The sequence below is a fragment of the Mytilus galloprovincialis genome, chromosome 7 (genome assembly GCF_965363235.1).
Source record: "Mytilus galloprovincialis chromosome 7, xbMytGall1.hap1.1, whole genome shotgun sequence".
Taxonomy (NCBI): domain Eukaryota; kingdom Metazoa; phylum Mollusca; class Bivalvia; order Mytilida; family Mytilidae; genus Mytilus; species Mytilus galloprovincialis.
Window position 1 is genome coordinate 32045227 of NC_134844.1, and position 72089 is coordinate 32117315.

At 33.0% G+C, this 72089-nt stretch overlaps 3 protein-coding genes across 4 annotated transcripts in view; all 3 read left to right on the forward strand.

Annotated features, from left to right (window-relative positions):
• Nucleotides 1-1508: 1508 nt before the first annotated feature.
• LOC143082774 (fatty acid-binding protein Fh15-like) lies at nucleotides 1509-4690 on the forward strand. The gene is made up of 4 exons (XM_076258628.1): nucleotides 1509-1707; nucleotides 2330-2505; nucleotides 3175-3288; nucleotides 4435-4690. The coding sequence occupies exons 1-4, from the start codon at nucleotides 1632-1634 to the stop codon at nucleotides 4486-4488; spliced, it is 420 nt and encodes a 139-aa protein (XP_076114743.1). The 5' UTR covers nucleotides 1509-1631; the 3' UTR covers nucleotides 4489-4690.
• A 20295-nt stretch (nucleotides 4691-24985) lies between these two features.
• LOC143081632 (fatty acid-binding protein 1-like) lies at nucleotides 24986-36550 on the forward strand. Of its 2 annotated transcripts, none has more exons than XM_076257403.1 (4): nucleotides 24986-25177; nucleotides 32608-32783; nucleotides 35629-35742; nucleotides 36289-36550. In XM_076257403.1, the coding sequence occupies exons 1-4, from the start codon at nucleotides 25102-25104 to the stop codon at nucleotides 36340-36342; spliced, it is 420 nt and encodes a 139-aa protein (XP_076113518.1). In that variant the 5' UTR covers nucleotides 24986-25101; the 3' UTR covers nucleotides 36343-36550. The 2 variants fall into 2 exon arrangements, with proteins under 2 accessions (XP_076113518.1, XP_076113519.1); XM_076257404.1 differs by lacking the exon at nucleotides 24986-25177 and adding an exon at nucleotides 26420-26527.
• Nucleotides 36551-52449: 15899 nt separating this feature from the next.
• The window catches only part of LOC143081633 (fatty acid-binding protein type 2-like), a 24281-nt gene continuing 4641 nt past the window's right edge, over nucleotides 52450-72089 (forward strand). The window contains exons 1-3 of the mRNA XM_076257405.1: nucleotides 52450-52601; nucleotides 64636-64811; nucleotides 65129-65242. Of these exons, the coding sequence (XP_076113520.1) occupies nucleotides 52526-52601; nucleotides 64636-64811; nucleotides 65129-65242 (366 nt within the window). The 5' untranslated portion in view covers nucleotides 52450-52525. The remainder of the gene's footprint in view (nucleotides 52602-64635; nucleotides 64812-65128; nucleotides 65243-72089) is intronic.

Consider the following 72089-nt stretch of genomic DNA (forward strand, 5'->3'; position numbering starts at 1 on the left):
GTCCCTTATCATTTGAATGGTGTTTATATCGAAGCATATTGCAAACAATGAAATCTCTGTTGTATTTGATATCACAAAACAGTCATATTGTTAACGATTATGACCTAGCTTGATCTGTAATTGATAATTGTCAATTGGTAATTCTTCATATTTATATAGACAGGAACACATGTTAAGTAAAATATTTGAAATTAATGCTACGTACCGATTTTATCTTAATGTTGATAAATTATTGTAATGTTAGACACTTTAGTATAGTATCAAATGTATCAATCTATTATAACATAAATAATTAGATAGTGAAGTTTGATATATAACTCAGTCGTGATAGCAACTTAAACGAATGAAAACATGCTAATATTTGATCAACGTAATTAGCAGGAAAAGATAAACAAACTCATATCTGCCAAATTAAAGAGAGGACTCAAAGAAGAGGGAGATGAGAGAACCTTGTATTTTGTTAAATGATGATTACATGTTTATTTTAAGTAGACTTGTGATCAGACGGTTTAGAGGGCATTTTTACCAATAGTCAGAAAAATGCTCCATAGCCTTGTTAGTTGAAAGTCTTGTCGATAAATGTCGTGTTTTACTTTGTCAGAAAATTATCATCACAGAAAAGTTCGTAAAACACAATATTGTTGAGTTAACTAAAACTGTGAATAATAGTATGTAAAGCACAATAAATGTCTAAAAACCGTTTGTTTTTATGCCCCACCTACGATAGTAGAGGGGCATTATGTTTTCTGGTCTGTGGATCCGTTCGTTCGTTCGTTCGTTCGTCCGTCCGTCCGTCCGTTCGTTCGTTCGTTCGTCCCGCTTCAGGTTAAAGTTTTTGGTCAAGGTAGTTTTTGATGAAATTGAAGTCCAATCAACTAGAAACTTAGTACACATGTTCCCTATAGTATAATCTTTCTAATTTTAATGCCAAATTAGATATTTACCCAATTTCAAAGTCCATAAAACATGGAAAATGATAGTGCGAGTGGGGCATCCGTGTACTTTGGACACATTCTTGTTTTTACATGTTTAAAACCCACATCTACGTAAGGTTGTGATTTCTCTACATAAAGTTTTCCGTTGCCCTCTTGACTCTTTACCGAGGCAGGAGTATCAAATAGTTAATTTCTATGCTTGATGTCGTTTGTTTTTGTTGCACTTCAGTGTTTCTGTTTTTTAGTTGTTTTCCTCTTGTAGTTGATGTGTTACACTCAGTTCTAGTTTGTAACCCGGATTTGATTCTTTCAATCGATTTATGACTTTTGAACAGTTACTACTGTCGCCTGTATTAATCAAATATATAACTGCCGATGAACGTCGAAAAACTGAACATAGCAGAAGAAATAATAAAATTTTGTCAATTGACAACCATTAGATACTAGATTTGTTGTCATGTCAATAAACTCGACGATGATTCATTTTTGTCGTTATCTTCTAAAAATAAAAAAAATAAACCAAACAAAATAAGGTGAAAATGTGAAACTTTAAACTTTGTCAATAACTGGGACGATGGTTCACTGTTTGCCAACATTATTGTTAAAATTGTATACGTAGGCGTTATTTTTATTGAAAAGCTGCATTCGAATTTTGGAGTTTGATTTAATAGCACGTTTTTTATTTTAAATTGAAAGATGGCTCAATTCATTGGAAAATGGAAAGGTGACGGTACCTCATACAAAAATTATGATAAATTCGCTAAGGAATCAGGTTAGTTGATTATAAGTAGTAGCAAATTATTGTTTTTATTCCATCTTGTGTCACAGAACAAAAATCTAACATTATCATTGAAGTATTTATAACATAATAGTTGATCGGAAATGATTGAGTCAAATTCAAATATTCTTTATAAAAAAGTGACAAAAACATTTCAAAATTTGGTTCCAACACTTTATACAAACAAACGTATATTACTGTCATATAATGGCAATGATGACAAATGTGGCTGTGAAAAACAAAGATGACCAAAAAGGACGCACTACATTTATCAACAATTCTAAGTGTATAAATCATTTAAGTCTTTATCTGAACATATGTCTCTATTCATTAAACATATTTTCAGATTCCTAAAAGTAAAACGATAATCAATGCCTGCTCAAAAATAAGGTCTATCGATTTACTTTTATCTATTTTTTTCCTATGAAAGTCCTTATGTTCTGTGTTAGGAAACTAACAATTGCCGCAAAACTAATATGAACTTATTTAGAAAATAAACAAATAATTATACACTACTGGTAGTTAAATATCTAGTATGTTATAGGAATTTGTCATGCAAGTTTAATACATATGCACATGTGAAGAGTTTGCTGATTTGTGTTAAATAACATTTTAGGTCTAACTGATGAACTGATCGAGAAGTTTAGAAATGCAAAAAATACTGTTGAATTCAAGCGTGAAGGAGAGTATTGGGTTTTAGATACAAGTAGCGATATAACACCAAACAAATCTTATAAATTTAAGCCTTTAGAGGAGGTTGTTACAACTGGTCCAATGGGAAAAGGTGTTAAGGTAAAATTTACTAACCTAGCTGTACAAATGTTAAAGATTTACTTAGAAGTCCTTTGCCGCTTGCATATATTACAATTGTATAGTAATTTAAAAAATTAAATAATTATACTGTTTGCGTACTTTGTTATAGTGTTTAAATAGCTTTTCTGCAGTATTACACTAAATGTATTCTTTTAAATAAACTAGGCTTTTTATAATAGTATAAAAAATGTTGTTTGTCCAAACATACCTATGTTTACGGCGACAGTTGATTCTTTATAAAAGAACAAACATCTTTTTTTCTAATCAGGACCCTCTAGGGCAGTTCGAACACCAACAATAATTAATCACGACGACTAACTAACAAACTGGTTTTGCTATAAAATAAGATCATTAAATTTCTTGTATGTATACGTATACTGTTTTATTGTTGTCAAATTGGTGATATTGAACCGGACCCAAGCAGAAAAGAACTGATTTAACTAATTTCCCTACTATACCAAAGAATGTGTTTGGCAATGACTGACTGTCTATAAAAACAACGTGCAAGACCAAGACTGTTGTAAATAAAAAAAAAAAAGAAGCAATAAACAGGTCAAGCGAACCAGGATTTTAATTTTTTGAAATTTATTTGCGTAAAATACACAATGAAAACAAATATTAATTCAAAAACAATATCTTGTCTATCAGTTTACAGTAACCATTGATTCTGACAGTAAAATGACAATGAAAGAACAAAGTGAATTGATGGGATGGAAAACAATTACTGTTGTGAGGGAAATAAAGGGAGATAAAATGATTGCAGTAAGTATATTCAAGTATATGAGATACTATTGGCTTTCGGTAGAACAATAATAAACAAAACAATACAAATGACCAATCACAAAGTACAGTATCCGCAAAAGAGATCGCTTGACAAGATTTTGATTATATTTTGTTGAATCTTGGTAAGGTTGCTCCAAATGCAACATTTTGGCATTAGTGACTTTGAGAGGCATATTGTTGAATTCTAAAATGGCATATTGAGTACGTATACTGCCTTATGTTCATTTATTTGAATTGTTTTCATATGTTTCGAATATATTTGCACCATGTGGATAATGAAAGCTCAATTCGATAAAAATCGTAATATTTCAATATTTAATGAAAAATAATGAAGTCCACTTGGTTGGCTAACTATGTTTTATTTGGTACAACCATGTCCGGTGAATGTGTCTTTTACTTTTGTCATCAGGGAAACGTTTATTTCAAGAACAAAACCCAAATTAACATGTTGATACATTAAAATATAATTGTGTCATTGGTTATTTGTTAGCTCCTTTTGATTGACATTAATGTGACTGCATTTGGTGTATAAATAACAAAAACATAAATAGGAATGCATATTTGATTTATAAACTACGAAAAATATTTTCACGCTTCAAACTATTATGCAATTTGGAGGGGAAATTTCCCGGACAGGATGTATCAACCAAGCCCGACAGCAATTTTAATGGTAAAATGCTAAACAAAAGTAGAGAAAACTGTGCATATGTCTTTGTCACTTATCGTATGTGGGATATAATTATCGTAGAAACTGCACGAATCCTAATCAAAAACAATAGGACATATTATTCAATAAATTATTTTATTAACTGAATGATTAATTTTTGAGTGCATGTATTAAAGATGTCGAGTATACGTCTATAAGAAAGCAACCGAATAAAAATGCAAAACGTCTACAATAAAGGTCAAAGTATTATCAGTGAAAGTAAAAGTTAAATATTCAGAAATTGTTTAAAGGCATTCACTCCAATGTCGTATTCGAACAGTGATGCAAAATAAAGAAGAAAGTGCACAAGAAACAAAATTTCAAATTTCTGTCAGATATGAATTTAAGTATTACGTCAGAATTCTGTTTTTCCGTGATAGTATTAAACATAATTAAGCAATTATCTTATTTTTTTGTAGACAATGATTCTTGAGAGTGGAACTGAAATGACAGCTGAGATGACAAAATGTTGACATAACATTAATGCCTATGAATGTCACTGATCTTTGTTTAATTATAGAGGTGACTGTTCCTGTGATGACTGTGTTCTTTCTTCAATCTGGTTGAATGTCAATATAGTCGCTTACCATACTGTAATCTATCCATTTGAACATTACGAAACACAGAAATCAATAAGATAGTTAGTAAATGAATAAAAAATGAACCTAAACAGTGTATGGGAATTTTTTTTTTATTGTATTGCTCCTTCATTTTCTTGAAACAAACCGGTTGATAAAAATTTCTAGGGTGAGTGACCAAATTAAATATATATAACATTAGAAAATATCATTTAGCTATGAGGACATGACAGTTGATAATTACATATAGCAAAAAAAAAAAAAAATTCTCAGCCTAAGTAGATGGTTAGAGAGCAGATCGTTATTCAAAAAAAATAAACATATTAAACAAGGTCCATGTTTTCCTGAGACACAGGTGTAAGGCGCATGACATTAACACCTATTTTGTTGTACTTCTACTGGATCTTTCCAGCTCCTTTTAGGTTATCTAAGTCGTTCAATCAACCTAGTTATCGGTTAGGTATTGGCATTTTTCAGGTGATAAATTTGGTCTGTAAATTTCTAGTGGATAAATTATGTCATAAAACTATAAATCTAAGATAATTTTCTGTCTTGAGACAAAGCTGACCCAGGACGGTATTAGCCATTATTTTCATGCAATTTAGTTTTATGCTCTTAAACTTTTTTTATGTTTTAGCTTTAGCTTGCTCATGGCATTCCGGAACCTGTAAAGATGTAAGAAAAACTCATTTTCTTGCCATGTTTTATGATTATTTTAATATTGGCAGGCAGTTTATTTGTTAATATCTTGATACCAAGCGTTTGAAGATGTTGACAAATATACCACTTGCCCATGTTAAAATGAGCATAGAGCATGACAGGATATAATTATTTCGGTTACTTGTTTTGTTTTGCTATTATCTATGTAGATTTTGCTGTTGCAAATATACATATACATGTTAGGAGATGGGGAATGATTTTACTAAAAAAAACAAAAGAAAAGGATAAGTAAAACACTTGCCATATGGTAAGCTATTGAATGCCCTGCATGATAAAAGGTGAACCAATTTTTACGACAAAATCAATAACAAGTGGCCGGTTTATACTTAAAACTATTTACCAAATACATTTGACACACAGATGAAGAGGCACAACATTAGAACAACTGAAAAGTAAGTTTGAAAGGTTTTAACCTATCCATTGGTCACAAAGCATAAAAATCCTATAAAAGACAAAACAAATCCAAAGGAATCAAGCATACAGCGTTTATAAAATCTAGGTCAAAGCCAATCATGACTTGAGGCCCCTCCCCGTTTTAAGGTGGAGTCAATGTTTCTCATCAGACTGTCTAAAGGAGGATACTAGTATTGTATATGGCAACATTTGAGTAGAATTATTCATGTTGGGTTAGTTCTTATTTTTCTACCTTTCAAGATTGATAACTTCGTGCATACCTGAGGAAATGTTATTCTAAACACAATTGAGAGAACAAGAAAATTCATATGTTTTTCTTTCTATGCTTATTTCCTTCTAAAATGCCAAAGAAAACCACCAACCATATATAGTGATAATGATTTAAACACGGGGGATATACAAACTTGACAAATGCAATTCTCACAGAAAGTTTGTTTTCGAAAAGATATTTCCAATTGAATGATAGGCTAGGTGAAATAAATAAGAATGCCATTTGGCGTGTTCCAAACATATTATACGATTACCAGGCGTACATTACATACGTTTAAGGAGTAACCTTAATCGTATATGCACAAAAAGTAGTGAGGCACCAAATTACAAAAAAGTCAAGAGACTAAGAATCCAAAAGGAAAAGCCAAAATCGTCAAAGGAAAATCATTGCCTTGAGGAATTGCAAATTGGTCTCCCTTTGAAAACTGTATTTTAAGAACAAAATAATGATTTCAGCTTTTCGACTGTGAATCATAATTTTATAATGCAACAGTTATAACGAATTTCTAAAGATTACTTTAGAAATTGCAATTTCTGGGATTTTGGGTTACTACTGTCTCATTGTCAATCATACCGCAACTATTTTTTTTATATATACAAGGAAAATTTTAAAGCAAACGGTTTTATTCGTAAAACTGAAGTTATTCTTTTTAAAATGTCACTATCTCGTACTGATTAGCTTGACCGTAAAGGAATATCTGTATCAGATGACTATGATCATGTTCCTATTGTCGTATCACCAATCCTGAGGTCTTTGTCTCGATTATTACTCCAAAAGAGACTTATCTCAGAGTGTGTACTTGTAAAAAGAAACGCGACGAATGACACTTGTTGATTAGAATTTGTTTATCCCTTCCAGTATACATAAACCCACCCAATGATTAATGTATGGTTCGTACTACCCAGTCTTTATAATTAATATTCCAAGTGAGATTACAGGCGGCTGTTTATTTTTTCATCATTTCCAATTTTTTGCCACGACTATGTGTGGTTTTTTGCTGACTTGCGGATCTAATGAACTATTATTGTCCTCTATCATTTGGCTAATTCCAATAACGAGCTATATCGCAAACGAGGAAACCGTTGTATCTGACATCATTAAACAGACATATAACTGTAATTGTTCGCACCTTTGATTTTTAATGAATTGGTAAATAATAATAGGCAATTTTTACACATCTTCTCGTGTTTATTTTTATATAGAAAGGTAAACTTACTGTTTTAAATATTTGTAATAATTCATATGTTGATTAAAAAAAAATGTTCATGAGTTCTGATTTAGAAAATAAAGGCAACAGTAGTTTAATACTGTTCAAAAGTCTTCGGGTTACGAACTAAAACTGAGTTAAACACATCAACTATAAGAGGAAAGCAACGAAAACAGAAACACTGAAGTGCAACAAAAAAATAAAACGACAATGCAAAACACACAGAAACGATAACAACTGCCATTTTCCTGACTTTGTACAGGACATTTTAAGCGAAAAGGTGGATTGAACCTGGTTTTGCGGCTAGTCAAACCTCGCGCTTGAATGGCAATGTAAAAAATATAACACTAAAATGACAAGACTACACGACAGGATTACAGCACAAACAAAACGTAAGAAAATTCAGGACAGAAAAAAAAACAAAAAAAAACAGATGATCAAGCTATGTTTGAAATTTCTTTTGTTCACATATCGCTGTAAATATAATGGAATTTGATGCGAGAGTCATACAAGTCATACATAGCTATAAAACCAGGCTTAATCCACCATTTTATACATACTAAATGCCTGTACCGAGTCAGGAATATGACAGTTGTTATTCATTCGTGATATGTTTGAGGTTATTTTTTTTTTGTAATTTAAAATGCTAACAATTACATAAACATTCGTTTAAAATGTTCCTTCTTTCTAACAAAAACAAATTCAATTTCCTGATATTTTTTCTATAATTCTGAATATCTATTTCTAATCTACATTTTAATAAATAAACACTCTTTAATAACAAATAGTTTATTTAAAAAAAAATATTGTTAAAACGGTTTCATCATAAAAACGTATGTTTTTAAATGTAACTACTGGAAACACGGAATTTATCTTAAATGTTATAAGTTCATCGGATATATCTTGACTAGAAGAAGGATAAGACTATAGTCAGAGATTTCTTTTTACTTTTAAATATTTTTTCTTCATAACAACAGTTTTTATATCCGGCCCATCGTTAAAAGAAAATTGACAGTTAAAACAATGATAAGCTTCTAACACGTGCGTATCTAAAACGATTCGAAAATGCCCTCTGCAACACATTTATTATTTCTATTAAAGTTGAAAAAAAAATCTTTTAGGTGACATGTGCAGCCATTTAACCATTGTATTTCATTTTTGCCAATGTGCTTTGTCTTTATGCCTTTAAGTGCTTCTTTGTTACATAGTTGTTTGTTTTTATAATGATTAATATTATAACACAATGTTGACTGATGTACTCCTATTTTTTTTAATGTTTTTGCCTATTATGAAATTGGTTTTGTTCACACATCGTTGTAAATATAATTGAATTTGATGCGACAGTCATACATAGCTATAAAACCAAGTTTAATCGATAATTTTCTACATTTGAAATGCCTGTACTAAGTCAGTAATATGGCAGTTGATATCCATTCATTAGATGTGTTTGAACATTTGATTTTGTCAGTTGGACGTATGGACTTCCCGTTTAAATTTTCCTTGGAGTTCATTATTTCAGTTACTTTTTTTCCAGTATTGTCTGATCTTAGAGAAAGTCCGAGGAACCCGAAAAAAGTATACAAGATGGACAATGTCAAACTGTGATATTTTTTCCGCCCATAAAGACTTTAAATCGCCATTTTTTTTAATGTTTTCACAAAATGCGAAAATGTAAGCAGAGACCCTCATTGTTACATACTGAAAAGACAAAAACATATATATATTTTTTCACTTATAAATATTATGAAAACATTTGGAGAGATTCCCCCTACTGAAATATAAAGTTCTTATTATAAAATGTCCGGTTGATTGTAAAAGAAAATGTTTGGGAAATATTGACATATTTGTCAAAGTCTGTAGTCTATTAGTCAGATGTGTAATATGAAAGTTGAACGACTAAGCAGAGAAGAAAATAAAATCCAAACATGGTCAATTGCAAACTGACGCTTTCAAATACTCAATACAAGGTCGTGTCAATAAAGGTAACGATGATTCAATATTGTCGACATCTGCCGATTTTTTCAATTAGTCAGAAAATAATCATTGCAGAAAAGTTAAAAAATGTACAACACAAAGTTATTGATCGTATACATTGTACTTGACATGTGAAATATTGAAGCCTTTAAATACTTTGTTAAAATTTTGTCAATAATTGGGACGATGTTTCATTGTTTGCTTACATTATTTGTTTAAACTATTGGCGTAGTGTTATAGAAAAACTTTAACTTTATTTACAGAGATACATTCGATTTGTGGAGTTTGATTTAAAAGCACGATATATTTTTTTCAGTTTAAAGATGGCTCAATTCATTGGGAAATGGAAAGATGACTGTAGCACATACAAAAATTATGATAAGTTTGCTAAGGAATCATGCAAGTTGCTTTTATAACACTCGTAGAAAATTAAATGATTTTTCACTGTACAATAATAAAAAATGAAATAGATATAGCATATGATTCATATAAAATAACATAACAATTATCCCAAACTGTTTAGCAAGCGTGACAAAGTTTGCTACAAATCACAATTTGGATGAAACTGCGCCAAAAAAAAAAAAAAAAACGCAAAATGTTTTAAAGGGGCACTTGCTACGAGAAATATAAAGTTTGATTTTTTTTTGTTCAATCAATAATGAAAGTGAAATAGTGAAATGACAATTCCCTTTTCGCCGCCAAAAAGGTTCAATTTTGTCAAATTACGCCAAGAAACATTGATTATTATTTATTCACTTGCAAGTGAATGAGTCGACCTCTTTAAATCCGTATTCATGTGAACTTCAATTTAACCCCTAGCTAGAGATTGACAACGCATGCATTGTATGTGTACTGGTTATTTAAAGAAAAAGAATTTTTCTTCAATGAAAGTGAAACTACGGTAAATCATTTGATTACTAATTCGATGCACATAAAATTATTCTTATACGGTTAAAAATAATGAGAAACAGACCTATAAAAATCCAATTGCACGTGTTAGTTTAATCCATTCATATCTTTATTTATGTTTACATCGCTTATATGGTCATCAGAGGTCAAATCGAGAGTTAATTAGATGGCGTCTGGACTAAAATACACACGAAACGAACCTATATATTATCCACCCCATGCTCTGTAAACTGTTTATTTTAGACTTTTGATAGTTTGGACAAATGTTTTACATTGTTATAAATCAACTATGAGAATTTGAGTCAAATCAGTGACCATGCATTTGACAGCTCGTGCCCCTTAACATATATGTAAACATGTGTCAATCAATAAATGTTTATTCGCAGTTCATGATTGTGTGTAGCTCCATCATTCTGAACATCTCTTCAAGGTAAATTTAAAAGGTAAGCCAACAAAAAATTAAAATGTAAAAAATGTACCAGAGTAACATATATTTTAGGTGTTCCTTAACAAGGATTTGAGCTATTGAAATCATTTGAAGGCTTTAAACGAACATTTCTGTTTTTTTTCTTCATTGAAATAAAACCATTTCAAGAAAAGCATTACGTCCTAAAAGTCAAACGCAATACCTACTTCAAAACATTGTTTATAGGTTAGATGCATTCGTTTCCCTTCAAAAATACATTTTCATTTATATTTATATTTGAATAAGGGTTCTTTCAACTGTCTCAAAACTATTAATTGTTTTCCTATTTAGAACACCTCAACGATTGGTTGTCTAATTTCTATGTAATACGAATGTTTCTGTTAAGTTCGTTGTAAGAGATACATTATGCTTTATATGCTTAACAATTCAAGGCATTCCTGATGAATTGGTCGAAAAGTTAAGAAATGCAAAGAATACTGTTGAATTCAAGCGAGAAGGAGAGTATTGGATTTGTGTTACAAGTAGTAATGTTATACCGAACAAAAAATATAAAATTAAACCTTCAGAGGAAGTAGTCACGACCGGACCAATGGGAAAAGGTCTAAAGGTATACAAAAAACTTTTCAAGCTATACCAAAAAAAAAAAAAAAAAAAGAAAATCATTATAGTACGTTGTCGCTTGCTTAAAATATAAAATTTTCATTATAATTGAGCTATTTATGTAAATGTACTTCACATTGTTAAAATCACAATTCGGCATAATGCCATTGAAATTGATTTAATCTTTTCTATAGTACACATAGTAAAGAAAATGATCAATTCGACGACATCTGCCGTGTGCACAACAACTAATGCCAATGTATACTTTTGTTCGACGATGACTGTTGCGTGTACAACAAACAATGTTCGTCCATGCGAGCGACGATGACGGATGCGTGCACAACAAATTATGGACGTTTATGCAATCGACAATAACTGTTGAGTGTATAGCAAACGATGTTCGTCCATGCGATCAACAATAACTGTTGCGTATACAACAAACGATGTTCGTCCATGCGATCGACAAAAAAAAACTGTTACCTGTACAACAAACGATGTTCGTCCATGCGATGGACAATAACTGTTGCGTGTATAACAAACAATGTTCGTCCATGCGATGATCGATCGACAATAACTGTTGCGTGTACAACAAACGATGTTCGTCCATGCGATCGACAATGACTGTTGCGTATACAACAAACGATGTTCGTCCATGCGATCGACAAAAACTGTTACCTGTACAACAAACGATGTTCGTCCATGCGATCGACAATGACTGTTTCTTATACAACAAACGATGTTCGTCCATGCGATGGACAAAAACTGTTACCTGTACAACAAACGGTGTTCGTCCTTGCGATGGACAATAACTGTTGCGTGTACAACAAACAATGTTCTTCTATGCGAGCGACAAAAACTGTTACCTGTACAACAAACGATGTTCGTCTATGCGCGCAACGATGACTGTTGCGTGTACAACAAACAATGTTCGTCCATGTGAGCAACGATGACTGTTGCGTGTACAACAAACGATGTTCGTCCATGAAATCGACCATTACTGTTGCGTGTACAACAAATGATGTTCGTCCATGCGATCGACAATAACTGTTGCGTTTACAGCAAACGATGTTCTTCCATGCGAGCGACAATAACTGTTGTGTTTACAACAAACGATGTTCGTCCATGCGATCGACAATAACTGTTGCATGTACAACAAACGAAGTTCATCCATGCGATCGACAATAACTGTTCTGTTTACAACACACAATTTCCATGTATACGAAAATGACACTTGTGTGAACGATAATTTTCATGTATTTAACAATGACTGTTGGACAATGTCTATGTAATGTCTTTGTAAACGATAATGACTGTTTGGTGTACAACATATGATATTAATTAAAATTACTGGTCCGCTTTTAAACCATGGTGACTTTATAAAACTCATCGTTTGGGAGGCAAGTGTAAAATTTGAAATGCAAGACCAAACAGTATGCATGCATTGTTGATAAATATCAACTTGTGAAACAGGAGAAAATTTTGGCGAGCCTCGATATTCTTCTGACTGTCATACAATGTACAAATGCTGTACGTCGATTTTTAGATCAGAGAAATAACAAAGCATCCAATAATGATTTGAAACGAGACGTTATAATGACAGAACTGATTAAAACAATGTTTTTGACAATGAAAGTTGTGTATACAAACAAATACATATTTCGAAAATGACTGTTGTGGATGTAAACATACAATGTATCGTATCATGACTGATGAATATGCAAACAAACGATGTTATTCAATCAATACTGTCGTATGTACAAAGAAATAATGCATTAAGCCGTGACCGCTGTACATAATGTATGTACAAACATACATACTATCAGGAACATATATATTTACTGTTAGATATACTGTTCCCAGATAATATGGACTTTGTTGTGGATGCATACAAGCAGTTTCTTCGACCAAGACTATCGTATAAAAAAAAAGTTTCAGTAATTCAACAAGATTAACATATTCACATTCATTCGAATCAAAAGCGCACTGTAAGATTGAAAAATATTCAATTCTAATAAATTTCAACCCTTCTATCAGTTTACAGTAACCATTGATTCTGACAGTAAAATGACAATGAAAGAACAAAGTGAATTGATGGGATGGAAAACAGTCAAAGTTGTGAGGGAAATAAAGGGAGATAAAATGACGACCGTAAGTATATTCTATTATGAATTATTTAATAAAATAATTCAATACGAAGAATAAAAATATTAAACAGACCAGTACGAATGTAAAATAACAGAAGAAACAAAAGTATAATCAATAATATCTGGGAAATAAATCACTTAATTGTGTTTAACTTATTTCTTAAATTAGTGATAGATATCTGGGAAATAAATTACGTCATTTGTTTTTACTTGTTTTTTTTTAAATAAGTTATAGATATCTTGCTTTTGATCATTGTCAACGTCAATGCATAAGTAACTATGAAAACCATGTTGTCAAATTACTCAATGGCGTATATAGTTTTATTCTGCAGCCTAAAAAGTAAAATACGACTTTATAGATTTCAATTGGTGAATTTGCACTGAAGTTTGTAACTGTTAAAATAAGTTTCTTGTTTCTCATCAACATTTCAATTTATAGAAGGTAGGTCGTAAGTGTTTTCAAAGTCACTTTAAGCATACATTTGTTTATTTATTAATTTGTTTATGTGTTACATATTTGTTTTTCGTTCATTTGTTTTATTTGAATAAGGCCGTTAGTTTTCTCGTTTGAATTGTTTTACATTGTCATATCGGGGCCTATTATAGCTGACTATATATGCGATATGGGTTTTGCTCATTGTTGAAGGCCCATACGGTGACCCATAGTTGTTAATGTCTGTGTCATTTTGGTCTCTTGTGGACAGTTGTCTCATTGACAATCATACCACATCTTCTTTTTTTTTTATATATCTGAGCCATATGATCTTTAACATTTGAATATTCAATGTTTTCTAATATGTAGGGATGATATTTGTTTTTGTATATACATGATTTAATTTATAAGCAATTTAATTTTTAAAAAATAATGGAATCTGAGATAGATTTTTAATATTCTAAATATCAGTGTATTATAAGAGATCCCGAAACCATCCTTATGAACGTTGTGTCATAAATCTGAATATTACGAATGAAATAAGTTGTTGTGTATACCTCACTGGAACAGAAACCCGAAATGACAAAATTCATAAGACATCTAAAGTTAATGCCTGCATTTAACACCATCAAAATCAGTTTCTATACTGATATGTGTTAAAAACATTGTTTATAATAGTTGTGTGTGCAATTAAAAGTATTCATATAAGAATTACGCACATTTCAATTTTTAAAAATTCAATAGAAATTAATACATGGCCTTTTCCATATCAGCCTGGGTATCATCCCGAGACCCCCATATCAGCCCGAGACGGAGTCGAGGTGCTGATATGGGTCGAGGGATGATACCCAGGCTGATATGGAAAAGGCCATGTATTAATCGCTTTATCATATACTCCCGACATTTATAGTTTTATGTAAGGCAAATAAACTAATGCAATAACTAAAACAGTCAAAAACTTTATAAAGAAAATAAATTATGAATCAAATATACTATAGTTGTCAAACAACAGCATCATTACCTCCTTATATATTTATGGTAACATTTCCTATAGAGGCATTTTGAAATATTGAAAATTTGGAAGAGTTTTACGATCATTACTACTCCATGTTTGTTGTACTATAAAATGATTCATAATTGTCAATGGCATTTGTTAGCAAGTACTAAACTATCCCCACAAAAGTTCCCGTAAATTTTGACGTCGTCATAAAAAACATCTGACGTCACAATGGAAAAGTAAACAACCGATATCGGAAACACCGGAAGTAACTTGCACGAGAGGCACTATTATGAGTTTTGTGCACGAGATGCACCTGATATGGGTTATCAGCCCGGGTGGGAAATTATGGCTTGTGTACTTCCGCTCATTACACATATGCAAAAGCTATCATATCAATGCTAAGTATATGATAAACACATATAATTAATGACATATAAAGTATATTTTGCTGATATTTCAAAATTTTGATAAAAGATGTTTGTATCATTACAAGAACAAATATTATGACCAATCATCATTCAAAGGCATTCAGCCTATTGTCATAATCCAACCTTCTTACAATAAAACTTTATTTAGAAAAAAAATATGCATGTACGAACAATATAATTTCCTGACAGATTTTGTTGATATATCAAGCAACACTATGGTTTTTCGTGATATTCCAAACCATAAACCATTTTTTAAAGAATAACTCTCATTCTTTTTCCGACAATGGTTCTTGACAATGGAACTGAAATGACAGCTGAGATAACAAGATGCTGAGATAATGGTTCTGTTAATGAGCATCTCTGATATTTGTAGACTTTAGTTGTGACTATTCTTCTGATAAATGTTTATTTCAATATTGTTAAATGTCAACCTGTTTCCAACGTAGTTGTTCAGATGATCGTTATCTATGTATTTGCACGATAAGAAATTCCAAAATAGATTGAAAAATGTAGTAATTGAATAAACAAACGATCTTAACCAAAAAACCAGTATCATTCTTCTATTACTCGTTTTGAATTGAGATTATAAACAAAGTAATGAGATTGTTTACTTCTTGCAAAAAATTAAACTTATCGATAGAAAGTAAACATATGCATGCTGAAGTGGAAATGCCGATAACATTTGTTGTACGGGGTGTAAAAATACTGAGGTCGGAACTTTGGTGTTAAATTCGATGCTTCGTGAGGCCGAGTGTCGCGCTGTGTTGCACGTTACTGAACCTTTTAAATAATTATCTGAAGGGTACATAGGTGACATGTTTCAGAATTTCGCCTCAAATCAACGTATCAGTCAAAACAAAACAGAGACCAGTAAATAAATGAGACACTAAGAAAGAACGAAGAAACTAATGAAGGAGCGTAGAGACTAATAATCTAATATTATTAAATATTATACGTTTTGTTAAAAAATGAACAGGGACATATTTATTTTTCTTGTTTCTGTCACTTAACTAATAAAGGGCTGCGCTTTAGCGCATGATACACCCGTTGCTCTTTTAACTTGTCTTTTATGCTTTAAATGAATTTATATGATCAACTAGAAATATATATACAAATCAAAAGGGATGTTACATTAATATATTCACCAAAGTTTCATAAAATCCCCCTTTTTTAAGTATAAAAATTCATTACTTAAGAAAACGTAAAATCTAAAATTTATAAAATGGAAAGGGAGCTTATGTCAATAGATATAAACAATTTATCAAAGTTGCATAAAATTTTGTGAAAGTGTTAGTTATTGTCCCAAAATTGGAAAATCCCCCCTTTTTTAAGCATAAAAATTCATAACACGGAAATGTAAAATCTGAAATTTATAAAAATTGAAAGGGAGCTTACATCAATAGATATAAACAATTCACCAAAGTTTCATGGACATTGGTGAAAGCCTTTTTGAGTTATTGTCCGAAGTGTTGAAAATCCCCCTTTTTTTATGAATAAAGCCCATAAATCCAAAACTTAAAATCTGAAATTTATAAAAATTGAAAGGGAGCTTACATCAATAGATATAAACAATTCACCAAAGTTTCATGGACATTGGTAAAAGCCTTTTTGAGTTATTGTCCGAAGTGTTGAAAATCCCCCTTTTTTTTATGAATAAAGCCCCATAAATCCAAAACTTAAAATCTAAAATTTATAAAAATTGAAAGGGAGCTTACATCAATAGATATAAACAATTCACCAAAGTTTCATGGACATTGGTAAAAGCCTTTTTGAGTTATTGTCCGAAGTGTTGAAAATCCCCCCTTTTTTATGAATAAAGCCCCATAAATCCAAAACTTAAAATCTGAAATTAAAAAAAAAACGAAAGGGAGCTTACGTCAATAGATATAAACAATTCACTTAAGTTTCATGGAAATTGGTGAAAGAGTTTTTGAGTTATTGTCCGAAGTGTGGACGACGGACGGACAGACGGACGGACGGACGGACGGACGGACGGACAACGGTATACCATAATACGTCCCGTCTAAAAGACGACGGGCGTATAAAAACTAGAAGTTCTAAAGCCTGTGTCGATCACCTGATCTATGTGCATATTCAACAAGGGACATTCTATAATAATGAACACGAGAATAGAATTCATGACAAAAATTTGTTTTATTAATCTGTTTACTTTTTCTCTATCTATTTTAGTTGTTGCTCAAAAAAAAAAAGAAGGTACAAAAGTCCTTATATAAGGGACTGGAGAATCACTCTTTAATGCAGTGACAGCCTCCTACATTTTTGTACCTATATCAGCAAAATGTGAATTGATAGCAGATATTGCCATGCTAACCCAGTCCTTTTTGTTATTAAAAAGGGTCTATGTAACTATTATGTTTTTTATCATATAAAGGCAAGACCCCAAACAAATTATAAAATTCTTCATTAAAGGGCAATTGCTCCGAGGAGATATCGGACGATTTCCTCTATACTGTCTTAATTGTAAACCTGGTTTTTGCTGATATTCATGCTTATATAACTTTCTATCGATCTATTATAATTGTTAAGATATAAGGCAAAATGCAAACAAAAATGGTTAAAATCATCATCTAAGGGCAATCACTCTAATTGGGAGTCGGCTGACGATTTTGACAATGCGCACTTATTTGTAGAACTTTTTTGCGATTTAATTTTTTCTCTGCATCTTTAATAGTTTTCAAGATAATAGGACAAAACGAAAAAAGTGGTAAAATTTGTCATTTAAGGGCTATAGTTCCTATAAGAAGTCGTCTGACAAATTTGACAAATAAAGACAACTGGTCGGTTGGCAGACGGGTTCATCGGACATATGATACCCTAATAATTATTGTGTCAATGTTTGGTATAATTTGGCCAAGTAGTTTCAGAGGAGAAGAGTTTTGTAAAAGTTAACGGACAACGACAACAGACGACGAAGAAGGACGACTGATGCCGATAAACTCATCATAGATACCAGGATTTAAATTTGGTATTTACGCCAGAAGCGCTTTTGGTCTACAAAAGACTCAGCAGTGATGCCCGAATCAAAATAAGATAAAAAGGCCAAATATAGTTACTAAGTTGAAGAGCATTGAGAACCAAACATGTGTTGAGAAAAGCTCACTTGGCCCGCTAAAAATGAATTCACTGCATACCGTACCTGTTTGTATTAAACGTGCGAAAATAGAAAAGGTTTACGTAGGAAACAGACTTAAGGTAGCACAATACAAAGATTTTCTTACTTCCAATCTCCAACATTTAAAATGCTGTAACTTTCTTAAGAATGCATATAAATTAATAAAAGAGGTATATATAGATAGATAAAAGATTATTGTTTTAAATGAATGCAATACTTTTGTTATGCAATCATTATGTAATCAACTATTATGCAATTAATGGCAAAATCGTGGTCAGTTCACTTGAATGAATTTAGCTCTTTCATCTCTATAACTATAGAGGAAATCTGAACGAAATCTTAATCAACACAGCTGGACCTACAAAAGAGTGTCTCAAATTATTGCTATCGTTTTCTATTCTCTCTTAAATCTGTAATTAGTGGAAACATCCTTACCACCTAAAAGTAGACAATGTTTGATAAGGTGTAAAATTTGATCTATACATTCTGAGACACCCTTTTGAAAATAATGGCTCTAGCAATAACATATAATAAAATCAATCCTCTCGGGGAAACATGAAGAAGCTAATTTCAATTTAAAGTGGAAATTTGTTGTAAAATTTTGTGGACACAGTTAACATTATAATTGATTACATAATTGTTGTATAATACTAGCTTTGCATTAATTTGAAAGAATTATCTGTTAGCTATCCATAAATACCACTTTTATAAATTTTCAAGAATTATAAAGAAAGTTGCAGCCTTTTAAAGCTGGGGAGTTGGAGGTATAAAATCTTTGTATTGTGCTACCTTAAATGTGACTTCTTACAAAAATGTAAAACAAAGACATTAAAAATTAAGACACATGCTATTTTTTAATATGTATTTGGTACAAACCGATATCAGTTTCTGTTGATGTTTCATAAATATAGGTAAACACAAGCCAAAATATTAACAAATACAAGTATAATGGTCAGAAACTCCTAAATGGGATGAATTCAGGAACATTGATAGCGCAAACATCTTGTACAAAAGACCAAGAGTATAGTTCATCTATGTATAGACGCTTGTATCAGATAACACCCACACCTTTCCTTGAAGTTCTTTGCTTGCTTTTAAAGTGGAATTCTATCGAGAACTGTTCGGAGTGAACAGGTTAATTGTCTACGGAACTACGATTACTTAGTACGCCGTCCTGTTATCATTCATTTACCATAACGTTATTACAGAATGTCGTTAAATGTCATCAGTCGTCATATATTCCGATACAGTGTACATTCCCTAATTTGAAATTATTGATCGGTTGTTAGATAGTTTTGATGTATTATAATGATCCTTTAAATAATGCACTGCTTCACATTTATGTTAGAAATATCTAAATAAAATTTTGGAATCTTTAATTTTGTTTCTGTTTAACAAAATGATAATAGATTCTGTGGTAAAAAGAGGAAATAACAAATGTGAAAATGTCAAGGTTTTTTTTTTTTTTACAAATTTCAATAAGGGCAAATGAAGCTCAGTCTCATCTCTGAGAGATTCAAATTAGTTTTGATTAATAGCAAGCTGTGAAGAAGCATTAGAAAAAAAACCAGTTTGTTCCGCCCTATTTGGTTAAGGGTATATAATAACCCTTAGAGGGACAGTCAAATCATAGATTGAAAATAAACTGACAACACCATGGCTAAACAAAAATACAAACAAACAAATAAAAGTACAGAAGACACAATGTAGAAAATTAAAGACTAAGCAACACGAACCCACCTAAAACTGCTATTGATCTCATGTGCTCCTGAAGGGTAAGCAGATCCTGCTCCATATGTGGCACCCGTCGTGTTGCTTATGTTATTTCAAATCTGGTAAATAGTCTAATTCGGTAGGTCACATTCGTGAAAAGGGAAGGGTACTGTAGTTACGACATGAGGAACATATCTAATATCCTGTGTGAAACGGTTATTCAATAACGGTCAACCAACTCGTGATGGCGTCCGTAAAATTTACGAAAGGATGATTTCAACTTCACAATTTGGAACTCTTGGTTTAATAGCTGCCTTGTGAGCAGCAATCCTCTATCAAGGAAATCATGATAGGAAATTCAAGCCCGGTGTCATATGGTATTTTGAACCCCCTAAAAAGTGAATCCGGGGTCAAAATACCATGCGATAAAATGACCCCGGGGTCATTATACCGCATGGTATTTTGACCCCAGGGTCATTTTTCACATATGGTATTTTGAATCCCCCTGCGGTATATTGAACCCCCCTGTTTTTGTTAAATAGTATTGCAGATAATCTAATTTACAATTTATTGGCTATCATTTTTTTTTTAATTTGTGGTTTTAAGTAGGGGGTTCAATATACCGCAGGGGGGTCAAAATACCATGGCTAAGCAAAATTTTCAAAATATCTTTTCCAGCATGTTTAACACATACAAACCACTTATTGGAGTATTATAACTATGTTAAGGAGTTAGAATAGCTTGAATTTTTGAAATTCAAGGTCTATAGTAGGGGGTTCAATTTACCGCAGGGGGGTCAAAATACCATGGCTAAGTAAAATTTTCAAAATATTTTTTCCAGTATATTAAATACATACAAACTACTTATTGGAGTAATATAACTATGCTAAGGATTTAGAATAGCTTGAATTTTGAAATTCAAGGTCTATAGTAGGGGGTTCAATATACCGCAGGGGGTTCAAAATACCATGGCTAAGTAAAATTTTCAAAATATCTTTTCCAGTATATTAAATACATAAAAACTACTTATTGGAGTATTATAACTATGTTAAGGAGTTAGAATAGCTTGAATTTTTGAAATTCAAGGTCTATAGTAGGGGGTTCAATATACTGCAGGGGGGTCAAAATACCATGGCTAAGTAAAATTTTCAAAATATCTTTTTCAGTATATTAAATACATACAAACTACTTACTGGAGTATTGTAACTATGTTAAGGAGTTAGAATAGCTTGAATTTTTGAAATTCAAGGTCTATAGTAGGGGGTTCAATATACCGCAGGGGGGTCAAAATACCATGGCTAAGTAAAATTTTCAAAATATCTTTTCCAGTATATTAAATACATACAAATTACTTATTGAAGTATTATAACTATGTTAAGGAGTTAGAATAACTTGAATTTTTGAAATTCAAGGTCTATAGTAGGGGGTTCAATATACCGCAGGGGGGGGGGCAAAATACCATGGCAAAGTAAAATGTTCAAAATATCTTTTCCATCATGTTCAATACATAAAAACTACTTATTGGAGTATTATTACTATGTTAAGGAGTTAAAATAGCTTGAATTTTTGAAATTCAAGGTCTATAGTAGGGGGTTCAATATACCACAGGGGGGTCAAAATACCATGGCGAGGTATGTATTAAACTTGTTGGAAAAGATATTTTGAAAATTTTACTTTGCCATGGTATTTTGACCCCCCTGCGGTATATTGAACCCGCTACTCTAGACCTTTAATTCAAAAAATTCTGGCAATTTGAACTCTTTTATGTAGTGAGAATACACCAATAAGTAGTTTGTATGTATTAAACTTGCTGGAAAAGATATTTTGAAAATTTTACTTTGCCATGGTATTTTGACCCCCCTGCGGTATATTGAACCCCTTACTCTAGACAATTCAAAAAATTCTGGCAATTTTAACTCTTATATGTAGTTAATATACACCAACAAGTAGTTTGTATGTATTAAACTTGATGGAAAAGATATTTTGAAAATTTTACTTTGCCATGGTATTTTGACCCCCCTGCGGTATATTGAACCCGCTACTCTAGACCTTTAATTCAAAACATTCTGGCAATTCTAACTTTTTTATGTAGTTAGAATACACCAATAAGCAGTTTGTATGTATTAAACTTGCTGGAAAAGTTATTTTGAAAATTTTACTTTGCCATGGTATTTTGACCCCGCTGGGGTATATTGAACCCCCTACTCTAGGCCTTTAATTTCAGTAATTCTGGCAATTTGAACTCTTTTATGTAGTTAGAATACACCAATAAGTAGTTTGTATGTATTAAACTTGCTGGAAAAGATATTTTGAAAATTTTACTTTGCCATGGTATTTTGACCCCCCTGCGGTATATTGAACCCCTTACTCTAGACAATTCAAAAAATTCTGGCAATTTTAACTCTTATATGTAGTTAATATACACCAACAAGTAGTTTGTATGTATTAAACTTGATGGAAAAGATATTTTGAAAATTTTACTTTGCCATGGTATTTTGACCCCCCTGCGGTATATTGAACCCCTTACTCTAGACCTTTGATTAAAAAAATTCTGGCAATTCTAACTTTTTTATATAGTTAGAATACACAAATAAGCAGTTTGTATGTATTAAACTTGCTGGAAAAGTTATTTTGAAAATTTTACTTTGCCATGGTATTTTGACCCCCCTGCAGTATATTGAACCCCCTACTCTAGGCCTTTAATTTCAGAAATTCTGTCAATTCTAACTCTTTTATGTAGTTAAAATACACCAATAAGTAGTTTGTATGTATTAAACTTGTTGGAAAAGATATTTTTAAAATTTTACTTTGCCATGGTATTTTGACCCCCCTGCAGTATATTGTACCCCCTACTCTAGACCTTTAATTTCCAAAAATCTGGCAATTCTTACTCTTTTATGTAGTAAGAATACACCAATAAGTAGTTTGTATGTATTTAACTTGCTGGAAAAGATATTTTGAAAATTTAACTTTGCCATTGTATTTTGACCCCCTGCGAAATATTGAACCCCTTACTCTAGACAATTCAAAAAATTCTGGCAATTTTAACTCTTATATGTAGTTAATATACACCAACAAGTAGTTTGTATGTATTAAACTTGATGGAAAAGATATTTTGAAAATTTTACTTTGCCATGGTATTTTGACCCCCCTGCGGTATATTGAACCCCTTACTCTAGACCTTTAATTAAAAAAATTCTGGCAATTCTTAGTTAGAATACACAAATAAGCAGTTTGTATGTATTAAACTTGCTGGAAAAGTTATTTTGAAAATTTTACTTTGCCATGGTATTTTGACCGCCCTGCAGTATATTGAACCCCCTACTCTAGGCCTTTAATTTCCAAAAATCTGGCAATTCTAACTCTTTTATGTAGTTAGAATTCACCAATAAGTAGTTTGTATGTATTTAACTTGCTGGAAAAGATGTTTTTTAAATTTTACTTTGCCATGGTATTTTGACCCCCTCCCCCTTTTTTTACCATGGAAAATCAAAACTGCCCTTATATATATATATATATATATATATATATGACATGTTATAATTACAAATAATTAAAGCATTCAAGCTACATATGGTCTAGTTATAATGTGTCAATAAGTATTTTGAATGACATTTTGTTGGTAAAGACTTCAGAGCACTTATACCAAGCAAAGATATTTCTTTTAATTAAGCATGGAAAATGTACCTCCCCTTCTTGTATGAATGATTTTTTAATCTATGATAAGCTTTAGAATAATGTAAAATGTTCTAATATAGGATGAAAAAAAACAGGGGGTTCAATTTACCATGGGGGTTCAATTTTCCATACAGGGGGGTTCAATTTACCATGGGGGGGGGGGGGGGTTCAATTTACCATAGCGGTATTTTGACCCCGGGGTCAATTTACCATGGGGTTCAAAATACCATATGACACCGGGAATGTCTTACCAGTTGGCATATATATAACCCGTATACAGGAGCTGCTGAAATGTTGCTACCTAGAAATGTAAAGTTCACAATTGAGAAGATGAAATCATCTCTTTTGTCGTAAAGATTTATTTTCAACCGACCCTTATTGTCAATTTCTAGATGCAAGTTAAGATATGAGGCAGACATAAATGTATTTTAGAATCCTTGATCTTTAGTTCGATAGGATAGATTCGTTCAACATGATCACCAAATTTTGTATTTTTAGTGAGAGAACGTCGTAATAATAAAGAAACAAGTCGACAAGAAGAGGGGCACAATTGGTTCCCATTAGAATTTCGACAGTATGTTGGTAAACACGTATTTCAAACGTAACAAATATGTTGTCAATCAAGAAATCAAGCATCTTGATAATGTCAGTTTCAGAAATTTTTGTTTGAATCAGAGTGATTCTTTACAAAGTAGGATTTATCCCTCCCCAAGACAAGATACTTGTATCATAATATAGGACCTATGTACTTATGTTGAAATGTTACACCACTGTTCCAGTAAAGGGTATGGAAGGGGCCGTTCAATATTTTTTTTTGTGAAACAGAATTCTGTAATTCAGTGATTGCCGTTTGTTGCTATATATCATAAAATTGAGAATGGAAATGGAAATTGACAACAAACCGATTAAAGAGCAGATAACAACCAAAAACCGCCAATCATATTGGTTTTTCATTCATTATTTTGTACAGAAATTAGATTAGTTTTCTCGTTTGAATTGTTTTACAATTGTCATTTAGATGCCTTTAACAGCTGACTATGTGGTATGGGTAGTCTGCATTGGTGAAGACAGTACGATGACTTATAATTATTAATTTGTTTGAGAAACGATGATTTAAGCAAACACCACTCTAAACGTATTAACACCGAGAAATTAACAAGACAATTATATCGTGTATTTATCATTATAACATGTAAAATGCAATAAACAGGCTTTTGAATGAAACAGAAGTTAATTAACGACAGAGAAAAGGAAGAAAATAAACATAAGTAGCAGACAAGATCAATAATTGTGGAATATCATAACATCGGCCAATCAGCTAAATATTTACATTCAATAATGAGTTACATTTCTATATACTTCAAGCATATTGGTTACAGTGGGTATAACAAAGAGAATACAGGTTTTAATATCATTGTAAATCGCAACATCCTAACTTTTCGTTTGATAGAATCATAATGACTCAGTTCATAGGAAAATGGACAGGAGACGGAGATTCATATACAAATTATGAAGAATTTGCCAAAGCATCAGGTAAGAACTTTTTTAATATAGCTTTATTTTTATATATTTGGTAGTATTTGCCTATAAAACAATTCATCCTCTGTTGTATGATAAACTCGTCATAGATACCTGGATTGAAATTTTGTATTTGCACAAGACACGCATTTCGTCTACAAAACATTCATCAGTGACGCTCGAATCTATTTATATATAATATATAAATAGGCTAATACAAGTACTGGGATACTGACTATGTTTAATGAGTCAAATTATTTTTACAGCACTGACAATAATGATTAAACCCCAACACATTTTTATGGGTCTATCATAAGTCAGGAACATTTAATTGAATGATTGTTGTTCAGGATTGTCTGTTAAGGTGCGCCGAATGGGACTCTTGTGGTTTTGTACAAAATTCAATTCTGTCATAACAAAATCGTTTTAATTTGTCTTACAAAACTATGTGATACAGACTTGTTTTATGAGAACTTCAATTTTGTGATGACAAAATTCATTTTTGTAGACAAAACTCATATTTGTCATGACAAAAGTCAATTTTGTCAAAAAGGTATGCAAATATAAACTTATTTTCATACAAAATTGACTTTTGTTACCTGATATATATGCAAATTAAAACACAAAAGTCAATTGTGTGAGACAAGATTCACAAAATCGTCTTTTGAGACAAAATTTAATTTTGTGAGATGGACTTTTGTGAGACAAAATTCAATTTTGTGAGACAAACTCACAACAATCATTTTGTCTCACAAAAGTCAATTTTGTCTCACAAAAGTCAGTTTTGTCTCACAAAAGTCAGTTTTGTCTCACAAAAGTCAATTTTGTCTCACAAAAGTCAGTTTTGTCTCACAAAAGTCAATTTTGTCTCACAAAAGTCAATTTTGTATGCAAATTAGTTCACAGAATCCAAACTAAACTAATTTGCATACAAAATTGACTTTTGTCGCCCAATTTTCAAATTAGGTAACAAAAATCAAGTCTGTGATACAAAAATGAATTTTTTCATGACAAAAGTAACTTTTGTCCACTGAAAGATAATGTTGTATGACAAAATTTTAAATTTGTAGTATGCTACAAGTTTTGTTAAACTGAACTCATTTTTGTTGAACAAAACTCACTTTTGTCCGTACAAAATTGAATTTGAGTAAAAAACCACAAGAGTCCCATTCGGCGCCCCGTATCTGTCATATATTTTTTTTTTTATTGTGTTTCAGAAATAAGGCCAATGTTGGTTTTTTTGGTTTTTTTTTTTGTTTCATGTCTGGGCCTTTCATAGACAGCTATACAGTATGGGTTTCGCTCATGTTAAAGGTTATACGGTAACCTTTAGTTGTTTACATCAATATCATGTGGACTTTGACGGTATTTATTATTCGTGTTTGTTTCTGTCCTATATCTTCTTCCATTTATTTGCATTGAAGTCCTGTCATGTAATGTGGTCATTTTAAGGTTATATTTAACATTGCCATAAAAGCGGGAGGTTTGGCATGCAACAAAACAAGGTTCAATCCACCATTTTTTTTCTTAAAATGTCCTGTACCAAGTCTGGAAAATGACCATTGTTATATTATAGGTCGTTTCTGTATGTGTTACACTTTAATGGCGTGTTTCTGTTGTGTTGTAGTTCTCCTCTTATTTTTGATGTGTTTCCCTCAGTTTTAGTTTGTAACCCGGATTTTTTTTCCTCAGTCGATTTATGAATTTCGAACAGCGCTTTTATATCGTTGGTTATCATATCCCATCACTTTATCTTTATAGCATACGGAACTATCAATACATCTAGATATTATACAATGATGTCTTTTATTGAGATTGAATACGTTTATATCATAGCATTTTTTGCACATTGTTATCGTCAAATATTAGCCGCCGGGTACTGTGGATTCGTTTATTTTCGTTGTTACCAATTTTCGAGAATAAAGGAAAACTTGCATGTTCGTGGATATTTAATTTTGTGGTTTTGCGGAAGACTGCATACAAGCCTATAAAAAATATGTCATTCGTTGATCATTTAGTTTCGTGGTTTATTTTTTTGACTGGTAAGAAAAGCAAACGATCCAAAAAGCTCGCGATACGTTGAGCTAGATTTGCACTTAATTTTGTAATTTCATATTTGTAACATTAACCAACAAAATAAATTAACAACAGCTATAAATATAACAAAACATCGTTCATCGTCTGGATTGAACGGAGATAATTGCATTTTAATACTTTATGTATTTTATATTAAAATTCTGCAACACTATCGACTTCTTTTATTTTAATCGGAATGTATGAAGTCATTTGACGATTCACAGCGTAAAACCAGACCCTCTTTTTTCTTCTTTTTTTTTTTCTTAACAAGAAATTTCAAGTAAATTACAGTCTTGTCATATGTATTTCAACAAACTGCAATTTAAGATTATAAAACATAAATTTTTTCCTAATTTTAAGATTGCAATTTTTATATTATTTTTTAAAAACTTTCCTACGAGAAGCAAAGGTTCAAAAGAGATTATCAAACTCACAAGTCGAGAGAGAAATGACAATTCAAGAGTAAAAAAACGAAAAACGACCAAAAAGACAAACAATAGTACAATACACACAACATAGCAAACTATACGAACTCCTACTAAATCCGAGTGTGATCTTACCTGGAAAGGTAAACAGATCCGAAATATACCCACCTACCTACCTACCTAGTACTTATTATTCCTGGAGGCACATAGGGCAAGGGCTAGATCTTTCCACTCATCTCTGTTCTGTGCTTTCATTTCTACTTCGTCCCAGCTGATTCCATGTTCTCTCATTTCAGCTTCAACTGTTCTTCTCCAAGTTGGTTTTTGGCGTCCTTTCTTTCTTTACCCCTCGGGTGTTCATCTTAGGGAGGCTCTGGTCAAGTCCTCCGCTGGTCTCCTAAGAACATGGCCAATCCATCTCCATCTTTTTTGCTTCAATAAAGTCTCTATGTTGTTAGAACCTGTTGTTTCATGGAGGTCTTTGTTGGTGATCTTACGCGGCCAAAATATCCTTAAGATCTTTCTAAGGCAACCGTTTTAAAAATTGAAGAGCTTGTTTATGTCTTTTTTTTTTGTCATTCTCAAACATTCTGCCCCATATAGAAGCACTGCTAGTACGCAACTGTTATAAAGTCTAATTTTGGTGTTCTTACAGATGTTGCTTGACTTCCATACATATGTGACTTAGTTTTAAGAATGCATTTCTTGCTCTTCTTATTCTGGCTCTGATGTCTTTGTCTGCTCCTCCTTCAGATGTAACTATGCTGCCCAAGTAGGTGAAAGATGGAGATCAATCTAGGGGTGTCCAATTTAAATATATTACAGGGGGCTCTGAGGTGTTAAAAGGTATGAGTTCTGATTTCTTGATGTTGATATTCAATCCAATCATACTTGGAAATGGGGAATGTGCCAAAGAGACAACAACCCGACCATAGAGCAGACAACAGCAGAAGGTCACCAACAGGTTTTCAATGCAACGAGAAATTCTCGCACCCGGAGGCGTCCTTCAGCTGGCCTCTAAACAAATATATACTGGTTCAGTGATAATGAACACCATACTAAACTCCAAATTGTACACAAGAAACTAAAAGTTAAAATGATACAAGACTAACAAAGGCCAGAGGCTCCTGATGGGACAGGCGCAAAAATGCGGCGGGGTTAAACATGTTTGTGAGATCTCAACCCTCCCCTATACCTCTAGCCAATGCAGAAAAGTAAACGCATAACAATACGCACATTAAAATTCTTGCATTCTTTTATAACTTAGTAGTTTTGTATTGCATGTTTGTTTGTAGATGAAAAGTAAATGCAGATCATCTGCATAGTCCAGATCTTCTAGGTAGGTAAATAGAGTCCACCTGATGCCTGTGTTGTTACTGCTGATTGTGGATTTCATTACCCAATCGACAACTGTTATGAATAGAAGAGAAGACATAATAAAGCCTTGTCTAACGCCTGATTTTATTGTTTTTAAGACTCTTTACTGCTCTAATAATCTCTGATCTTGATGGAATTTCTATGTTTACTTCAAGGTCGTTTTCTACTATGCGTATGTTTGCTGTTGTTTCTGGTTCTGGTCTATTTAAAACTTCTTTGAAATGTTCATTCCATCTACTCACTTGTTCTTTTTCAGATGTTATTAGATTACCCTGTTTGTCTTTTACTCGCATGTTGGTGTTTCTTTTGTGGCCACAAAGTTTCCTTGTATTTAAATATGATACAGGTCGCCCATTCTTTACTCTGAATCAGCTTTTTCAGCCTCTAGAGTAATTCCTTCTATGAAATCTTTTTCATCTTTTCTATTGGCGTTCTTAACTTCCTTATTACAGTTGGAGTATTGACCCATTAATCTATCTGTTAGTCTATCAGAGTGAGTGGTACTGATCTTTTTCATTAGCTCTTACTTGTTTTCAATCAGTCCATGTTTCTTGTTTGATCCATTCTTTGTGCTTTTGGCGTTTGAAACCCAACATTTTTTCACTGGTCTTTTAAAACAGATATTCTACTTCGTGCCATTGTGTTCTACTGCTTAACATTTTTCCATGTTGTTACATTTGCGTTGTTCCAAGAGTTAAAAGCGGGTTTTCAGTTCTAATTTGAAGTGATGGTTGGTTTTCATGTGTCTGAGTTTTCATGTGTCAAATCTCGGTACCCTGCAAGGTTCTGATGCTCTCATAAGTTGAAGTAAAACTTTGATGTTTGCTGTGACATGATTTGCTTCGTTCATGATTCCACAGCCATGTTTCCTTATTATTCTCTCAAAACCACTGTTATCTTGTCCCACTCTAGCATTAAAATCTCCCATGATGATTGTTAGGTCATTTTTGGGGATTTTCTCTATCTCAGTTTGGAGCATTTCATAAAATTCCAACTTTATTTCTTTATCAGCTTCATTTGTTGGAGAATAGACTTGAATGATTGATGTCTTTGTAGGTTTTGTATTTAGTCTTACTGTTAGTATTCCTTCATTAACTGGATTGTACTCAATGAGTGATTTAGATGCTGATTTGTTGAGGATGATGGCAACTCCCCCCTGGTGTTTTCCTTTTTTTTTTACCAGAGTATATAATTGTATGTCCTGTATTTGTCAAGTTTTTTCCAAACCCTGTCCATCTTCATTCATTTTATACCTAGTATGTGCAGCTTGTTTTCTTTATTTTAAGCCATTTTTTTTTTCAAATTGGGATTTTTCTCCAGGGGAAACAGCCTTTATTCTCCACTAATTTAAGGCAAACAATATCACTGTTATTTGTGTTGTTAGGTTGCTGTTAGGTCTCATAAACGTTTACCCCACGTCTCCTTTCACTTTGGCTTGTTTTCCCGTCTCGTACATGGTACGGACATTACAAAAGATCTGAAATATAACAATTGATTATTTTCCTGGAAGTATGAATTATACATGCACATTTGATTTTTCATTTTAGATCGATACATGTAGATACGGTAGATAGCAGTTTTAAACGCATATACATTTTTTTTTAAATGACCTTCAAATACGTTCATTTACAAATTTTGATGTGTTCTTGTAAACATCGCTTTTTTAGACACTTAAAATACGATATTCTCAGAAGCATGACTCTAACAACAATCTCCTTTGCTTCTCCGACGTCTGACTTTACTCTGGTGACATCAGCATTAGTTTTTGCAAGAACGTTTACAACACGTAAAATTAGCGGAAAAATAGCGTTAAGTCATATTGAAACACCTAAATTATTTCATTTTGTTTATAAAAAAAAAAATCCACTAAATTAGCAATGTCCTGATTCAATCCAGCCAACTTCTGCATGCCCTTACTTTAAGAGAAATTCGTTATAGTGTGAAAATGATGTATTCAGTGCTAATTATATATAAATGTGGTACACGTTAGTATCTTTGTCCATTTTTTAACTGTGTCAAACAAAGCTATAATGTACCTAAAATAAGCAAGCTAAATGTTAAACAATTAATTGTACAAAACGTAGTTTAAAAAGTGGTGAAAGTTTTTTTTTACATTCTTGACCTTTGGTATTTAAAGAATAATTAGCAATTTTGTTGTTATATCTACGGAAGCGTATTAGCGCCACACATTTTTTTTTTTTATTTTTCTTCCTATGCGTTGTAACGCAAACCTTTGCGATATAACGCAAACCTTTTGCGTTATAACGCAAACCTTTGCGTTATAACGCAAATATCTTGATTTCAATTATTCATTAAGTTTTGTATATATGTTCGTCTGTCATTCATTTCGGATGTGATTTACTAGTAGATAAAAAAAGAAACATACATACAAGGCCAAATCATTATAATAAATATGCATAGGAATAATGGAATAATTGAAGTGCAATTATACATAAATTAAGACTGATTTGTGCATCAGAAAAGTATATAATTTAACAAGAAAATAGATATAGTTTAGTATATAGTCATATTAAAATTGAAAGATCAAAAATAATGTCATACAATTGTGAAACCAACCTCCAAGTCAAATAGACAAAATGATATTTCTGCTTTAAAATGAATTATTAATAAGGAAACATTTTTTTTAAATCTCAGAATATGATCAAGATTCTTTGATAGAAAGTCAATGAATTTTCATTTCAATATAATGAAGTATTTTTAAGATGCTTAGGTAGCAATTTGAATAGAGAGAATTTTTTATTAATAAAACATCTTCATTCTATACATTTATTGCCAAAGGGTAGCTTGTTTGAATCTAACCTACTTTACACAGTTCTCAAACGAGAGCTTACTTTGGAAGTATTTTTATATTCGGTTATAGCTATATTACCAGGGTTGATTTTTTTCTTAGGTATAACCTCAATTTACTCAATTTTCTTTGTAATATATATACTAGTAGAAACATGGATATCGTTTTTGGGGACCTTTATAGTTTGTTGTTCAGTGTGAGCCAATGCTCCGTGTTGAAGACCGTAATTTGGCCTATGATGGTTTACTTTTACGAATAGTGACTTAGATGGCGAGTTTTCTTATTGGCACTCATACCACATCTTTTTATATTATTCTGCTCATTATTAGTCATTGATATGATCTAATTATTCAAGCATTTTACTTTGCAATTACTACAAAGGTGATAAATTTTAATATATACAGCCTCCTCCATTAATAACTACGGTTTCCTTTGGATCTTGAATAAGAAATAAGATAAAACAAATGTTTGCGTTTAACGCAAAGGTTTGCGTTATAACGCAAAAGGTTTGCGTTATAACGCAAAGGCGTTACAACGCAAAGGTTTGCGTTATAACGCAAACATAGGAAGAAAAATAAAAAAAAAATGTGTGGCGCTAATACGCTTCCGTATAATTTCTTTTGCTTTTCACAATATTGTTACAAATTTTGCTATCAATCATACACTAATGAAGGAGAAACACTGGATAATTTCCAAATTATAGATACACTTAGTTTCTACGTCGACTTAGACATTACATGTACACGTCATCGTTGCAGGTGTCTCTGAGGACCTGATTGAGAAATTTAGAAATGCTAAGAGCACACTGGAATTTAAACAAGATGGAGAGAACTGGATGTGTGACGCATCTAGTGACGTAACACCAAGCAAATGTTATAAATTCAAGTCTGGTGAAGAAGTATCTACTACAGGACCTTTTGGGAAAGGTCTCAAGGTATATAAATTATACCGAAAATGTTTGTGTTTAGACAAACTAATGTTGTATAATTATATATTGATATCGCTATTTTACATTTTTGTCCTTTGATCTTAGGGAGCTACCATTTGATTTTTATGGGGGGGCTAGGATGAAATTTGAAAAAAAATAGGCAGGACAGGAGTTTTGAGTAAAAAAAAGGCAGGATGAGACACTTGCAAAAAAAAAAAGTCAGGACGATAATTTAGGTAAAAAAAAAGTCAGGATAAACTAAAAAAAAAAGGCAGGACCGAACAGAGTGAAAAATAAAAAGGCAGGACAGAGATTACAGCTAAAAAAAAAAAATGCAGGACAAAATTTTTCATCCTAGCCCCCCCCCCCCCCATAAAAATCAAATGGTGACTCCCTTACTGACTGATTATTTCCTTTCTCAGAACAGTAAAGTGATATTATAGATTATCATCGGTTATCTCAACGAGATTGATTTTTCTGCTTGAGCCAGTACGAAGAAAGTGAGAAAAACAATTGAGTTGATCAATGCTAATCTGTTTATCGCTATTTTACCTATGACAACGTTGGTAATTTCATTGACACCAAGCACGTACGGTCTTAGTTTCTAGAGATAGTTTTTCATAGCACTCGTCTCCGCTGAGAACAGAAATTATCAGTTATTAGGGTCAAAGGAAAATTTCGTAAAATAGTGATAAGAAAAATTATCACTAGAAACTAAGGGTGCACGTGTCCGTTGTCAATGAAATTAACAACGTCGTCTTAGGTAAAATAGCGATCAACAGATTATCTTTGGTCATCTTAGCTCGATTGCTTTTCTCACGTTCGCCGTACCGGCTCAAGCGAGAAAACAAATCTCGTTGAGATGACCAACGATAATCTTTAAGTCACTTCATAATTTCTCGCATCTCGTATTTTAGATTTACCCTCTATTCGACTCATAATGATTGAGAGTTTGCTTAATTGTTTAGACACACATTATTAAATCCTGTATGTTTCGCACTAAGTGTATTTTGATTATTCTAACTTATAGTTACATTATAATTTACTTTTATTCATATGCTGTAGTATCATGTTACGCCGATGCAGTTATATTTATTCCTACTTAATGAATTTATTGCTACCAAATTTTATTACCAATAGTAACTTAATATTGAAGGCATCCCAATGGTATATTGATAACATTATAAACATAAATAATTGAAAACATGTAACCACATTCCAAAACAAAATGATGATTAATATTGTAAACCGGCTTAACGAGGGAGACATGCACTAAGGATGAAAGAGAGAACATTTGTTAAAATTAAGAGAAAAAGAGTAAAACCCAAATGCTACATAAAACATGGGAAATTTGGACGCCTCATTCCCGAAGAATAAAAAAAAAAATCCCATTAAATTTCTTTACAATGTACTCTGGTTTAAATGATTTTAGTACATACACCACATTGACACTTCAATAAAGTCTAAAGTTGTGGTCACACCTTACCGGATAGCCAAACGGACGACTAACGGATGAAACTTAAAGTTGTCCGTTGACAAAATTGTTATCGTTGGGAGTCCGTTGATGTACTGACCAAATAAAACGGACGCGTAACGAACAATAACGAAACCTACCGAAAAGAACGGATGTCGAACGTACATCCAACGGACGAGTACTGCATAAACGGACACCTAATGGAGGTGTACCGGATAAAACGGATGAACAAGATATACGGAAAAATAAAAGGCGACAATAATAAATAATAATACATGTAAATCGCATAAATATTCCAAACGTTTCTGTGTAACTGGTTTTGTTTTTTTCTTCAAAATGCCGCCAAAGTGTCTTGTCTGAATAAGAGCTGCTTGATAGTAAAGACGTGCCCTTACTCGAAGATCGATTATTAATAATAAGAATTCATGACACTCAAGAAATCTAACACACCAATAATTATTCATAATCGATCTTAGAGTATAGGCACGTCTTCACAATCAATCAGTTCATATTCAGGGCAGACACTGCCCTTTGGCGGAATTATGAAGAACAAACCAAAACCAGTTACACAGAAACATTCTGAATATTTATGCGATTTACATGTTTTATTATTGTCGCCTTTGATTTTTCCGTATATCTTGTTCATCCGTTTTATCCGGTACGTTTCCGTTAGGTGTCCGTTTTATGCGGTACTCGTCCGTTGGATGTACGTTTGACATCCGTTCTGTCCAGTACGTGTCCGTTTCTCGTACGTTGCATATCCGGTATGTGTCCGTTATGCATCCGTTACACGTCCGTTTTATTTGGTCAGTACATCAACGGACTCCCAACTGATAACAATTTTGTCAACGGACAACTTTTATTTTTATCCGTTAGGCGTCCGTTCGTGCTATCCGGTAAGGTTTGACCGAAGCTTTACGGACAATAAACGGATACAAAACGGAAACGAAACGGTCGAGTACTGTACAAAACGGAAGACTACCTGAACATGCTCAAAATTTTCCAACGGCCAGAACGGACGTCGACGATTTTAAAAAACGTACGCTAAACGGGCATGTCACGGATATGGACGGACGTCTAACGGATAAAAACGGACGTCAAACGGACATGAACGGACTGAAAAAAAGTTATCCGTTCGGCATCCGTTTGAGTTACCCGTTTAGGCGTCACCAAGGCTTAAACAAAATAATAGAAAAGTTACACGAATTATATTTTTTTTTCAAATTAGTTAAAATTTTGCACATGACAACATTACAAGAAAAATCTCACAAAACTTAATGCCTTCGCTCATTTACTGTTCTTTACAGAAAATGCATTCAAATGTAGATTGTAAAAGAAAGAAAAAATGAAATTTTTAACACGTTTCTTTTTTTTTAGTTTACAATAACCATTGATTCTGATAGTAAAATGACAATGAAAGAACAAAGTGAACTAATGGGATGGAAAACAGTCAAAGTTGTGAGGGAAATAAAGGGAGATAAACTGGTCACTGTAAGTGTAATTTTATTTATACATGTATTCAAGGTTAAACATTTTGTCAGGTTAAGGTTTTTCATTTTATGTTTACATGTAACAAAAGGAAAAACAAATGTTTTAATGGTTGTAAAACATTATAACATTGTACATGTTACTATACATAAACACTCGGACACTGGTTAGAACTGTGTCATTATAACGATCAACTAAATGTAGTTATTTTAAAACAGTTTTCTTTAAATGAAATACGATGGATTATCTTTGAAAACTGAAACAAATTATCTATTTGCTTATATATTTGTTTTTGTCAGTTAGTTGAGTTTGAATCATAATTGTATCTTTAGTTCTGATTACAGTGTCTTTTTATTATTTGGAACTGTTAATTTGAGAAAATGTTTGCTAACCTAAAAACTTAATTAAAAGAATGTGACTGTGTAATTTTATTGGCTATATAAAGAATATAGTTATTAACTGTCATTACAGCGGAGGAGGGTAATGTTTTGTATTCATTTATAAATTTAGATTAACAATTTTTTATAAGCAAATGTTTATTTCTTATAGACCATGGAACTAGAGAATGGTATACAGATGACAGCTGAGATGACGAAATGTTAAGATGATATTTTTATATGTAAAAACTTAGTAACGTAATAACGTTGATTCAAACCGTTCTGTTCAAACTGTCTTCGAGGTTGTGCATTGAAAATTCAAGTCATTTGAAAAATCAAACAACTGTCTTAACTGTTCCTGGCAGTTTTTCGTTGTTTTTAAAATATTTAATGTTAGATATTAATCTTAAAATAAAAAGATCTATACACAAGTTTCAGATAGTCATAGATAATCATACAATTATTTCTGTTTCTTTTGTATACGCTTATTTTATAAAATGTTAGTTGAGTAAACGTCAATGAGATAGCAAAACAACGACAAAAAATAATCAAAACGACACTTTGACGTCAACGTCCAATATATATCTCAGTTATCATGTAGGATATACTATTTGTACCTGTCCGACTGAATTCGTCTGGCGGGTGAAGACGATGGATGGACGGACGGCTGTTAAACGTCCAGTGACACAATTACATGCATATTCAGAACGAGAACGTGTTAATGTGGTATACATAAACACCCGACTTTCAACTAGACCAACACGATGAGTCACATTTTTAACGTTCTACGTTCTCAGTTCGCAGGAAGCCATGTCATCATACCGGAAACAGTATTCTGACTTCGAGACGACCAGACTGAGTCTGTATTAGATTCTTAATTCTGCAAGCTTTAATATCAGAGAACAAGCAAGTTTTTTTGTTGTTGTTGTCACAAACGGAAGGTTAATTTTCATGAAAGCTAATTTAAGAAAATATGTTGGCATGCCCTTAGTTAATAAGATAAGATAAGATAAGATAATTTTATTAACCAATCATGGTGCCCAAAATTTGAGCTGTACAATCAAATGAATTACAAAATAAAGCACAGAAAATGATTAGAATGATTAAAGTACATTTAAACAACAAAACCACATGAATACACATTTACACTAATTAACCTGGTATAAATCAAGTTATTGACAAAACATAGTTATGGGTGCCACTGTGACCTGGAGAAATTACATAAATCTTTATAGTTCTAGGTCTATGGGAGACAACTCCTGATCAATTTTATTTCCTATATATGTATATATCTATAAATATTTTTTTCTTCTATTTTTTTTTCTTTTTCAAACAACAATATTTTCTATAATTTTCTTTCGTTCTTCAAAAAGGGAGTGCAATAAATTAGATAAGTTTGAAGTAACAAACAAATCTTCAGATGAAAGAATCCAAACAAATTTCATTTCATCAGATAATCTTGAAAAATTTTTGAATTTTGAATTTAAATTAGATAGATGTTGAGATCGAGTACCTTTTAGAACAGGACATTTTAAAAGAAAATGTAGTTCGTCTTCAACTGCGTTCTTACATAGCTTACACTTTCTGTCTTCAGCTTTAATTCCAATATACCTCCCTCTTTCGATTTCAAGATCATGACAGCTAGTTCTAAATCTTGTGATTATTTGCCTGTCTTTTTTTGAATTCATTTTTAAATATGGTTCAAACATAAAAATATTTTTAAATTTTCTGTAAGTTCTTAATTTATTACCAGATTGTAAATTAGTACACTTCCCAGAATTGCTTTCTAAACTAGCTAACCAGCTTTCTTTAAATTTAATAGTTAAAGATGTTTTTACTTTTTTTAGAATATGGTTTTGTTTAAAGTTTGACTGGTTAACAAATAGATATTCTAAGTCTAGAAATTTAAATATATGTTTAATGCTTCCTATCCAAGATTCCTGGTTATGTTTGTCCATAGAATAAGATAGATTTATGGCTTCCCTTAGAATAATATTTGAAGGTTCAATATCTTTCATAAGATGGATCCAATATTTTACCATATTCATTATTACATAATACAGTGTAGGGAGTGAACCTAATTCTCCTCTACATGCCATATTTGATGTTTTTATATTAACTCCAAGTGAAAATTTACAAAGCTTAGTATGAATTTTCTCTAGTACAAGATAATCAGTTTCTTTTGATATAAAGTTATCCAAATGTATTTGTTTCTTATGTGGTATATAACCCCAAATTTCAGATCCATACAACAAGATTGGTCGGATTGTATGGTTATAGATGTGTAATAAAGTACTAGGTTTTGGGCTTTCCACTGAAAAGGTCTTCCTTAATTTGAAATATGCTTTCATTCCTTTGTTATAAAGTTCTTTCTTTGCTATTTGGAAACTCCCAGACGATGAAAAATTTATACCTAAGTATGTGTAGTTCTGTACACATTCTAAAGTCTGGTTTCCTAATGATATTTTAATATTTTTAAGTCTTCCTGATTTGTTAAATACAAGAACCTTGGTCTTTTTTGTGTTAACTGTCATTTTATAATCAACTGTAAATTTATTTAATTTGTTAACACAATTTACTACAGCTATAGATTAGATGAAGATGCAAATCTCGTTAATAAGACGTAGGTCACAAGGATCATAGGCACGATGATAGAAATAACACAGTGACAGCTTTTTATACGACCGCAAAACTAAAACAAATTAAGTCGTATATTGGTATCACGTTGTCGTCGTCCGAAGACACTTTGTTTCCGGACAATTTCTTTAGTTTAAGTGAATAGATCTTTATAAAAATTTAAACACGTCAAGGTTTGAAACCACAAAAGGAAGGTTGGGATTGATTGTGGGGGCTATGGTTTCAACAGTTTAGGAACAAGGGGCCCGAAAGGGGTCAAAATAAGTATTTTTCTAGTTTCCAGACAATAACTTGTGTGTAAGTTTATGGATCTTTCTGAAATTGCACCACAAGGTTCCATACCAAAAAAGTAGGTTGGGATTGATTATGTGGGTTACGGCCCAAACTGTTTAGGAATTAGGGGCTAAAAAGGGGAAAATCAAAGAGCTGATTGCTCTGAGGTGGAAGAAGGTGAATAAAAGGTAACTTGAATTACCATAAAAGCAGCCCCACTAACCCAGCCTGCTTTGTTCCATTCGTTATGACGTATTTTTTTTCTTCAAACAAGATTGTGTCATACATACATGGATGTCCCATCCGTACAATCGTTTTCTATGTTGAGTGGAACGTGAAAATTAAGTAAAATCTTGAATTTGGCAGTAAAATTAGAAAGGTCATATCATAAGGAACACTTGTGTACTAAGTTTCAAGTTGATTGGATTTCAACTTCATAAAAAACTACCTCGACCATAAACTTTAACCTAAAGCAGGACGGACGGAAACCCTCATTGGAAGAACATAACAACCTACTGTAAAAATGAGCACCTTTATATTCGTATTATTTGTTGAAACTATTCCCCAATAACTATGCATCTATCAAGTATTAAATGGTCAAAACATGTCAAAAGAATTTTGTGATGTTTCTAAACTCAATATATCTTCTGTAAAAAATCTTAATGTTTTTTTAAACAGTAAAATGACCCCTTGTTTTAGGGACAGTCCCTCATTTAAGGAACACCACTCATAATGGGGGGGGGGGGGGGAGGATCCCGTTGGTCTTTGTGAAAAAAGAATAGTACATTGTGCTTTAAATGATTTAATTGAATACAAACATAACATATGTTAAAACAAGTATTATGTCAATAAATTAGTGAAAAAACTACTATTTATTATCTTTATGGTAGTACTGCATCATTGAATTTTGTCAATCAGCCATGCTTTTATCCTTAAGTGTAAGGACCTCCTTGCAGATGAAAATTCACCTGCCATGTTCACGATTTTACAATTTTACAACTAGATGAAAACAACACAAGTTCAAAATCTACCATGTTATAATAATCTTCAGAGAAAACGTTTTTGATTGGCTTATTAATTTGATCATGAGAAACACAGAATTTGATTGGCTGAACACGAGTGTCTTAACTTGGGAACAAAATAAGGAACAATCATATTTTTGTGATGATTTTCACACCAAAATTAAACTTTGTTTGATTTCATCAAAATTTGAATGTATGGGGTTCTTTGATATGCTAAATCTAACCATGTATTTAGCTTTTGATTTTTGGGATCGAATTATTAGGGTAATTTGTTATGCCGAATCTAAACTTTGTTTTTAGATTTTTAATTTTTTGTCCCGTTTTCATATTGGTCTACATTAAGGTCGAAAGGGTCCAAAACTTAACTTCGTTTGATTGAAACAAAAATTGAATTGTAGGAATTCTTTGATGTGCTGAATCTAAACATGTATTTAGATTTTTGATTATGGGCCCAGTTTTCTAGTTGGTCCAAATCGGGGCCCAAAATTTAACTTTGTTTGATTTCTAACAAAATTTGAATGTATGGGGTTCTTTGATATGCTAAATCTAACCATGTATTAAGATTTTTGATTTTTGTTATCAAATTGGATCACATTGAGGTCAATAGGGTCAAAAATTAAACTTTGTTTGATTTCATTAAAAAATAATTCTTGGGATTCTTTGATATGCTGAACCAATCCATGTATTTAGATTTTGAATATTGGACCATAATAGGTACCTCTATTTTTTTAAAGGTCATTAGACCACATTCATTCTGTGTCAGAAACCTATATGCTGTGCCAAATATTTTAATCACAATCCAAATTCAGAGCTGTATCAAGAGCTTAAATGTTGTGTCAATACTGGGCCCAATTGTTCAGAGTTCGACCTCTGTGATCGTATCAAGCTGCGCCCTGCGGAGCATTTTATTTCAAAATGAAAGGACGAAGCAAAAAAAAAGGGGGGGAGGGGGATAAAAGAAAAATAGTAAAGGAATCGAATGGTGTATGAATTCTTGAAATGAATTTATTACGATTAAGAAATTAAGAAAGACAGGTTTTGTAGTGTCTTATTTTCTGTTTGAATTGCACTCTGACGTCGCACGAACTAAAAGAAGATGTCAGAGAAATCCCACTGAAACACCGAACAACAAGTTATAAAGGGCCCCAAAATTCCTCGTGTAAAACCATTCAAACGGGAAAACCAACGGTCTAATCTATATAAAAAAAAAAGAGAAACGAGAAACACGTATAAATTACATAAACAAACAACTACTGTACATCAGATTCCTGACTTATGACAGGTGCAAACATTTGCAGCGGGATTAAACGTTTTAATGGTACCAAACCTTCTCCATTTCTTAAACAAAAGTATAACATCACAATATAGAAAAACACACGATAAAATATCAATTGGAAGGCTTAACTCAATCAAAAAACGTAAATAAACACACTATGAACGAATACATTTGATCTGCGATACGTGAATGCAAATACATAGTTAATAAAGTTATTAGGGACACAAATTCAGGGCCAAAAGCAAACAAACAAGTCCAAACAAAGCCATGGCAAGACACCATCGCGAAATTTTTAACAAACCTTAGAAAATCATCACTTTTGAAATAAAACCCCCCAAAAAACCGGTTTCATAATATACAAAGGTAAATGAAAAATAACTTTGTCGTTTTAGGTATACTACTTCTGTGTATATAAAATAAGACCACTTTTGAATAAAATTTATGCAAGTGATTTTATGCACTTTATCTTGTAATCGGCTTCATTCTTTAGCTATAACAAAGAGGCGAGGATAATACTGTGACTTTTAAGAATTTTTCGGTTATCAATTTTGGTAGTCATGCTCGAGCTGGCTGGGTACAACGTTGGACATTTTTGTTAGTATTAGGCATAATCTGATACAATTAACAATTATGAAACAAAGCGACCTAAATTGATTGTGATCAAGTTTGGTTTCAATTGGCTATATAGTTTATCTATTGTGATTTCTCATATAGTATTGTAGTTTTTAGTTTTACATGACTTTGTGATTATTACTATAGGATTAAACACATTTTTTCTAGAGGTTATTGATGTGTAAACCGGGGCGATTAACTCACAAACTGATTAAAAGTCCGAAGGACTTTTATGTTGAGTTTGTGAGTAAGAGCCCCGGTTTACACATCAATAACCTCTAGACAAAATGTGTTTAATCCTTATAATTCTTCAGCCAAACATTTTTTTTGTTGATGGCTACTATATATATTTACCATTAAAAGCACAATGGCAAGTCGTAACTAAGGAGTACGCCGCCATCTTGACTTTCTAAAAACCATAAATGTCCGATGAATACAACGGAATCTTAAACCTACCTCAAAAACTTCATTTTAATTAAATTTTATCCGAATTTGAAGCGTACACGTAACGAAATAATCTTTCCCTTGAAAATTTCCATTCGTATGACGTCGTGTTTTGCCATGACTTAAATTCGCCAAATCCTTCATGAAATTTCGCGGAATTTTATTAAATTTAATTTTTGTACATTTTCGAAGCTTTAGTGCAATAAATTTATTTCTTTTTTTGTTATATATGCACCAGAATAGTCACAACTGTTATGCAATTGTTTTTTAATCTCAATTTGCTGAAAATCCCGGGATCACTGCAAGCTTGTGTATCGCGCATGAATAGATTACAAAAGTAGTTTCGGAAACATGGTTTATCGAAGTGTAAACTTAGAGAAAAAATCTAATTGACCAATCCAATTCAAGTATTTATAGATATGCAAATCATATAAGAATTATATAGATATAAGAAGGTGTGGTATGCGTGCCAATGAGACAGCTCTCCATCCAAGTCACAATTTATAAAAGTAAACCGTTTTATGTCAAAGAACGGTCTTCAACACGGGGCCTTGTCTTCCACCGAACAGCAAGATGTAAAGGGCTCAAAAAAGGACTAATGAAAAACTATTCAAACGTCAGTATATGTCAGTTTCTGTCAACCATGAATGACTCGTTTAAAAATAGTTTCTGTCAACCAAGAATGACTAGTGTAAACCCATTCAAACGTCAGTATATGTCAGTTTCTGTCAACCATGAATGACTCGTTTAAAAATAGTTTCTGTCAACCAAGAATGACTAGTGTAAACCCATTCAAACGTCAGTATATGTCAGTTTCTTTCAACCATGACGCACACTTTCTATTAATGACATTTCCACAGTGAGGCCGAGACTAATGATCACTATATTTTGACAGTACAATCAACCGTTCTTGACAAATGAGGAATACAAATATTTCTTCACCCTTTTGTCGCCATATTGCCACTTGAGACTCTGCTAATACCTTTGTTTTGTGCTTATATAACGGTTTGTTTGTGCTATCTACTGTTCGTTTGTATTACTATCTGATATAGTTAGGCAGCAACCATTTGATTTTCTGGGGGGGGGGGCTATGGTTTTTTTTTCTGGACAAATTTTTTTTTTCGCCTGCGGCGAAAAACAATCTATTTTTTAAGCGACAAGTCGAAAACATTTTTTTTCTTTCAATTTTAGCATTACATATAGTGTCGGCTGAGGGTGAAACAAACAATTTTTTTTCTCAGAATCAAAAACAAATTATTTTTTTCTACAAAAACTGGAAACAAACTTTTTTTTCCAAAAAAAACCATAGCCCCCCCCAGAAAATCAAATGGTTGCTGCCTTACCAGAAAGATATACTAGCAGAATGACTGTGAATTCAAATCTAAAATATCAAAATTTCAAATCCTTGTGTAACATGCACAATAATGAACTTTAAGTAACGAAATACCAAGAAATATTGATGACACAAATTGCCGAAGATGTTCATCAATGATGTTGACATTGAATTGTCATACAGTGTAGATATCATAATGTTATTAACTTTAGATTGATTAGTTGTTGGACAACTGCCAGTTTATCAGTTATATTATGCATATTTATTTGATAAACATGCCGTAATCAGCCTCGTGGAAGGTACGTGTAGTAGTAAATGAATGAAAGTACAGTTTGTTATACATGTTAATTTAAATCAGTTCAATACGAGGCGAAGTACATGGATGATTAAATAAAACATGATAACAATCAGAGAAGAAAGATAAATTTACACACATTGAACGCGTCAGCACTCAATACATGTACATTAAATAATACGTTAAAATTATCGAATACTGTAAATCAACGTGTGTAAGCGTGTATTTGGGGTAGTAATATCAAATAATCATCATTCTGGTTCAACGTTTTAAGTATATCCATATAATGGCCCAATTTATAGGAAAATGGAAAGAAGATAAAAATTCATTCACTAATGATAAAGAATTTTGTTAAGCATAGGGTACGTAAGATTTAATTTATTCTGTACTGACATTTTAAATACAATTATACAATGTATTAATACTGCCAAAGACACCTTCCAGTGGCGGATCCAGAAATTTTCATAAGTAGTGGCCCACTGACTGACCTAAGAGGGGGCCCGCTCCAGTCACGCTTCAGTGATTCCCTATATAAGCAACCAAATTTTTTCCCAAAAAGGGGGGCCCGGGCCCCCTGGCCCCCCCCCCCCCTAAATCCGCCTATGCCTTCACTTGTATACATCTGGTCTACAATGATCGGAGTTATGTAACAATATAAGATGTGGTGTAAATTCCAAAACTTTTTTGTTAATGATTAATCTAGCGCTATAAAATTAACACGATGATTTTGTGTGCAACTACTATTTTATAGATATTTCATACTGTTACATGTAATTGCAATGTAAATTATACCATAGTTGTACCGAAAATTTCCGGCTTACTTCACGAGACTATACTTATACCATAGCAAACTATGGTATAATTAAGTTACAACATGGGTTATTTTTAGAAACTATGCTTTTTAAAGTAAAAGTTCAAGTAAAATCAATAAAAAGTTAAACGAAAACAAGCACAAACTGTAGATTTTTTTAAATACAGATACACCGGAGGATTTGACCGAAAAATATAAAGACGCAACAACAGTTTTGGATGGGGATTTCTGGACCATGCAGATATCTATCACTGGGTTACCAACAGAGTCTTTTAAATTCCAGTCTGGAATAGAAGTGGAGACGACAGGCTTATTTGATGATAAGATCAGGGTATTAAAATGAAAAAGTACATGTGTCAATTGTAAATCACGACAAAACCTTACACATTTTTAGTCCTCAATTGCTCATCAACTTTATACTTTATTTAATAGCCTTTTTAACTCTTTTTTTTAGCATCACAGATGAGTATTCTGTAGACGAAACGTGAGTCTGGAGTACAAAGTTTTAAATTTTGGAATATATGATGAGGTGGTGATATAATGTAACAGTCGACACAGGATATGAAGACACGGAAGAATGTCATTTCAATTATTTTATATGGAGACTCTTTAAAAAACTATTTTTAAAAGTCTGTTATTACTTGTTGGTATCACCATCCCCTCCCCCAAAAATGGATTAAAAAATAAACATATAAAATTATCAACAATAAATTACAACAAACAAACAAAAACGTATAGTTTTTTACGTTTGAATTAATTTTACAAGTAGCACAAATAAAGACTTCATCTTCTTAGAGTAAAATGTCGTTTTTTACACATTTGTTTTGTAGTTAACTGCTACATTCGAATCAGATAACAAATTGGTGGTTGTCGGGCATAATGAAAAGATGGGTTATAAGCAATGTATAGTTACTCGAGAAGTTAAAGGCGATATAATGTTAACCGTAACTACATAATTTTTGATGTGTTCATTAGTTATGTTAAATGTCTTAAAGAGCTACTTTTATCCGCACCGTAACAAACAATATATGCTCAATATTAAATTAAAGACAAATCCCTCTATTGTTTATGCGCATATACAAGCGCAACAGTAGTATGCCGTCACGGTTTCCGCAAACTGGAAACGTTTATTAGAGTTATTCCTCTTTGAGCCGATGGAGAGAATTACAATAGTTTTAATAGGTTAATTTGCAGAGAAAAAAATGAAAATTGTTTTTATATAATAGACATGTTCCAGAATTGGATAAAATATGAGAATGAAAAGAGAGTCAACTATACAGCAATCTAACAACAAAGAATACACAAAAATTACTGTAAAGAAACGAAACAGAATCTGGATACTCGACAACAAGATTAGCCAATCAAATTATAATATAATACTTTTTTCCTTAATTTTCTACATGTATAGTCTTTCGTAGGTTCTTAATTATATCGATATTTTACAAATCATTAAGAAAGTACGAAAATCATCAGTCATTCTGGTCATGTCCTCAAAATTCAATGTATCTTTAGCAATAGGTACATTACGTACCTGTATATGGATATGGCAAATTGCACTGACGTATCTTGAATGTGTACGGCACTGATAAACACCAACAAAACAGTAACATAACGACGCATACATGTAAAACAAAGTACATCTAGAGAAGTTAACATATAAGCTTCTAACATTGTAGGTTTTTTTATATGACTATTCCGAGTTTGTTCCGATTTACCAAATTTGATATTTATGTATAAAGACTTAGTGTGCAATTTTTGTATAAAAAAAACATAATCGTGTCTGTGATAAAAAGTTGTCGGAATGAAGAATTACAGAGGAATGCATATGGAAAAAAAACAATTAAAAGGAGATTTGAGAAAAGAGGTCGAACTAGGTTTTGTTCATACTCACGGTATGACAGCTGTATGAGTATACTTAGACTGAGTTTCTAGCAACATTACGGAATATTTCGATATTCATAGATGCGTAAGGATGAATGATCAAAACAGAATGATGTTCATTAGACCCCGTTAACACTTGCAAGGAATTGAAATAAAATCTGAAGAGCATCTCGCGTTTTCGATCTTTTAAGAACTTGTGCGTTAACATTTAGTATAGATTGCATGTCTAAAATAATCGGTCTAACCATTTCGTTAACAAAAAATCGTAGAAAATTGAATAAGGAAATATTTGGTTCATTAGATAATTATATGCTTCTGCATTTATTCATTTTATTTTTGATTAACATGTCATAAGTAATTAAAACAAGGAATTGTCAGAAAAAATTACTTATAACGGTCATTTCGTTTGAAGATGAGTAATTTAAAGAAAATAAATAAAAAAAAAAAAAAAATAGAATCATATTCAAAACAGTGTGGTCCTGGCCATCGATTGACGACCTAAATTATCCCATTGACTGGGACAGATTAGGTGAACGTTTGTCGGTAACAATCACTGCTCACTATGTACTTGTTAAAGACACTGAATCTGTGAGGTCACCAAAGGTTCTCAACACCTAAATAAAAAAATTCGAAAAACGAATCCGGAATAATACGATGTGTTGATTTATATCAATAATATAAATCAAAACATAAAGGTTATTCCTGAATAATTTTTCGAATAATTTTATTATTAAAGGCGTTAAGAACCTTTGGTGACCCCATAGTTTAAATTCTATAATAAGTAAGAGGTGAGCAATGGTCGTTACAGACAAACGTTCACCTAATCTGTCCCAGTCACTGGGATAATTTAGGTCGTCAATCAATGGCCAGGACCACACTGTTTTGAATATGATTCTAATAATAATGAATGAATACAATTGAAAAGATATTTTTTAAAAGGTGCACCGAATAACACACGTATAGTAAGCGAATATGGAACGAATAATGAATAAGTAACAGGGCATCAGTCGAGCACTGAAACGAGTATTTACGCCTTAGTCATGATAGGGTTATTTTACCTCTTAGAACCAATATATAGCATCAGAGGCAAGAAAAAAAAAATGGAAAAGATTTGTTTAAAAAGGTGCGACCTATAACAAACATATTGTAGCAGGTCATCGGTCTAGCGCTAAAACTGGTACATACGCGCTAATAGGTATGTTTCACTTTAAAGAACCCATAGCTAACACCAGAGACAAGAAAACAATTGAAAAGATTTGATTCGTGATAGGTGCAATGTATTTCAACGTATAAGCAAATAAGGAACGAATTAGTAACGGTATCAGTCGAGCGCTGACACGGGTCCTGTCTCAACTCAGGAGTCTGTAATTAAGTGGTTGTTGTTTGTAAAAGAGTTACATATTTGTTTTTCATTAATATTTTTTTTTTTTTTTTTGTTATTTTCCAGTTTGAATTGTGTTACATTTGTTCTTTCGGGACCTTTTATAGTTGTGTATGCGGTATGGGATTTGCTCATTGTTATAGGCCGTACGGTGACCCATAGTTAACAATTTCCTGTGTCAATTGGTCATTTGTGGAGAATTTTGTTATTTGCAATCATACATGTACCACATCTTCTTTTTAATGCCCCATCTACGATAGTAGAGGGGCATTATGTTTTCTGGTCTGTGCCTCCGTTCGTCCGTCCGCTTCAGGTTAAAGATTTTGGTCAAGGTAGTTTTTGAAGAAGTTGAAGTCCAATCAACTTGAAACTTAGTACACTTGTTCCCCATGATATGATCTTTCTAATTTTAATGCCAAATTATAGTTTTGACCCCAATTTCATGGTCCACTGAACATAGAAAATGATAGTGCGAAGTTCAGGTTAAAGTTTTTGGTCAAAGTAGTTTTTGATGAAGTTAAAGTTACATCAACTTGAAACTTAGTACACATGTTCCCTATGATATGATCTTTCTAATTTTAATTCCAAATTAAAGTTTTGACCCCAATTTCACGGTCCACTGAACATAGAAAATGATAGTGAGAGTGGGGCATTCGTGTACTATGGACACATTCTTGTTTATTAATATATTTTCAGAAGAATGACGCAAAAAACGTCGAATATATTTATTTGGTTTTTATTATCTCCATGGCACGTTCTGTCAAATCATTTGAGAATAAACACTGAAATCAGCTTGTTTTAAGAACATTTTTAATCTGACCATGCGCAGATTTTTTTTCATATCTACATAAAACACTTGGAATTTTATATCGATTGATTGATTAAAAAGTCGATCGCGATGTATCTAATTATAGCGTTTTCACTTGAAGAAAAATCGGTTCATAAAAAAATCGGTCTTTTAAAACTACATCTGGAGATGGAATGTTTACGTCCGATTGAAGATCGATCTTTCTCATTTTTGCAATACTAAAGATCGGCGATCTCAGAAATGATTGATCTTTATTGTTAGTGGAAACGGAGTCTTAGATTTCTAATGATTTTAAGTAATTATCATCAAAATAAAAAGGAACAACATTCTTAAACGAAATTAAAATTCATGATACCGGAAGCAAAATTCTGTCTTGCCTTTCAGATATACTTTGATTGAACAATGATATTATATAAAAATGTCTTCACTATTTTAAAAAGAATTTCTGTTCAACACATAAGCACTATCCATAACCTGAAATGAAATGTTCATAGAAGCATTCGTGTGTACATTTGTACAACGCATTGTTTTCCAACCACCGCATTTATATAACGTGTCTGAGATACTGACTGAAAACTAAGTACTATCATGTGTAGATTAATGTGAATTTATCGTAGTTTAAAACAAACAAACAACAAAACAGCAAATAACGAGAACTGGGTTGTCCCTAATTTGTAAGAATATAGCCTAAACCGGCCAAACGTCTTTCGACGTTGTTTTTAGAATTGGCGCAATGTGTTCCCGCCAATTCAAATTGTTAACCCCTTTTTAGAAATATCTCTTTTCCCATTACGGTGACCCCATCTTTTTATTTCCTTATTTTGTTTAGATATAAACAACGGATATTCTATTGAAGACTCATGGAGAAATTTTTGGTCAATTTTTTTTAAACTTAATTTTTTTATAGGTATTTAACGATAAAAAAAAAGGAGGGAAAACTATTATAGCAACTTATCATTATTATTTACCACTCAGAAAATGGTGATGCTATTAAAATAGTTTGTATTAACAACTAGGTTAACAAAACAGACAAGTTTTTATAGGATACGGACTTTAAAAAAAATATTACACTGCTATTGACTGGAAGTCCAAATTTCCAAATTCCGTGAAAAAGATGGCGTTTAAAATCGAAAACGAGGTCGGTGACCCCATTTTTTTATTTACTTATTTTAAAGCATTTACCTAGCCTAAAGTAAAAATAAAATATAAAGAAGATATTATTGGTAGATCTGAATAGAAGGATTTGTCTTTAAAAGGAACTTTTTCTTTCATCATATTTTGGATCATTCCCCTATCTTCATTCAAGCTTCGAATTACAAAATTTAACAATTTAATCTCTCCTCATGATAAACATTTTTGAAGGCTTAAAAATTATGAAGTAGCACTTTCAAAATTGGTAAACTATTGAAAAAAAAAGAAGACAAAAACTTGCTTATATAAATACGCATTTATAAATAAAGTTTAACCATATGCATGTCATCATAAAAATATAAAGATTCAATCTAGATGTTAGTATATTTTAACAACATTGTAAGAGATGATATTTAGACCTTTTATATAGTTTATTTCAAACCAGAAGCAATACAGCTTATAAGTATATCATAAATATATACATGTATATCATAACAGACCTATTTTCTTTTTTTTTGTAGACTGTTGAGCTCGAATGTGGTGTGAAAATGACTTCAGAGTTTAAAAGGGCTTGAGTTGGCATTGAAATGCTAGTATTATTGTAACGAAAAAAGTGAATAATCTTTGCTGTGTTATGCATCGATATAAACTGCGAATCTGTCCATCGCGGAAGCAGAAATATGACTGATTTAATACCAAAAAAAAAAATAATTAAACGATTGCCGAAGTTTCTTCTGTACCTTATTGTTATGATTCTTTCAACAACATCTTAATATGTAACTGTGTGCCCAATTTAATTTTCAACCAATGAAAATGTGTTCTTTTAATCAATGTTTTGCACTGATACAATATATTTTGAGTTCTTCCGTTTATGACAAAATAGAAATATGTGAATTCGATGATTATTGCCCGTGAAACAACTTATAAGTATGAAAACTCTACAAAGACTGATTTTACAATTAAACTGAGTTCCCGTATGGTCTTCAGCACCAAGCAAAACATATACATGTATACCACATAATAAGTATGTATGCTGGTTCATATTCTGGATGCTAGTCTTGGCTCCTTTCCAATAAAAAAAATCTTTGGTTACATCTTCTGACATCAGACTCGGACTTCTCTTGAACTGAATTTTAATGTGCGTATTGTTATGCGTTTACTTTTCTACATTGGCTAGAGGTATAGTGGGAGGGTCGAGATCTCATAAACATGTTTAACCCCGCCGCATTTTTGCGCCTGGCCCAAGTCAGAAGCCTCTGGCCTTTGTTAGCCTTGTTTTATTTTAAATTTTAGTTTCTTGTGTACAATTTGGAGTTGAGTATGGCGTTCATTATCACTGAACTAGTATATATATTTGTTTAGGGGCCAGCTGAAGGACGCCTCCGGCCCGGGTGCGGAAATTTCTCGCTGCATTGAAGACCTGTTGGTGACCTTCTGCTGTTGTCTGTTCTATGGTCGGGTTGTTGTCTCTTTGGCACATTCCCCATTTCCATTCTCAATTTTATTCATGTTAAACCCTTCTCTGTGGTTAATATACCGTGCATAAATATGATGGGAAGAACTAGCTTAAAACCGATTTTATTCTTACTAAATATATACTCGTGCTTTGGTCACTGGAGGATAGTACTAAATATATACTCGTGCTTTGGTCACTGGAGGATAGTTGTCTACAACATTTCCTCATCTTTAAATAATATATTTGCTCGTTAAAGGATTAAGTGAACAAGGGTGAAGTTTACCTCTAGATTAATGCATAAGGACTTCAGACGGGACGACTGTCAGATTCACTGACTAGCGTAAACATGGTAAACACTGTTAGGTTTAAACGATATATAGCAATCCAATTACACCAAAAAATCAAAGGACATTCAGAGGAGAACATTCTCTTCAGCTTGTTGATTTCACAAGCATCTGAATGCTTCAATGCGGATATGAAACCTTGCATTAAAAGAACCGTTGATTTCTGTGTCATTTGATCTCTTCTGGAGAGTTGTCTCATTGGCAATCATACATCTTATTTTTTTATAACAACAAAAAACGGTGATATGTTTTACTGCACCATGTTATAGGACTCATCTTGACTTTTAAGTCAATCACATTTAATACGTATATTTAAGTTTCTTATTTTGTTTTCATTACATGATTGAGAGGTGTGTCAGAACAGCTTCGATCAATAATGAATACGCACTTGTATTTTTCCATAGATTTTTTTTTGTCAGCCGAAATATAAAAGAATTGAAGAAATACTATTTGTCAGTATTTTACACATGTTAAACTCTTAGGTATTAATAAATACATTTCTTAATCACGTAAAGGTTTAACATATGTGTGTAGTAACGACGAGGCCATAGTTAATTTGAACCAGGCAAGAAAGATATATTTAAATACACATTAAGTGCGTTAACACTCAATATTTACAATAAATCATACGTTTTATAGCTGACTGTTGTAGAATTTACGGGTGTAAGTGTGTATTAAGGGCAATCCTATTTAAACCATCATAAAATGGCTCAATTTATAGGAAAATGGATTGAAGATGGAAATTCCATAACAAATTATGATGAATTTTGTAGAGGAATGGGTAAGAAATTTATATATTTTGATCAGCTAAATTATTCCCAATAGATGTTCTGTCGTTGAAACCTACAATTGTTTAACTAGTCAGTGAATCTGATAGTCGTCCCCGTCTGTGCTACTGAACAGAATGACTTTATCTTTGGCAATCGTTTTTATAACGTGCGAGTGCACTGCATTTTGGATCTTTGAGCCAACTACTTTTTTCGACATGTTGAATTGCGACTTGTAAGGATTATACATAGCACAGCGTAGAGTGCATTCTTGTTTTTAATGTTTTCTAGCTGTAATTCAATAAGGTCGAGGAAGAATTGTCTGATATTTGGTAAGAAAAATTATACCATTTATGACGTAGATATCAACATAAATCGGTGTGTTTTATATACCACAATGATCATCTGAAGTCCTTATGGGTTAATCTAACAGGTAACCTTGTTTGAAGCAGAGCCATTTTTATACGACCGCAAAATTTGTTTGGATTCGTATAATGCTATGATATCGTCGTCTGCGTCGTCGTCGTCGTCGTCGTCCGAAGACACAAATGACAATGGTTTTGAAGTTCATTTAAACAAACTTCAAACCTTGGGGAATGTTTTAACGTGATAAGTAGCTTTCCAAAACTAAATTTGAAATGAGAAAATAGGGGTGGGGGCAAAAACGGGCCTTACCGTACTCTGTCCTGTGCCGTATAGGGTTTACGTTCGACCTCTACTGTCGTATCAGGCTGCGCTCAGCAAAACATTTTATTACCTTTTACAAAGATTATTTGTCATCTAATTAAATGGGGAAAATATAACTTACGCCTTATTGTAGCTTTTATATGTATATATATGTATATATATACAACTCGTCTAAACATCAACCCAACAATGTTATAGATCTTCACATTTGCTTTCGCAAATTTTTTGTTCTTCCCTTGCCGGGATTCGAACCCATGCTACTTAGATATCGTGACACCAAATCGCCTGCACTATAGCCGTCCCGCTAGACCACACGACCACCTGGGCTTCACTATAATAAAGCTTTCGGTGGCCGTGTGTTACCTTTCCTCGTCAGTTTTAATCTAGCGGCGTACTACAGTGACGTCGCGCAAGATACTGGTGACAATTTGAAGGTGATTCGAGAAAAATCGGCGAAAAGGCTAACTGTCCGTTTAGGACGCAACAATTTGCAGAATCGCTAAATAATTTTCGTTACCCAATCTAATGGCAACAAAATATCTGTTTTTCATGATATTTTTTTCACGAATAGGTTTCGATTTGAAGCGCTAAATTTTATGAAATAGGCAATTTTGCCGTGTAATGCGTAACATTGAACATTGAGATCTCCAAACATTTTTGAGAATGAAATATGGATTGAGTAGCCAAAGGTAGTTCTCATTTGGAAGGAATTAAGAACCATATGTAAAGTTTTGAATTACATAATTTTACTTACATATATGACGTCATACATGTAGAAAAATGACGTCATAGCAACTTTTTGATCTTGTAATGGTGACAAATAATCTAGACTCCAACTTCAAACTTTGAAGATCAAATTCATATACTGAAGGTAATTTTAAAAGGATATCGTTTATATTTATAATTTATAAATTACAAACATTTCTGTTTAAATTGGTACCAAACTTTTTGAGTTTACTTGTTTTAAAAAAAAACTATTGAAAAAATTTAAAATCAGAAAAAATGTCCCGTATCATCTGAAATCCAAACAAATATTCCATTTTGACGATTTCGGGATCTACGATGTATCGCGATTAAATCAGAAGAAAAATACTGATACAGATTTCAAAAATTACAACAAATACTGAACATGATAATATAAATACTGGCTGTTTTTATATTTTATCCTTTTCGCAAATAAAGAAAAGAAAAATCAGAAAAAATGTCCAATGAGACAAAAAACGTCGAAAAATAATGAAACGTCATATTTCACACAGAGTCAATACGCAAAAGAAATTATAAGAAGAACTTGTAAAGAATCGATCTCCAAACATGAAACGATATGGGCATGTTTTTGCCTTAGGGAGCTTCCATTTGATTTTTAAGGGGGGGGGGGGGGGGCTAGAATGAAATTTGAAAAAGAGGGAGGACAGGGGTTTTGAGTGTAAAAAAAAGGCAGACAGGAGTTTCGAGTAAAAAAATAATGAATAAGAATGGAAACGGGGAATATGTCAAAGAGATAACAAACCGACCAAAACGTAGAAAACAGCTCAAGGCCACCAATGGGTCTTCAACATGCGAGAAATCCCGCACCCAGAGGAGGTCTTGAGTAGGCCCCGAAATCCTAATGTATACTAGATCAAGAAAATGGACGCCACTCTTCACTTCGAAACACAGAGATGAACTAAAAGTAAAAAAATATAAAAGACTAACAAAAGCTATAGGTACCTGACTTAGGACAGGCGCGAACTGCGGTGGGGTTAAAAGGGCAGGATGAGCAGTTGGCAAACAAACCCAGGATAAACTTGTAAAAAAAGGCAGGACCAAATATAGTGAAAATAAAAAGGCAGGACCGAGATAACAACTAAAAAAAATGCCGGACAAAATTTTTCATCCTAGCACCCCCCCCCCCCCCCCCCATTAAAATCAAATGGTTGCTCCCTTAATGAAATAAAAATATTATTCTATATTAAAATTCGTAAAAAATGATTTGACTTTAGGAAGTTCTGGAACAATCTAAAAGAAGAGTTACCATATTAGATAATTTTCGTAGACAAAACAAGAGGCACCAATCCCTTCAAACAACCGAAATGATCTCTGGTGTTTCAGGAGAATGATTAGTTCCAAAAAAATAAAACACGAGACAAAAAAGACTCATATTTAATTATTGAATGTATTTATAAACCAACAATCAATTAAAATAATCGGACTTAAAAAAATCAGACCAAAATTTTGTGTACATTCAAATATAAATATGCTTTCAGAAATATGAATAACAGAAAAAAAAGTAAACTTTCGGCTAAGGAAATACTTATTAGGAACAGAGAACGAAAAAGGCTTCAGAAAAATGAAACGAGTAGAAAATCTTATGGAAAGTTGTACAAGAATAAAGAGAGCGAGACAAAAACATATAGTCAAACGATTAATGCAAGAAAAAAGAGAGAACAAAGGGAGAAATCTAAGAAAATAAATGAAAGAAAACTGAAAAATAAAATGAATGTCCGTAAACACAGAGGTAAAAAAAATGTAGAACTTTCATCAATGTCACTTGTTGTACCAGAAGGTTCAAATGTTTTCAAAAACAGAATGGAAAAGGCCAGAGCCCTAAGAAAATTTAAAGAAGGTTTACCAAAATCTCCATCTAAACGATGCGCAGTTATATCGACTTATTTGGCCCGCAGATCCCCTCGATCGCCAACAATAGCTAATCTGAAACATTCAGTTTCGCCAGTTGAAATGGCCGTCGTTGCAGATATTCAAGAAATAATAAAATCTACAAAATTAAAGCGATCTAAGAATGCACGTTCGGTAATGAATTCTGTTACTGCATCAATCAGCGGGGAAAATTTAGCAAACTCGAGAGGTAAAATTAAACTGTGTAAAAATTTAGGTTTGCCAGCAAGAAGGGTTGCTGGAGGCCAGCGTATTAGGTCTAGAATTCTTAAAAGTGAATCGTCTGCATGGGCTCTTACGCAACAGAAAACAAGAAAAGATTCCATTTCAGAAGAAACAAAGAAAACAGTTTATAACTTTTGGCTCTCTGATGGCATATCACACCCGACCGGCAACAAATCCGATATCAAAAGAGAACGATTGGGACCAAACTTATATACTTCGCATATGACACACGTGCTGGAAAAAACACAAACTGATGCGTATTTAGATTTTGTCGCCAAATATCCGGAAATTAAAATTGGACAAAGAGCATTTGAGAAACTTCGACCGTTTTTCGTAAGACCTGCATCTGAAAAAGATAGAAATACATGCTGTTGTAGATATCACGTGGAAGCAAACCTTGTTTTCAAAGCATGTATGAAGTTCAGAAAATCGTGTGACAGGGAAACCGATTCGCAAGAAAGTGACTATCCCGTATTTGAGAAAATGTCAGACCTTATACATATTACGCTATGTCCAAAAGTAAATGGATTTTATAGAAAAAATTGTCTTGACCGAAAATGTAGCCTTTGCGGAGTTGGTAATTTCAAACTTTCACCCAACGAATCACAGTCGTCTTCAACTGTTGAATGGCAAAAATATGAATATATAACTGAAAAATCGAAGGGTAAAAATGTAAGGCGCCGACTGACCCTGATAAAAAAGAAAACTAGCGTAAACGAAATGTTTCTCAATTTAAAAAAGCTTCTCGAAACTTTCCCCGCTCACCAGCACCGATCAAACTGGCAAAGCAATCAACTTAAAAGTCTTGTTCAGAACTTGCCAGTCAATCATTGCATATGCATCCACGATTATTCGGAAAATTATCGCTGTGTCGAGAAAGAAGAAATCCAATCCAATTACTTCCAAAGAACTGAATGCAGCATTCATGTAACCGTCATGCACCGACACGCCATTTTAGAATACGATGGTGTAGACAGTACAGAAGAATTTCCGGAAATAATTACGGAACATTTTTACGTAATTTCCCCGGACCTGCAACATGATAATGATTTTACAAAATATGTCCAAAAGAAAGTTAAGGAATATTTAGATTCAATATCATACACAGTTGATCATATGCATGAATTCACAGACGGTTGTTCTAGCCAATATAAATCGCGGCACTGTTTAGGAAGTTTATCTACTGCCATCCCTGATTTCGGATATAAAACATTCCATAGAAATTTCTTTGAAACAAGCCATGCAAAAGGGCCTCAAGATGCCGCGGGGGGATTTATAAAAAGACAGGCGGACATATCTGTTCTACGTGGCAATACAGTGATTCAGAATGCGAAGGATTTATTTACGTTCTGCGAAAGTAGCCTTAAAAAGCCAAGAAGTGCATTATTTAAAAGAAGGGTATTTCGATATGTGGACTCAATTGATAGACACAATTCCAAAATATTTAAGCCGATCCAGCAAAATAGACAAATACATCATGTTTTTACTAGTACATGTAATGAAATCATTGTTTCCGATCTCTCTTGTTACACGTGCGATCAATGCATTTTGGGGAATTATCTTAACTGTTTAAATGTAGAAAATACCGGGGTAAAGAAAACTATTAAGCCACGCGAAATAACACAAACTTCTAACGAAGAAGAAGTAGCACAAGACACTGACATTCTTTCAGAAGACATATCAGATTTGGTATCCATAAACTCTGTTGTGGCTGTCAAAACCGACGATGATAACTTTGACTATTATTTAATGAAAATTTCCAAAGGTTCACACGTATTGAATTCAGCAGAGAGTGACAGCTGGGGTGCTACATATCCCCCTGGATTCGAGGTTTTCCGGGGTCATTATTATGACAAAATCAGTGACAATGATCCGTTAAAATATAAACTTTTAAAGACAAAGACTGCTTTGGTACCGACGAAATCTCTGCTATACATACTTGCTGATGTAGATGCCTCTTATCGTATAACTATTTCAGAGGACACCCATCTAGACATTCTTTCTGTATTGGACAATTTGGATTGAAATAAGAATTAAATTATAAAACATCATGCACTGTTGTTTAGCCACTCATAAAATATTTTAGTAGACCTTTCCGATTCAAATGAAATGATTCAACGTGGCTCTGCTTATAATTAAAAAATATAAAATATATATATATATATATATATATATATATATATATATATATAAGTACGTCTGAGTCAGTGACAACCCTACAACAGATGTATCCATCGGATCGCCATCAATGATGGTGATACATGGCTGTGTACATAATGTATATACAACTCGTCTAAACATAATGTTTAGACGAGTTGTATATATATATATATATATATATATACATTTTTCGTTAAATAAAATATACATGAATATCTTTACTGAAAAAAAATATTCCCATGAAAAAAAACCTGAATGAATCAATGCTTACACATTAGAAATCACATTAGAAAAACGTTACGTAAAAAACAAGAAAATAAGACGGCTTTTTGCTATATTTCCGACGTTACGTTATTATCACCAGTATTTTGCGCGACGTCTGTACATGATATATAAGGTATGGAGATGTTATTGTTACAGATCAGCTCAATTATCTATTATAGTAAAGCCGAGCCTACAAATTAATGCAAGATAAACAGTCACAGAAAATAATTATATTTATAAGTACGTCTGAGTCAGTGACAACTCTACAACTGATATATCCATCGGATCACCAGCAATGATGGTGATACATATGTATATACAACTCGTCTAAACATCAACCCAACAAGGGTAGATCTGTAAATTTGCTTGCGCAAATTTTTTTGTTCTTCCCACGCAGGGATTCGAACCCATGCTACTGAGATATCGTGACACCAAATCGCCTGCACTGTAGCCGTCCCGCATTGTTTTATCTTGATTAATTTGTCAACAAAAGTAATAGAAACTGCATACAAAAACGTTCGTTCAAACTTCAAGCGTCAAGTCAAATTCATCAGTGCCCTTGCTTGCTACCGACTAATACACACACACCATTTGAATCCCGTGATTTTTTTATCAGCTTCTATGAAGTGAATAACATAACTGATTTGTCTGACTTTCTGACAAGTGTACGCACGACCATTACAAATCTGATCTTTGTGTGGTTCGCGTGCTGCTCATTGTTAAGTTCTCTCTATATATAGCTATGTAGGGTTTGTGGACTTGTTGGTATTTTGTTTGATGTTATATGGTGTTGTTAGTTTATCGTTATATTCCTTTTGGATATCTGCAACTTAAATTGTTCGTTTGATAAATGCAATAAAATCAATCAATATGCAGTTGTCTTTTGTTTCTGAAGATATAATTTCCGTTGAAGTCTTTAATAGAGTAAATTGTATGGATCGTGTATTTCATTCTTTTGAAAGCTATGATTTTATACACACACTTGTCTCCATAATTAATCCATATAATCTGTTTGAAATAAACTTGGTAAAATAATTAAAACAGGTCTTGATATATCAGGTTGGCTGAATTCATCTTTGTACTAACAAACGGTCGTTTCTTAGTTATAGAAGATATACAAAGCATTTTCCTGGACAGGGAGAATTAAGGTAAAAATTCATATCTAGTCATATTGGTACTTCCTGCACATCTATTATGCACATGATGACGTTAAGCACGGTATTGCGTCTCAAATGGTAACGTCAATTTCTTGCGTTTTACGGCGATTAATGATTATTTGGGATAAGTTTTTTTATTTCGCTTGTAATTTTTGTTTTGCATATCAATATGGATACTTCTTAATGATTAGTTGTACTGAATATGCATGAAATATTTCCCAATGAAAGTAACGTAAGCAACAAACAACAAAATATATCGTATTTGGGTAATGCATAAATCTATATGAAATTAGAAGATATACGGTATGATGAGTGCCAATGAGACAACTCTCTACCAGAGACCAATTGACATAAAACGTAATAAAATGCAATGTTTCCCCATTTAGATCCGAAAAGTAGAAAGATGTAAATGTATATTTTGCTTTACTATAAAAAGTTTGTCGGGAATTACAAGTTAAACGGGTCTTGCTTATAAAATTCAATTTACTAATAGCGGTACAGTTAGATTAAGAAATGAAACGATTGTCAGAAATAAAAGGTTAATATTATAATTCATCTCATATATTTACAAGCTTTGTATGATGTGGAGAGGTGTATATAGCCAATGGCACGCTTTAGGCCCAATTTCATTTTTACTTTCAAGTTCTATACATATGAATCTTATTGCAGAGAAATAAAAAAAATCGAAGTTTTACGCTTCCCAAATTTGAAAATTTGAAAAAGAGGATTTTTTTCACAACTTAAGAACCTCATCTAAACGAACAACCCCAGTCATCGGATTTTTTTTAATACTTTGTGGTCTTATTGATAGTATCTGACCATCAAGAAAATTCTGTCTGAGGAAATATACAGATGATCCACCATAAATAGCGTACCCCGAAAAGACAACGTTGAAAACGTATGAAAATTGTCCAGTGGACAAACTTGCAAGAAATTTCATTTCTTTGAAAACGAACTCGTTTTGACTACGCAAATTATTGAAAACTATGTAGCTGTTTTGCAAAGTTAACGCACAATTACGGAAAAGCACTATGTAGCATGCAACTAATCTAATTGTTCAATGAATAGCGTCGCAAATGCCAATTTATTTGTAAAAAGCGGCTAAATCCAACATTGGACATCTTGCAAGAAATTTGCCAGAAACCGTTGCATTTTTATATGATGTGTGAGTGCTGCAAAAATTCGATTCTGATATGGTCTATGTATGTACATTTGTGAGCATAATTCACACAAACGAAATATCATATAATCTTATATTTTAAAACCTATAAATTTTGATAACTTAACATTTTCCAAAATCTGACCATAATGACCACTATTTGTTTTTACCAAAAAATAGCGTTGATCGTTACAGGAACGCATATTCAGTAATATTGTAATACTTTATATATAAAGCATATCATTCATTCGAATTTTCGTGGATATAACACTGTTTTGAAGAACACAAACACCCCTGCTAAAGTTATTATGCGTATAGTTTGTTACGTCTGACACGCATATTTTTGACGTTTTGTCAATATGTTGTCCTTATTTTAGACTATAGTAAAGTCTGATAAAACAATTTGCACTTTTTTTCGAAATAGTATTTACCTGTCTAGTCTATGGATATAAGTTTTATATATCTTAACTGATATGATTTTATAGAAAAGCTGTTTATTAGTGTGAACTTGTTGAATACACAGTATCGACGCAATAACGTGCGTAACGTCACATCTTATCATTGACCTTTATTCTTTATTATAATGATTTTTCTTTCAAAAAGCATTCAAGCATAATTTTGTTTGCACTTGTCAGGAACCTGATGTTAAGTGGTTGTCGTTTGTTGATGTGATTCATAAGTGTTTCTCGTTTCTCGTTTATTTTTTATATAGATTAGATCGTTGGTTTTCCTGTTTAAATGGTTTTACACTAGTAATTTTTTAGCCCTTTACAGCTTGCTGTTTGGTGTCAACCAAGGCTCAGTGTTGAAGGCCGTACTTTGACATATACTAGTTTACTTTTACACGTTGTGGCTTCGATGGCGAGTTGTCTCATTGACACTCATTTCACATCTTTTTATATCTATTGACTTTTATAGCTTACTATAAGGTATGGGGTTTGATAATTATTGAAGACCATACAGTATCAAACAGTAGTTTACATAGTCTCTGATGGAAAGTTGTCTTATTAATAATCACACCTTCTTATATCATAATCGAAATTTTACAATGATAGCAGTTATCGGAATACAGCTTCAAAGGAAGGACCGGAGGAGCTCATAAATTTAGCAATCAACCACTCGCATGACTTCGGGTAGCTTTGGAGAGCTGACGACTTTGCTTCGAAAGTTTATCTTAATATTTATTATTTATTATTATTAGATTATTAACAATATTATTGTTGATAATCTAGAGTTCATTCAACAGCCATGTTGAATGTTAATGCATGTATCCAAAAGAGCCATAAAGTAGCTTGATACAGAAAAAATAATTATTATAACAGTCAAAATTTTCAATCTTTTATTTTAATAGAGATATTTATTTTTTACACAAAGAAAAAATTGAAACTAAAAAAACAAGATCATTTGAACTTTACCATCTGTAACTGCCCTTTTTTTGAACATGTGTGTTCATCTTGCTGTACCCAATGGTTAGTACATTTCGAAATGTGTATGCTTTGCCAAAAAAATATCTAAAGGAAGCGTAACTTTGCATTTACACAAAAGTTACTTTTAAAGGAAACCAACTTTAATATTTAGATAACTTTGAACCGGTTCACTTTGAAGTCGTTTACAACAAATTAAACAAAACAGACATTTATTAGACATTATATATATGTACCTCACTTCCAAGTTTATAAATTTCACTCGATGAAAACTCTGACGTATTTCAAAAACAAGGATTAATGGCGAGATGTGTTACAATGGTATTTCTTCCGATGATGTGACAATTTGGTACAAAATCTTTGCCTCAAATGCTGCCAATTTAAATTAAACTATGTCATGAGATTTCATGAAACATATTAGAAGATCATTGCAAAAACAGTCCTTGACCTTTAGAATGAAATTCAAAACAGTTTGACTGTGGCCATTGATTGACACATTAAATTCATCCATTGACTGGGACAATTTGGGTGAACGTTTGTATGTAACGACCACTGCTCACTATGTACTTTTTAAAGACACTTAAACTATGGGGTCACCAAAGGTTCTCGACACCTTAATAAAGTAATTCGAAAAATTAATCAGAAATAACACGATGTTTTGATTTATATCAATTATATAAATCAAAACATAAAGGTTATTCCTGATTAATTTTTCGAATTATTTTATAATTAAAGGCGATAAGAAACCTTTGGTGACCCCACAGTTTAAATGTCTATCGTAGGTACGTCGTGAACAGCGGCGTTTTGCATTTGCGCCGATCTGCATTTCATTTGCGCCAATTTTTGTTTTCATTTGCGCCGATTTTTTACAGGTAAATAACATGTTAATTACAGGTGAATCGACATAAGAAGATGTGGTATGAGTGCAAATGAGACAACTCTCTATCCAAGTCATGTTATTTTTTCATTTAACATTATAGAACTCTTCCTTTAGCCAGCTGTACACTATATTCACATACTTTAAAATAAAAAAGTAAAATCCTTAGATAAAATATACCAAAATGACGAATTGAAAATCTATTTACAGCATTCAAATCCATAAAAACGGAATACATTAAAATCTTAAATCTGTTCTTGCAGAGTATTTATAGGCAACACATCTAATATATTCCTTTCTTGTGATTTCGACTCTTCTATATTTGTCGTAATTGCCAATAACGAAGTCCATCTTTAAATTTCTTTGTCTGGCTTACGTACTTATGTGTATAGCCGTCGAAGGTTAAAGAATTGACTCCTAGGCTCGTTGCAATGTGCAATTTGCACATCGTGTTACAGCTAGGATCAGAACAATATGAATCAAAATTAACTAAAACCTATGTTTATAACCAGATTTTACCAATATACCTTAACGGTATAGTACATGAACAAGTATTAACTTACCTGTAAATCCAATTAGGGGCAAATATAAAATCGGCGCAAATGAAAAAATAAAATCGGCGCAATTGAAAGAATGAAAATTTTAAAAATCGGCGCAAATGTCATACGCCCGTGAACAGTGGTCGTTACAGACAAACGTTCACGTAAATTGTCCCAGTCAATGGATGAATTTAATGTGTCAATCAATGGCCACAGCCACACTGTTTTGAATTTCATTCTAATCCCCAATATTTGATATATATTTATGTCCTTGTTCAATTAAGTGGTCATCCTGTTTGTGTCTATGCAAGTAAGTGAGTAAATTTTATTTAGAGTTGGGCATGATATGTACAAATTAACATAGTAAGCATGAGCTCTGTAGAGCTCTTAACAGACTTGATATTTAAAAACGAATAACAAATTATAAGCACATTTGACCATGTTGACAGACACGTACAAATAAAACACATGCATTATATAATAGCTATGCTGTTACTTTTTTATTGTTTGAGTTTGACCCAACCACGTTTTGTGGTTATACCAAGTCGGTCTTCTCTCACCTAGTGTTGTTTATATATACACTTATCATAAGTATTTCTTTTAGTCTTTGGTTGTTGGTCTGATTTCTTTTTTAAAAGGGGTCTGACAATGGTGGTGGTGTAATGTTTTTTAGGGGTTCATTCTATCCTTTAATGTATTACTACATTACATCAGTGTAGCTAGCGGAATACCATAGTTTTTTTCTACCATTATTTGTCTACATAGAAAATGACGCATAAAAGTTAATATAAAAGATATGTAATTTGAAACGTTTTAGGTTCTCATATACCCTGTACATCCATTAGCGTAAGCTGAAATACAGAAAATGAAATACACTAATGAAATATAAAACTTCGACATGTAGGTATGTCTGATGATATGATAGACCAACACAGAGGCTCAACATCAGTCTTGGAATATGAACAAGACGGAGATAACTGGACATTAAAGATGTCATACAGTGGTTTACCAACCAAAATATTCAAATTCCAACCTGGGAAAGAATTTGAGACGACAGGTTACTATGACGATGTGATGAAGGTAGGAAAAGAAAATAACATCATGTTTGAATGTTAATGACTTTATAATGACAGTGAAAACTGGGATTTAGTATTAGAAAAAAATGCTTATCCTTCTTTACAAGTTCAATAAGGATAAACAATGTTAAATATCCAGTTAACATATTAAAACAACGTTCTAAAAATTATACGCATAATAAAAGTTACAAGTTATTTAGTAGCAATACTTTTAAATACGTTTTCGTCCTGGGCAGCATGATATGTTCCATCTAGTTAAGTAACCAACAATCAATTAATCAATAAATCAATCAAATTTTTATTAAAAATATTGTCTTGTAGCTTATGGTAACATTTGAATCAGACAGCAAATGTGTGGTCGTTGAGAAATGTGAAATGATGGATTATAAGCCATTTACAACTACTCGAGAAATTAAAGGCGATTTAATGTTAACAGTGAGTATCTTTATTCTTTCATCAAACCGTTATCATATAAAATTGAGAATGGGAACGGGAAATTTGCCAAAGAGACAGCTAACAGCATAAGGCCACCAATCGATCTTCAACACAACGAGAAAATTCCACACGCTGAGGAGGGCTTTAGCTAGCCCTTACAGAATAATATATACTAGTTCTATAGTAATGTGTATAATGACTTTGATGGTGTACAATCAATAACTAGCATAGAACACAACAATGAACATACAAGATAACCATTTAGTTCAAAAATAAAAAAGTAAATAGAGGAAAGCTGTAGTCTGAGAGAACATGATTTATGTGTTAGTTGTAATTGGTTGTTCTAGCTTTCAGTAACAACGTTAACCTTTACTCATAGTTTATATCATTCTGTACTTATTTTGTTATCTATGCTTGTCTCGTTGTCACCCATACCACATCTTTGTTTATATTCATTCCAAATATGATGACTCAATATAAAAAAGAAGATGTGGTATGATTGCCAATGAGACAACGATCCACAAGAGACCAAAATGACACAGACATTAACAACTATAGGTCACCGAACGTTCTTCAACAATGAGCAAAGCCCATACCGCATATGCAGCTATAAAAGGTCCCGAAATTACAATGTAAAACAATTCAAACGAGATAACTAAAAGGCCTTATTTATTTAAAAAAATGAACGAAAAACAAATATGTAACACAAAAACAAACAACAACCACTGAATTACAGGAGTGATTCTTACGGTTTGTTTTTTATTGTTTTGATACACTACTGTCCCGGGTTAATGGAGGGTTTAACGCGCACAAACTTTACAAAACCCTGTCACATTTTTGTGTCTGTTTCAAAAGAGGGACGAAAGATACCAGAGGGACAGTCAAACTTATAGATTGAAAATAAACTGACAACGCCATGGCTAAAAATAAAAAATAAAAACAGACAAATAATAGTACAGAAGACACAACATAGTAAACTAAAGAATAAGCAACACGAACCTCACCAAAAACTGGAGGTGATTTCAGATCAAGTCAAGTCAAGAGAATGTAATTGAATGGTTGTTGATTGTTGTTGTCTGTATGACTTTATTAGTATGCAATTCAACAGTGTGGCTGTGGCCATTTATTGACACATTAAATTCATCCATTGACTGGGACATCGATTTAATAATGTGTAACGTGTACACAGGGTAAGCGTGTCTATTTCTATTTAGAATGTGTTCGTTACCAGTTTGATACTGGATCCAAAACTGTTCTATTTACAAAATATATAACAAACAATCTTTATTTATAAATTAACGTCAATGAACCAAAATATGTACAACTGCTCTTTGCAATCTCTAATAAACTAGCTATAAACAATTCTACTTTAATATATATATACAACTGGTACGAATTTGTCCTAGGTCAGGAACAAACTTGTCCTCCTGGTACAATAATGTACCCTACACGTTTACACACTTGTCTCTGTTCTGTTGGTACAATTATGTACTTTACAAGGTGGTCACACAGACTCACACTTGTCCTATACGGTACAATACGGTTCAGCTTGTAAACGTACAAGTCCGTATTTATTACAGGCACCAACCTGTTCTTTATTACATTTAGTAATATTAACACAACATATAATATATAAGAGACAGCGATCTCGAATATCTACGTACCGTACTTCAGGTCTTCGTCTTCAAACGTATGACAATCGACCCTGAGCTAGGAATCTCTCCTGCTTATATACCCCAATGGTAGCCGTACCATTATTATAGGAGGGGTGTTCTTCCAAAGTGTCTCATTACTCGTATTGACAGTTTCCTTTGGAACACCCCTTCACGTTTGACCTGACCCAAAGTTTACCCGCGAAACATCCAATTCTTTACTATGTTTTATTAAAGTATACATACAATGCATAAAATAAGGCTTATCCCGAACTGTAACCAATGTAAACAATCTAACCGTAGATTCAAAATCATCACATAACCCACGCCTCAAAAACACATGCGTCCCGCATGTCTAAAACTAACTTTAAAACAGATAAAACATAGAAGTACTATATACACATTTTTGTTCATTTAAATATACTAAAACTTTTAACAATGTAATCTGCCATCCAAGCTGGTTTTCGCCTTGTGCGGCGCCCTTCGTGACTACTTTCTTGTACATCTTCATCAAGCAACGTTGACTCATGAACAGCAACGTCTTGAACATAAGGAGTCTCTATAGGGTCGTTTTCAGCTGTATCATTTTCAGTGTCTAAGGGAACAAAAGTGTTATTATCCGATTCTGTCCTTAATGTCTGTTTGTTCTTTTTCTTAAGTCTGTCGACATGTATGACTTGTGGTTTTCCTCTGTATCCACAGTCAACTTTATATGTAAGGTCACCATATTTGTCGAGAATTTTGAAAGGACCTTTCCAGAAACTAGTCAATTTTGAAGACATCCCAGGTTTCTTTACTGGGAAATAGACGTATACCTCATCATCTTTTCGGAAATTTTGATATGACAATTTGAGGTCATGATAGTGTTTCTGTCTTCGCATTTGCCCTTTTATTTTGTGGGAGATTTCTAACTTTTCCTTAAGCTCCAAAGCCCACTTATGTGCAGGAATATCTTTAACTGATGGTGGCATTTCATACATGATGTTTAAAGGGGTTGATAGTTCCCTACCTAACATGACTATTTGGCCTTTGTCCAGTCGTCTCGTGCTCGGATGCCCTATATGCCATCATGACAAAAGGAATGTATTCATCCCAGTCTCTCTGATTTTGTTCCACAAATGAACTTAACATTGTTGCAAGAGTCTTATTAAACCTTTCCACCATACCATCAGATTTAGGATGATATGGAGTGGTGCGTGTTTTCTTGATGTTTAAAATACGACACATCTCTTGAAACAACAAACTTTCAAATTGCCTGCCTTGATCTGAATGTATCCAATGAGGAACACCAAATCTTACAATAACTTCTTCAACAATAATCTTAGCTACAGTTTTAGCTTCCATATTTGGCATGGCAAAAGATTCTGTCCACTTTGTGTAGTAGTCAGAAACTACCAATATATATTTGTTACCACTCTCTGTTTCTGGCAACTCACCAAGGATATCTGTAGCTATCCTTTCCATTGGCCCATTTGATTCAACTAAAGCCATCGGAGCTCTTTTGGACTTTTGTGGACTTTTTCGTTTTGCACATTTGTCACATCCGTTTATGTAAGTCCTGACGTCGTTTTGTAACCCTGGCCAATAATAAGACTGTCTAATTTTTGCCAAAGTTTTATGGATACCCAAATGAGCAGAACATTTATCGTCATGTGAAAATTGTAAAACCTTTTTGCGTTCTGATAAAGGAATGATAGCCTGTATTGTTACAATTTTGGTTGCAGGGTCTTCAAATAGTCTGTAAATAAGTCCGTCTCTTAACTCTAAGTTGTTCCATTGATTCCAAAGTGATCTCAAGAAAAATCCCTTATCAGAAATATCTTTGTAGTCAGGACGTTCGTCCGTTTCTACCCATTCTGTCACTATTTTCAAGTCATGATCATTATTTTGAATTTCCTTTAAAGACAGATCATGATCGTCACTGTCATCATCTTTGTCATTACTATCATCAAAATGGGTGATAGCATTAACAGTGTCATATTGGTCTTTAGTCTCAGTCTCTTTTTCTAAACCGGAATGATAACCGCATTGTTTACATGGAATGCGACTAAGTGCGTCTGCATTCCTATGTTGCACTCCTGGCCGATGTTGAATTTGCATCTCAAATGATCCTAATGTCTCTATCCATCTAGCTATCTGTCCTTCTGGGTTCTTAAAGTTAAGTAACCACTTTAATGATCCGTGATCAGTTCTTACCGTGAATTTTCTATCGTAAAGGTATGGTTTAAAATGTTTAACAAAACAAACCACAGCAAGCAACTCCTTGCGTGTCACACAGTACTTTCGTTCTGATTTTGAAAGTGTACGACTAGCATAAGCCACAACATGTTCAAGTCCTTCATCAGATTTCTGAGTCAGGACAGCTCCGACTGCCAAATTGCTTGCATCAGTATCCAAAATGAATTCTTTGTTAAAATCTGGATATGCAAGAACTGGTGCGTTTATTAAATTACCCTTTAATTGATCAAAAGCCTCTTGGCAATCTGAAGTCCAAACAAACTTAGTTTCTTTCTCTGTAATTTTGTGTAACGGTTTAGCAATGTAGGCAAAGTTTTTGATAAATTTTCTATAGTACCCACAAAGACCTAAAAAGGAACGAACTTCAGTTATATTTGTAGGGGTGGGCCACTCTTTTACAGCCTTAATCTTGTCAGGGTCGGTTGATATTCCTTCCTCAGAGACAATATGTCCTAAGAAACGAACCTTGGTGGTACACAAGGTGCACTTCTTTGCCTTCAGCTTTAAACCAGCCGATTTAAGCCTAGCAAAAACGTCTCTTAAATTATTAAGCATACCATCTAGTGTTTCTCCAAAAACGATTATATCGTCAATGTAAACCAGACATGTCTCCCACTGCAAACCAGCTAGTATGGTTTCCATCAATCGCTCAAATGTCTGTGCAGCGCAACACAACCCAAACGGCATGACCCGAAATTGAAATAAACCCCTTCGCGTTTCAAAAGCGGTTTTGTGTTTGTCATTTTCGGCCAGCTCCACCTGCCAATATCCTGAACAACAGTCCAGAGTACTATACCATTTATTTCCTGCTAAATGATCTAACGAATCATCAATCCTCGGTAAAGGATACGCGTCTTTATTAAGGGTCACACTGTTTAAGCGTCTATAATCTAAGCAAAAACGATAACTGTCGTCCTTTTTCTTTACTAAGACTATCCCTGCCGCCCAGGGACTGGGATGGTTCAATAATCCCTTTTTGTAACATTTTGTCAAGGTTGTCATTTACTACCTTGTTCAAATGATAAGGTGTACGACGAGGTGGTTCTTTAAATGGCCTTGCGTTTCCCGTATTGATTTCGTGTTTTACGAGATTGGTCCTTCCCAAGTCAACATCAGAAGAAGCAAACAAGTTCTGATTTTCTATCAACAAAGATTTAACTTTTTGTTTGTCTTTCGAAGTCAATTCATCTGATGTCCTGTCTAACAGATCTTGTAAATCTGGTCTAAGTCCGTCATGTTTCTGTTCATTTGAACTAATATTACCATCTAGTACTTGATCAACACCAGCCATTTGGGCTATAGTTGTACCAGGATAGATTGTCTTAGGATCTAGTTCTGTGTTCATTAATCTAACAGGGACTTTTTCGCCTGACCTTACCAGCGTTCTAGCAGTTAAAATGTAGTCTTTCCCTGCATGCTCATTTGCTTCTAACAAAGCATTGTCAGCAGGTAACTTCTGACCTTCTGCTAAGCAAACCGTGCCATTAATGACAATTTCTGACCTTGGCGGTATGACAACCGCTTCTGAAGCAACCACTCGGTAACAGCCTATTGATCCCTGAAAACACAAATCTACCTTAAAATCCCCAATACAAAAGTGCCCATTCTTAACATCAATTAAACAATTATGTCGTTTCATGAAGTCTAAACCAAGTATACCGTCAACTTGCAGATCAGTCACAACAGCTTCAGTTTGCAACATATTTGGACCGAAATGCAGATTGAACCTGCCTTTTCTACGAAGCTCTAGCGTATTGCCACACACTGACCTAACAGTTGTCTTAACTTCGCTTAGATATGATTTATTTAATGGAGTCAACATATCGTATAACTTGGAAGATACCAATGTCAAAGTTGCTCCTGTATCAACCACAAACTTGGCTTCAATGTCTCCTACATTTAGTTTGACATACATACCAGTGAAGATGCTGTTGTAACCGCACCTTCATTTGTCTTACGGTTATTTTGTTTCCTAGTTTTCATTAATGTTTTTACAGACCCATCCCCCTTATTTCCATTATAATTGTTCTGATTTCTTCGGGGAAGGCGACAGTCCCTTGCTAAATGACCAAATTTGCCACAATTGTAACAACCCTTATTTGTCCTCTTACTTTGGGTATATCTCGTTTTAGCATAATAAGGTCCCTCATTTGTACCACTAGATTTTAATTTTGCCATTTCAGTCGTAAGAGTACTTAGACTTTTCTCCATTGTTTGCATCCATTATGCAATGTCTTTCGTTGCTGAGTCACTTTTTGTAATCTTTTCTTCCCTACCTAACTCGTCATCGTTCAAAGTTTGTCGTAAATAACCTCGTCCCTCTCTTACTTTATTTTCGGCTTTATTGTACGCCTCTAGTTCAACAGCAAGTCTTACGGCATCATTTAAACCTTTCGGTCGTGATTGTTTTATTCTGAGTCGCATTTCCGAATCAACGAGTGCGTCAATAAACTGCTCTTTTCCGAGAGTTTCACGTACGTCCAATGGGGCAGTAGGATATGCCAAGTTGGACAATCTCCGAATTGACTGGCCTAATTCGGGCAGTGATTCGCTGGCTTTTTGACGTCTCTCTTTAAACTGAACTCTATATAACTCAGTTTGACTAGAAGGCGCGAATCGCTCTTCAAGTGCGCTGACTAAATCAGAAAAGTTTTGTCTTTTCTCACTTGGTAAATCTCCAAGTACAGCTTGTGCCTGTCCCATTAACGATACCGCTAAGTATAACCCTTTTCGATTTTCCGACCAATTATTTACAAGTGCACACATTTCAAAATGGGACAAATAGTCTGTCCATGATGTGCTACCGTTATAGTGACATGGTTTAATTTTCACACCAGAATTATCTGTGTTACCAGTATGTCGGTACTTTAATTTGTCAGTTTCGTCTATTTCCCTAATGTAACTATTGTCTATGGGTAAAGGCAAAGTATCCCCTTCCCTCAAATCAATTTGGGAAA

Bases quoted from the DNA above. Each gene is read 5' to 3' on its own strand.
- LOC143082774 (XM_076258628.1), top strand. From the start codon at position 1,632: ATGGCTCAATTCATTGGAAAATGGAAAGGTGACGGTACCTCATACAAA. The intron at 2,506-3,174 runs GTAAAATTTACT...CTTGTCTATCAG, and splicing joins CAATGGGAAAAGGTGTTAAG to TTTACAGTAACCATTGATTC. The intron at 3,289-4,434 runs GTAAGTATATTC...ATTTTTTTGTAG, and splicing joins AGGGAGATAAAATGATTGCA to ACAATGATTCTTGAGAGTGG.
- LOC143081632 (XM_076257403.1), top strand. From the start codon at position 25,102: ATGACTCAGTTCATAGGAAAATGGACAGGAGACGGAGATTCATATACA. The intron at 25,178-32,607 runs GTAAGAACTTTT...TCATCGTTGCAG, and splicing joins AGAATTTGCCAAAGCATCAG to GTGTCTCTGAGGACCTGATT. The intron at 35,743-36,288 runs GTAAGTGTAATT...TATTTCTTATAG, and splicing joins AGGGAGATAAACTGGTCACT to ACCATGGAACTAGAGAATGG.